This window comes from Condylostylus longicornis, unplaced genomic scaffold (genome assembly GCF_029603195.1).
Source record: "Condylostylus longicornis isolate FDR11 unplaced genomic scaffold, ASM2960319v2 ptg000220l, whole genome shotgun sequence".
Taxonomy (NCBI): domain Eukaryota; kingdom Metazoa; phylum Arthropoda; class Insecta; order Diptera; family Dolichopodidae; genus Condylostylus; species Condylostylus longicornis.
This window is the reverse complement of record NW_026578187.1, coordinates 1,144,607-1,216,695: the sequence shown is the minus strand read 5'-3', so window position 1 is coordinate 1,216,695 and position 72,089 is coordinate 1,144,607.

Sequence of the window (72,089 nt, the reverse complement as noted above, 5' to 3'; positions counted from 1 at the left end):
GTCATCTGTCATCTGTCATCTGTCATCTGTCATCTGTCATCTGTCATTTGTCATCTGTCATCTGTCATCTGTCTTCTGTCATTTGTCGTCTGTCATCTGTTATCTGTCATCTGTCATCTGTCATCTGTCATCTGTCATCTGTCATCTGTCATCTGTCATTTGTCATCTGTCATCTGTTATCTGTCATCTGTCATCTGTCATCTGTCATTTGTCATCTGTCATTTGTCTTCCGTTTTTTGTCATCTGTCATCTGTCATCTGTTATCTGTCACCTGTCATCTGTCATCTGTCATCTGTAATCTTTCATGTGTCTTCTGTCTTTTGTCATCTGTCATCTGTCATCTATCATCTGTCATCTGTCATATGTCATCTGGCATGTGTCATCTATCATCTGTCATCTGTCATATGTTACCTGGCATCTGTCATCTGTCATCTGTCATCTGTCATTTGTCATCTGTCATCTGTTATCTGTCATCTGTCATCTGTCATCTGTCATTTGTCATCTGTCATTTGTCTTCCGTTTTTTGTCATCTGTCATCTGTCATCTGTTATCTGTCACCTGTCATCTGCCATCTGCAATCGGTCATCCGTCATATGTCATATGTCATCTGTCATCTTTCATATGTCATCTATCATCTGTCATCTGTAATCTGTCATGTGTCATGTGTCATATGCCATCTGTCATCTGTCATCTGTCATCTGTCATCTGTCATCTGTCATCTGTCATCTGTCATCTGTCATCTGTCATCTGTCATCTGTCATCTGTCATCTGTCATTTGTCATCTGTCATCTGTCATCTGTCTTCTGTCATTTGTCGTCTGTCATCTGTCATCTATCATCTGTCATCTGTCACATGTCATTTGGCATGTGTCATCTATCATCTGTCATATGTTACCTGGCATCTGTCATCTGTCATCTGTCATCTGTCATTTGTCATCTGTCATCTGTTATCTGTCATCTGTCATCTGTCATCTGTCATTTGTCATCTGTCATTTGTCTTCCGTTTTTTGTCATCTGTCATCTGTCATCTGTTATCTGTCACCTGTCATCTGCCATCTGCAATCGGTCATCCGTCATATGTCATATGTCATCTGTCATCTTTCATATGTCATCTATCATCTGTCATCTGTAATCTGTCATGTGTCATGTGTCATATGCCATCTGTCATCTGTCATCTGTCATCTGTCATCCGTCATCTGTCATCTGTCATCTGTCATCTGTCATCTGTCATCTGTCATCTGTAATCTTTCATGTGTCTTCTGTCTTTTGTCATCTGTCATCTGTCATCTATCATCTGTCATCTGTCATATGTCATCTGGCATGTGTCATCTATCATCTGTCATCTGTCATATGTTACCTGGCATCTGTCATCTGTCATCTGTCATCTGTCATTTGTCATCTGTCATCTGTTATCTGTCATCTGTCATCTGTCATCTGTCATTTGTCATCTGTCATTTGTCGTCTGTCATCTGTTATCTGTCATCTGTCATCTGTGATCTGTCATCTGTCATCTGTCATCTGTCATCTGTCATCTGTCATTTGTCATCTGTCATCTGTTATCTGTCATCTGTCATCTGTCATCTGTCATCTGTCATTTGTCATCTGTCATTTGTCGTCTGTCATCTGTTATCTGTCATCTGTCATCTGTGATCTGTCATCTGTCATCTGTCATCTGTCATCTGTCATTTGTCATCTGTCATCTGTTATCTGTTATCTGTCATCTGTCATCTGTCATTTGTCATCTGTCATTTGTCTTCCGTTTTTTGTCATCTGTCATCTGTCATCTGTTATCTGTCATTTGTCATCTGTCATCTGTTATCTGTCATCTGTCATCTGTCATCTGTTATCTGTCATCTGTCATCTGTCATCTGTCATCTGTCATTTGTCATCTGTCATTTGTCTTCCGTTTTTTGTCATCTGTCATCTGTCATCTGTTATCTGTCATTTGTCATCTGTCATCTGTTATCTGTCATCTGTCATATGTTACCTGGCATCTGTCATCTGTCATCTGTCATCTGTCATTTGTCATCTGTCATCTGTTATCTGTCATCTGTCATTTGTCATCTGTCATTTGTCATCTGTCATTTGTCTTCCGTTTTTTGTCATCTGTCATCTGTCATCTGTTATCTGTCACCTGTCATCTGCCATCTGCAATCGGTCATCCGTCATATGTCATATGTCATCTGTCATCTTTCATATGTCATCTATCATCTGTCATCTGTAATCTGTCATGTGTCATGTGTCATATGCCATCTGTCATATGCCATCTGTCATCTGTCATCTGTCATCTGTCATCTGTCATCTGTCATCTGTCATCTGTCATCTGTCATCTGTCATCTGTCATCTGTCATCTGTCATCTGTCATTTGTCATCTGTCATCTGTCATCTGTCTTCTGTCATTTCTCGTCTGTCATCTGTTATCTGTCATCTGTCATCTGTGATCTGTCATCTGTCATCTGTCATCTGTCATCTGTCATCTGCCATCTGTCACCTGTCATTTGTCTTCCGTTTTTTGTCATCTGCCATCTGTCATCTGTTATCTGTCACCTGTCATCTGCCATCTGCAATCGGTCATCCGTCATATGTCATATGTCATCTGTCATCTTTCATATGTCATCTATCATCTGTCATCTGTCATCTGTCATTTGTCATCTGTCATCTGTTATCTGTCATCTGTCATCTGTCATCTGTCACCTGTCATCTGCCATCTGCAATCGGTCATCCGTCATATGTCATATGTCATCTGTCATCTGTCATATGTCATCTATCATCTGTCATCTGTAATCTGTCATGTGTCATGTGTCATATGCCATCTGTCATCTGTCATCTGTCATATGTCATCTGTCATCTTTCATATGTCATCTATCATCTGTCATCTGTAATCTGTCATGTGTCATGTGTCATATGCCATCTGTCATCTGTCATCTGTCATCTGTCATCTGTCATCTGTCATCTGTCATCTGTCATCTGTCATCTGTCATTTGTCATCTGTCATCTGTCATCTGTCTTCTGTCATTTGTCATCTGTCATCTGTTATCTGTCATCTGTCATCTGTCATCTGTCATTTGTCATCTGTCATTTGTCTTCCGTTTTTTGTCATCTGTCATCTGTCATCTGTTATCTGTCACCTGTCATCTGCCATCTGCAATCGGTCATCCGTCATATGTCATATGTCATCTGTCATCTTTCATATGTCATCTATCATCTGTCATCTGTAATCTGTCATGTGTCATGTGTCATATGCCATCTGTCATCTGTCATCTGTCATCTGTCATCTGTCATCTGTCATCTGTCATCTGTCATCTGTCATCTGTCATCTGTCATCTGTCATCTGTCATCTGTCATCTGTCATTTGTCATCTGTCATCTGTCATCTGTCTTCTGTCATTTGTCATCTGTCATCTGTCATCTGTCATCTGTCATCTGTCATCTGTCATTTGTCATCTGTCATCTGTCATCTGTCTTCTGTCATTTGTCATCTGTCATCTGTTATCTGTCATCTGTCATCTGTGATCTGTGATCTGTCATCTGTCATCTGTCACCTGTCATTTGTCGTCTGCAATCGGTCATCTGTCATATGTCATATGTCATCTGTCATCTTTCATATGTCATCTATCATCTGGCATCTGTCATCTGTCATCTGTCATCTGTCATCCGTCATCTGTCATCTGTCATCTGTCATCTGTCATCTGTCATCTGTAATCTGTCATGCGTCTTCTGTCTTTTGTCATCTGTCATCTGTTATCTGTCATCTGTCTTCTGTCTTTTGTCATTTGTCATCTGTCATCTATCATCTGTCATATGTCATCTAGCATCTGTCATCTGTCATCTGTCATCTGTCATCTGTCATTTGTCATCTGTCATCTGTTATCTGTCATCTGTCATCTGTCATCTGTCATTTTTCATCTGTCATATGTCTTCCGTTTTTTTGTCATCTGTCATCTGTCATCTGTTATCTGTCACCTGTCATCTGTCATCTGCAATCGGTCATCCGTCATATGTCATATGTCATCTGTCATCTTTCATATGTCATCCGTCATCTGTCTTCTGTCTTTTATCGTCTGTCATCTGTCATCTGTTATTTGTCATCTGTCATCTTTCATCTGTCATCTGTCTTCTGTCATCTGTCATCTGTCATCTGTGGTCTGTCATCTGTCATCTGTCATCTGTCATCTGTCTTCTGTCATCTGTCATCTGTCATCCGTCATCTGTCATCTGTCATCTGTAATCTGTCATTTCTCATCTGTAATCTGTCATGTGTCATCTGTCATCTGTCATCTGTCGTCTGCCATTGGCCATCTGTCATCTGACATATGTCATCTGTCATCTGTCATCTGTCATTTGTCATCTGTCATTTGCCATCTGTCATCTGTCATCTATCATCTGTCATCTGTCATATGTCATCTGTCATCTGGCATCTGTCATCTGTCATCTGTCATCTATCATCCGTCATCTGTCTTCTGTCTTTTATCATCTGTCATCTGTCATCTGTTATTTGTCATCTGTCATCTGTCATCTTTCATCTGTCATCTGTCTTCTGTCATTTGTCATCTGTCATCTGTTATCTGTCATCTGTCATCTGTCATCTGTCATCTCTCATCTGTCATCTGTCATTTGTCATCTGTCATTTGCCATCTGTCATCTGTCATCCATCATCTGTCATCTGTCATCTGTCATATATCATCTGTCATCTGGCATCTGTCATCTGTCATATGTCATCTGTCATCTTGTATCTGTCATCTGTCATCTGTCATCTGTCATCCGTCATCTGTTTTCTGTCATTTATCATCTGTCATCTGTCATCTGTCATCTGTCATCTGTCTTCTGTCATTTGTCATCTGTCATTTGTCTTCCGTTTTTTGTCATCTGTCATCTGTCATCTGTTATCTGTCACCTGTCATCTGTCATCTGCAATCGGTCATCCGTCATATGTCATATGTCATCTTTCATATGTCATCTATCATCTGTCATCTGTAATCTGTCATGTGTCATCTGTCATATGCCATCTGTCATCTGTCATCTGTCATCTGTCATCTGTCATCTGTCATCTGTCATCTGTCATCTGTCATTTGTCATCTGTCATCTGTCTTCTGTCATTTGTCGTCTGTCATCTGTCATCTGTCATCTGTCATCTGTGATCTGTCATCTGTAATCTGTCATGTGTCATCTGTCATATGCCACCTGTCATCTGTCATCTGTCATCTGTCATCTGTCATCTGTCATCTGTCATCTGTCATCTGTCATCTGTCATCTGTCATCTGTCATCTGTCATCTGTCATCTGTCATCTGTCATTTGTCATCTGTCATCTGTCACCTGTCTTCTGTCATCTGTCATCTGTTATCTGTCATCTGTCATCTGTCATCTGTGATCTGTCATCTGTCATCTGTCATCTGTCATCTGTCACCTGTCATTTGTCGTCTGCAATCGGTCATTTGTCATATGTCATATGTCATCTGTCATCTTTCATATGTCATCTATCATCTGGCATCTGTCATCTGTCATCTGTCATCTGTCATCTGTCATCTGTCATCCGTCATCTGTCATCTGTCATCTGTCATCTGTCATCTGTCATCTGTCATCTGTCATCTGTAATCTGTCATGTGTCTTCTGTCTTTTGTCTTTTGTCATCTGTCATCTGTCATCTATCATCTGTCATCTGTCATATGTCATCTGGCATGTGTCATCTATCATCTGTCATCTGTCATATGTTACCTGGCATCTGTCATCTGTCATCTGTCATTTGTCATCTGTCATCTGTTATCTGTCATCTGTCATCTGTCATCTGTCATTTGCCATCTGTCATTTGTCTTCCGTTTTTTGTCATCTGTCATCTGTTATCTGTCACCTGTCATCTGCCATCTGCAATCGGTCATCCGTCATATGTCATCTGTCATCTGTCATATGTCATCTATCATCTGTCATCTGTAATCTGTCATGTGTCATGTGTCATATGCCATCTGTCATCTGTCATCTGTCATCTGTCATCTGTCATCTGTCATCTGTCATCTGTCATCTGTCATCTGTAATCTGTCATGTGTCATGTGTCATATGCCATCTGTCATCTGTCATCTGTCATCTGTCATCTGTCATCTGTCATCTGTCATCTGTCATCTGTCATCTGTCTTCTGTCATTTGTCGTCTGTCATCTGTTATCTGTCATCTGTCATCTGTGATCTGTCATCTGTCATCTGTCATCTGTCATCTGTCATCTGTCATCTGTCATCTGTCACCTGTCATTTGTCTTCCGTTTTTTGTCATCTGTCATCTGTCATCTGTTATCTGTCACCTGTCATCTGCCATCTGCAATCGGTCATCCGTCATATGGCATATGTCATCTGTCATCTTTCATATGTCATCTATCATCTGTCATCTGTCATCTGTCATTTGTCATCTGTCATCTGTTATCTGTCATCTGTCATCTGTCATCTGTCATTTGTCATCTGTCATTTGTCTTCCGTTTTTTGTCATCTGTCATCTGTCATCTGTTATCTGTCACCTGTCATCTGCCATCTGCAATCGGTCATCCGTCATATGTCATATGTCATCTGTCATCTGTCATATGTCATCTATCATCTGTCATCTGTAATCTGTCATGTGTCATGTGTCATATGCCATCTGTCATCTGTCGTCTGTCATATGTCATCTGTCATCTTTCATATGTCATCTATCATCTGTCATCTGTAATCTGTCATGTGTCATGTGTCATATGCCATCTGTCATCTGTCATCTGTCATCTGTCATCTGTTATCTGTCATCTGTCATCTGTCATCTGTCATCTGTCATCTGTCATCTGTCATCTGTCATCTGTCATTCGTCATCTGTCATCTGTCATCTGTCTTCTGTCATTTGTCGTCTGTCATCTGTCATCTGTCATCTGTCATCTGTCATTTGTCATCTGTCATCTGTTATCTGTCATCTGTCATCTGTCATCTGTCATTTGTCATCTGTCATTTGTCTTCCGTTTTTTGTCATCTGTCATCTGTCATCTGTTATCTGTCACCTGTCATCTGCCATCTGCAATCGGTCATCCGTCATATGTCATATGTCATCTGTCATCTTTCATATGTCATCTATCATCTGTCATCTGTAATCTGTCATGTGTCATGTGTCATATGCCATCTGTCATCTGTCATCTGTCATCTGTCATCTGTCATCTGTCATCTGTCATCTGTCATCTGTCATCTGTCATCTGTCATCTGTCATCTGTCATCTGTCATTTGTCATCTGTCATCTGTCATCTGTCTTCTGTCATTTGTCATCTGTCATCTGTCATCTGTCATCTGTCATCTGTCATCTGTCATCTGTCATTTGTCATCTGTCATCTGTCATCTGTCTTCTGTCATTTGTCATCTGTCATCTGTTATCTGTCATCTGTCATCTGTCATCTGTGATCTGTGATCTGTCATCTGTCATCTGTCACCTGTCATTTGTCGTCTGCAATCGGTCATCTGTCATATGTCATATGTCATCTGTCATCTTTCATATGTCATCTATCATCTGGCATCTGTCATCTGTCATCTGTCATCTGTCATCCGTCATCTGTCATCTGTCATCTGTCATCTGTCATCTGTCATCTGTAATCTGTCATGTGTCTTCTGTCTTTTGTCATCTGTCATCTGTTATCTGTCATCTGTCTTCTGTCTTTCGTCATTTGTCATCTGTCATCTATCATCTGTCATATGTCATCTAGCATCTGTCATCTGTCATCTGTCATCTGTCATCTGTCATTTGTCATCTGTCATCTGTTATCTGTCATCTGTCATCTGTCATCTGTCATTTGTCATCTGTCATTTGTCTTCCGTTTTTTGTCATCTGTCATCTGTCATCTGTTATCTGTCACCTGCCATCTGTCATCTGCAATCGGTCATCCGTCATATGTCATATGTCATCTGTCATCTTTCATATGTCATCCGTCATCTGTCTTCTGTCTTTTATCGTCTGTCATCTGTCATCTGTTATTTGTCATCTGTCATCTTTCATCTGTCATCTGTCTTCTGTCATCTGTCATCTGTCATCTGTGGTCTGTCATCTGTCATCTGTCATCTGTCATCTGTCTTCTGTCATCTGTCATCTGTCATCCGTCATCTGTAATCTGTCATCTGTAATCTGTCATTTCTCATCTGTAATCTGTCATGTGTCATCTCAGTGGCCTCAAACACAAACCGCCTAACTCGAGTTAAGACAAAAATGAGATATGTTTACCAGCGAATTCTCCGTTTTGAGTTTCATATGCTCACAAAATTTGGTGATTCTACGACTGTTGTAGCCGGAGTTATTGTCGAATTCACACATGACCTAACTCGAAATGGTGGCTATGTGCACTTGCACTAATCGCCTAAATCGAGTTAAGAGCAGAAAACATCTTTTTTATGTTTTTCACAAACCACTTATTTCGAGATAGGCTATTGTTGCAAATCAAAATTAGTGACATTTTTTTTTTCATGTATGAATTTTTATAACCGCTTATCTCGAGTTAAGCTTTTGTTGCAAAATTAATTTTGAGTGTTTTTAAATATTAACTCGAGATAAGCGATTTGTGTAAAATAATAATTGTTGGTTGTTTAAACTCATCTCGAGTTAGGCGATTATTGCAAATGCAATTATATTCCAAAAGGCTTCTTATGTTGAGTTAGGTTTTTATAACGCGTGCAAATAAGAATCAAAAACCAAAGTTAAGCGTTTAGTGTAAGAAATAATACATGATTAGTATAGAATATTTTTTAGTTTTTTATAAAATATTTTATAAAATATTTTATAACGCTTAACATATTATTTTATGTGATATATAGTGTAGGTACTTTATGTCCATTGTTTAAAACTTGTTTACTATAGTTAAAATTAAATCTTACATTCAGGGACAAGTAAGATAGTTGTATTTTTTAACCCAAAATATAAAACATGTACACAAGTTACCTGCATTTTTAATGCTCTAATTACCCAAATATTCCATGTTTAAGATTTGAATTTTTTTATTTAACAAATAATCTTGTAGGTCATTTCGTGGTTTACCTGCGACAAATGTTTTTTTCAATTGACGGAGTTCCCATGTTAAAATGACACGTGGCTAGCTACCTGATGGTAGATTGTTTTGCCTTTGTGGTCTAACATAATTGTATTATTAAACAAAGTGTTGTAAAACACATGTTATTAGGAAGATCAAATTTTTGTGTTTAACAAGAGTTTTTATTCTAATTATTGTGCTACAAAGCAATATTTTTATTATAAACTAGTAAAACACATTTTGTTAGAAAATTCAAATTATTATAATATGCAAGGGTTTTCAATAAATAAAATTGGTACGTTTGGGAATAACAATATTTTGTTATACCTTTTATTACTCATTTCCGTAAGATTAAATTTCTTCGATTTTCAAATATTTATGATATTTTTGTTATTTCGAAGGAAGTATTTTTTACAAAGACAGTTATTTATTATTGTTTTTAAATGTGCTGATGTTGGAAATTGTTAAATAATGCAAAAATTATCCAATATAAACTTTATTCACGCTTAATAAATGTACGTTAAAAGTTTTGGAACTTGCTAGGAGAGCTGAGATGATTGTGGCGGATGTTAGAGGTATTGCAATATATTTGAAACTAACATAACGGATTCAAAGTGTTTTAAAGCATAGAAATTAGCGAAACTGGTCCTATAGTAAATAAACAAGTATTTACATAACAGATCTTACTTTGAAAACTGAAGTTAATACAGTTTTGAAAACCGCAATTGACTTTGGTCGTGGTGACTGTATTAATGATCCTGATTTTAAAATTGACAACATTCAAAAGCAAGTTTTCGGGTCCTATTGGGCATGTGAACATATCTGTAGAGATGAAAAAATATGAAAGGCTTTTTACTTTTATTGTTTTAAGAAAAATCCTTTTACAATTTGCCGAACGGTTAGAAAAATTCGCTTAATTTTTCGCGACCGGGCTTCCTAAATGCACTCAAGTACATGAACGCTCGAAACTGACTCGTGGTCCATTTGTATGGAGTCTTAATTGAAAAATAAATGCTGACAGCTAAAATAAAAATGTCGAGCAAACTTACAATATTCTTTGTTTATTTGATAATCAAATACTTATATACTCTATGATAGGAGAGCAAATTCCGAACCAATTTACTTTGCCACAACGTTTTACGGAGATCTATATACTTTTTACGGCAGAACTTACAGAAAAACTGGCGAACAAACCATTTTCAATATGTAATTAATAATACGTCTCCAAGATTTAATTGTCACAAGTATCGAATTATTATTTTCTATACGAGTTCGAATTCACTATCAAATTCGACTTTTAATTACAGTAGTTGTAATGACTCACACTCGATTTCATTTTGTTTTTGATTTAAAAATTTTAATTAATTCGCATTTAGTATCATTATGAACAAGTAAGAAGGTCATATGGACTATAGTACATAAATAAAATAACAAACACAAAACTCATAAACTCATTTTAGATATTACTTTATGTGCTCATTTTTACAATAATGTAACAACTTTGTCAGATCCGTTGCACAATGAAGCCTTTTTGTAATTGAATTACCTTTTGAAATTTTCTTAAGTGGAAAGAGTCGCACCACAGATTTCAAAAAATTGACTTCCAAAAATATTTTACAAGAACAGTTTATACAAAGATTTTTTATATTTTAAGACGAGGTGTTAACTAGTTAGATTTTCAAGATATACTCCGAATTGAAGAAGAAGAGAAAATCTTTTTCCAAAAAAGAAAAATTTAGAGTACTTGATGCAATTTTTTGGTTTACAAATTTTACAAAACGATTAAGACTGGAGATTTAACAGATACTCATCCATATTTAGTTGGAGAATCCGAGAGAGAATAAAAGATACTGTCACCTTTCTTAAATTTAATGAAAAAATTATTTTTAAACTTTTAGAAATAATTTTTACTTGAAGTTTATTCATTTCTTACCTCAATTTATGTTTTTTATGACAATGATTTGAAAAAAAAGTGAAAAATCAAATAACGTAAAAATAATACATATATTTCTTCCCTTTTTAGTATAACTTAAGTCACCTAAAACCATATTTTCAGTTTTGCAACAACAGCTTAAGTCGACTTAAGTTTGACGAAAATACAAAAGTAATTTTTCACAAATCGCCTAAGTCGAGTTATGCTTTGCAAAGTGCTTTTTATAAATTTTGTATAACCGCCTATCTTACTTTTTTCATAATTATGAGAATACTATTAGTTGTTTTACTTCAGATTATGAGTTAATCGCTTCCTTTTCTAATTATCTTTCAATTAAAAAAAAAATTGGTTCAAAAAACTTCATAACTTTTTTCAAAATTTAATTTAAAGTTTAAAATGCATTTATCTCGAAATCACTAAAACAGACTTAAGTCGTTTGTGCTTGAAGCCACTGATCTGTCATCTGTCATCTGTCGTCTGCCATTGGCCATCTGTCATCTGACATATGTCATCTGTCATCTGTCATCTGTCATATGTCTTCTGTCATATGTCATCTGTCATCTTTCATATGTTATCTAACATCTGTCATCTGTAATCTGTCATGTGTCATTTGCCATCAGGCATCTGTCATCTGTCATATGTCATCTGTCTTCTGTCATTTGTCATCTGTCATCTGTCATCTGTCATCTGTCATCTGCCATCTGCCATCTGTCATCTGTCATCTGTCATCTGTCATCTGTCATCTGTTATCTGTCATCTGTCATCTGTCATTTGTCATCTGTCATTTGCCATCTGTCATCTGTCATCTGTCATCTATCATCTGTCATCTGTCATCTGTCATCTGTCATCTGTCATCTGTCATCCGTCATCTGTCATCTGTCATCTGTCATCTGTGGTCTGTCATCTGTCATCTGTCATCTGTGATTTGTCATCTGTCATCTGTTATCTCTCATCTGTCATCTGTGATCTGTGATCTGTCATCTGTCATCTGTCATCTGTCATCTGTCATCTGTCACCTGTCATCTGCAATCGGTCATCTGTCATATGTCATATGTTATCTGTCATCTTTCATATGTCATCTATCATCTGTCATCTGTGATCTGTCATGTGTCATCTGTCATCTGTCATATGTCATCTGTCATCTTTCATATGTTATCTATCATCTGTCATCTGTAATCTGTCATGTGTCATCTGTCATCTGTCATCTTTCATCTGTCATCTGTCATCTGTCATTTGCCATCTGTCATCTGTCATCCGTCATCTGTCATCTGTCATCTGTCATCTGTCATCTGTCATCTGTGGTCTGTCATCTGTCATCTGTCATCTGTCATCTGTCATCTGTCGTCTGTCATCTGTCATCTGTCATCCGTCATCTGTCATCTGTCATCTGTCATCTGTAATCTGTCATCTGTCATCTGTCATCTGTCATCTGTCATCTGTCATCTGTCATCTGTAATCTGTCATGTGTCATCTGTCATCTGTTATCTGTCATCTCCAATTGGCCATCTGTCATATATCATCTGTCATCTGTCATCTGTCATCTGTCATATGTCATCTGTCATCTGTCATCTGTCATCTGTCTTCTGTCTTTTGTCATCTGTCATCTGTCATCTGTTATCTGTCATCTGTCATCTGTCATCTGTCATCTGTCATCTGTCATCTGTCATCTGTCATCTGTCATCTGTCATCTGTCATCTGTCATCTGTCATCTGTCATCTGTCATCTGTCATCTGTCATCTGTCATCTGTCATCTGCCATCTGTCATCTCCAATTGGCCATCTGTCATATATCATCTGTCATCTGTCATCTGTCATATGTCATCTGTCATCTGGCATCTGTCATCCGTCATCTGTCATCTGTCATCTGTCATCTGTCTTTTGTCATCTGTCATCTGTCATCTGTTATCTGTCATCTGTCATCTGTCATCTGTCATCTGTCATCTGTTATCTGTCATCTGTCATCTGTCATCTGTCATCTGTCATCTGTCATCTATCATCTGTCATCTGTCATCTGTCAAATGTCATCTGTCATCTGTCACCTGTCATCTATCATCTGTCATCTGTCATTTGTCATCTGTCATCTGTCATCTGTCATCTGTCATCTGTCATCTGTCATTTGTCATCTGTCATCTGTCTTCAGTGATTTGTCATCTGTCATCTGTTATCTGTCATCTGGCATCTGTCATCTGTGATCTGTAATCTGTCATCTGTCACCTGTCATCTGTCAGCTGTCATCTGTCATCTGCAATCGGTCATCTGTCATATGTCATCTGTCATCTTTCATATGTCATCTATCATCTGTCATCTGTGATCTGTCATATGTCATCTGTCATCTGTCATATGTCATCTGTCATCTTTCATATGTTATCTATCATCTGTCATCTGTAATCTGTCATGTGTCATCTGTCATCTGTCATCTTTCATCTGTCATTTGTCATCTGTCATTTGCCATCTGTCATCTGTCATCTATCATCTGTCATCTGTCATATGTCATCTGTCATCTGGCATCTGTCATCTGTCATCTGTCATCTGTCATCTATCATCCGTCATCTGTCTTCTGTCTTTTATCATCTGTCATCTGTCATCTGTTATATGTCATCTGTCATCTGTCATCTTTCATCTGTCATCTGTCTTCTGTCATTTGTCATCTGTCATCTGTTATCTGTCATCTGTCATCTGTCATCTGTCATCTCTCATCTGTCATCTGTCATTTGTCATCTGTCATTTGCCATCTGTCATCTGTCATCTATCATCTGTCATCTGTCATCTGTCATATGTCATCTGTCATCTGGCATCTGTCATCTGTCATATGTCATCTGTCATCTGGCATCTGTCATCTGTCATCTGTCATCTGTCATCCGTCATCTGTTTTCTGTCATTTATCATCTGTCATCTGTCATCTGTCATCTGTCTTCTGTCATTTGTCATCTGTCATTTGTCTTCCGTTTTTTGTCATCTGTCATCTGTCATCTGTTATCTGTCACCTGTCATCTGTCATCTGCAATCGGTCATCCGTCATATGTCATATGTCATATGTCATCTTTCATATGTCATCTATCATCTGTCATCTGTAATCTGTCATGTGTCATCTGTCATATGCCATCTGTCATCTGTCATCTGTCATCTGTCATCTGTCATCTGTCATCTGTCATCTGTCATCTGTCATCTGTCATCTGTCATCTGTGGTCTGTCATCTGTCATCTGTCATCTGTCATCTGTCATCTGTCGTCTGTCATCTGTCATCTGTCATCCGTCATCTGTCATCTGTCATCTGTCATCTGTAATCTGTCATCTGTCATCTGTCATCTGTCATCTGTCATCTGTCATCTGTCATCTGTAATCTGTCATGTGTCATCTGTCATCTGTTATCTGTCATCTCCAATTGGCCATCTGTCATATATCATCTGTCATCTGTCATCTGTCATCTGTCATATGTCATCTGTCATCTGTCATCTGTCATCTGTCTTCTGTCTTTTGTCATCTGTCATCTGTCATCTGTTATCTGTCATCTGTCATCTGTCATCTGTCATCTGTCATCTGTCATCTGTCATCTGTCATCTGTCATCTGTCATCTGTCATCTGTCATCTGTCATCTGTCATCTGTCATCTGTCATCTGTCATCTGTCATCTGCCATCTGTCATCTCCAATTGGCCATCTGTCATATATCATCTGTCATCTGTCATCTGTCATATGTCATCTGTCATCTGGCATCTGTCATCCGTCATCTGTCATCTGTCATCTGTCATCTGTCTTTTGTCATCTGTCATCTGTCATCTGTTATCTGTCATCTGTCATCTGTCATCTGTCATCTGTCATCTGTTATCTGTCATCTGTCATCTGTCATCTGTCATCTGTCATCTGTCATCTATCATCTGTCATCTGTCATCTGTCAAATGTCATCTGTCATCTGTCACCTGTCATCTATCATCTGTCATCTGTCATTTGTCATCTGTCATCTGTCATCTGTCATCTGTCATCTGTCATCTGTCATTTGTCATCTGTCATCTGTCTTCAGTGATTTGTCATCTGTCATCTGTTATCTGTCATCTGGCATCTGTCATCTGTGATCTGTAATCTGTCATCTGTCACCTGTCATCTGTCAGCTGTCATCTGTCATCTGCAATCGGTCATCTGTCATATGTCATCTGTCATCTTTCATATGTCATCTATCATCTGTCATCTGTGATCTGTCATATGTCATCTGTCATCTGTCATATGTCATCTGTCATCTTTCATATGTTATCTATCATCTGTCATCTGTAATCTGTCATGTGTCATCTGTCATCTGTCATCTTTCATCTGTCATTTGTCATCTGTCATTTGCCATCTGTCATCTGTCATCTATCATCTGTCATCTGTCATATGTCATCTGTCATCTGGCATCTGTCATCTGTCATCTGTCATCTGTCATCTATCATCCGTCATCTGTCTTCTGTCTTTTATCATCTGTCATCTGTCATCTGTTATATGTCATCTGTCATCTGTCATCTTTCATCTGTCATCTGTCTTCTGTCATTTGTCATCTGTCATCTGTTATCTGTCATCTGTCATCTGTCATCTGTCATCTCTCATCTGTCATCTGTCATTTGTCATCTGTCATTTGCCATCTGTCATCTGTCATCTATCATCTGTCATCTGTCATCTGTCATATGTCATCTGTCATCTGGCATCTGTCATCTGTCATATGTCATCTGTCATCTGGCATCTGTCATCTGTCATCTGTCATCTGTCATCCGTCATCTGTTTTCTGTCATTTATCATCTGTCATCTGTCATCTGTCATCTGTCTTCTGTCATTTGTCATCTGTCATTTGTCTTCCGTTTTTTGTCATCTGTCATCTGTCATCTGTTATCTGTCACCTGTCATCTGTCATCTGCAATCGGTCATCCGTCATATGTCATATGTCATATGTCATCTTTCATATGTCATCTATCATCTGTCATCTGTAATCTGTCATGTGTCATCTGTCATATGCCATCTGTCATCTGTCATCTGTCATCTGTCATCTGTCATCTGTCATCTGTCATCTGTCATCTGTCATCTGTCATCTGTCATTTGTCATCTGTCATCTGTCTTCTGTCATTTGTCGTCTGTCATCTGTTATCTGTCATCTGTCATCTGTCATCTGTGATCTGTCATCTGTCATCTGTCATCTGTCATCTGTCATCTGTCACCTGTCATTTGTCGTCTGCAATCGGTCATCTGTCATATGTCATATGTCATCTGTCATCTTTCATATGTCATCTATCATCTATCATCTGTAATCTGTTATGTGTCATCTGTCATCTTTCATCTGTCATTTGTAATCTGTCATTTGCCATCTGTCATCTGTCATCTGTCATCTGTCATCTGTCATCTGTCATCTGTCATCCGTCATCTGTCTTCTGTCTTTTGTCATCTGTCATCTGTCATCTGTTATCTGTCATCTGTCATCTGTCATCTGTCATCTGTAATCTGTCATGTGTCATCTGTCATATGCCACCTGTCATCTGTCATCTGTCATCTGTCATCTGTCATCTGTCATCTGTCATCTGTCATCTGTCATCTGTCATCTGTCATCTGTCATCTGTCATCTGTCATCTGTCATCTGTCATCTGTCATCTGTCATCTGTCATCTGTCATCTGTCATCTGTCATTTGTCATCTGTCATCTGTCACCTGTCTTCTGTCATCTGTCATCTGTCATCTGTTATCTGTCATCTGTCATCTGTCATCTGTGATCTGTCATCTGTCATCTGTCATCTGTCATCTGTCATCTGTCACCTGTCATTTGTCGTCTGCAATCGGTCATCTGTCATATGTCATATGTCATCTGTCATCTTTCATATGTCATCTATCATCTGGCATCTGTCATCTGTCATCTGTCATCTGTCATCTGTCATCCGTCATCTGTCATCTGTCATCTGTCATCTGTCATCTGTCATCTGTCATCTGTAATCTGTCATGTGTCTTCTGTCTTTTGTCATCTGTCATCTGTCATCTATCATCTGTCATCTGTCATATGTCATCTGGCATGTGTCATCTATCATCTGTCATCTGTCATATGTTATCTGGCATCTGTCATCTGTCATCTGTCATCTGTCATTTGTCATCCGTCATCTGTTATCTGTCATCTGTCATCTGTCATCTGTCATTTGTCATCTGTCATTTGTCTTCCGTTTTTTGTCATCTGTCATCTGTCATCTGTTATCTGTCACCTATCATCTGTCATCTGCAATCGGTCATCCGCCATATGTCATATGTCATCTGTCATCTTTCATATGTCATCTATCATCTGTCATCTGTAATCTGTCATGTGTCATGTGTCATATGCCATCTGTCATCTGTCATCTGTCATCTGTCATCTGTCATCTGTCATCTGTCATCTGTCATCTGTCATCTGTCATCTGTCATCTGTCATTTGTCATCTGTCATCTGTCATCTGTCTTCTGTCATTTGTCGTCTGTCATCTGTTATCTGTCATCTGTCATCTGTGATCTGTCATCTGTCATCTGTCATCTGTCATCTGTCACCTGTCATTTGTCGTCTGCAATCGGTCATCTGTCATATGTCATATGTCATCTGTCATCTTTCATATGTCATCTATCATCTGTCATCTGTAATCTGTCATGTGTCACCTGTCATCTGTCATCTTTCATCTGTCATTTGTAATCTGTCATTTGCCATCTGTCATCTGTCTTCTGTCATCTGTCATCTGTCATCCGTCATCTGTCTTCTGTCTTTTGTCATCTGTCATCTGTCATCTGTTATCTGTCATCTGTCATCTGTCATCTGTCATCTGTCATCTGTAATCTGTCATGTGTCATCTGTCATATGCCACCTGTCATCTGTCATCTGTCATCTGTCATCTGTCATCTGTCATCTGTAATCTGTCATCTGTCATCTGTCATCTGTCATCTGTCATCTGTCATCTGTCATTTGTCATCTGTCATCTGTCTTCTGTCATTTGTCATCTGTCATCTGTTATCTGTCATCTGTGATCTGTGATCTGTCATCTGTCATCTGTCGCCTGTCATCTGTCGTCTGCAATCGGTCATCTGTCATATGTCATATGTCATCTGTCATCTTTCATATGTCATCTATCATCTGGCATCTGTCATCTGTCATCTGTCATCTGTCATCTGTCATCCGTCATCTGTCATCTGTCATCTGTCATCTGTCATCTGTCATCTGTCATCTGTCATCTGTAATCTGTCATGTGTCTTCTGTCTTTTGTCATCTGTCATCTGTTATTTGTCATCTGTCTTCTGTCTTTTGTCATTTGTCATCTGTCATCTATCATCTGTCATCTGTCATATGTCATCTGGCATCTGTCATCTGTCATCTGTCATCTGTCATCTGTCATTTGTCATCTGTCATCTGTTATCTGTCATCTGTCATCTGTCATTTGTCATCTGTCATTTGTCTTCCGTTTTTTGTCATCTGTCATCTGTCATCTGTCATCTGTTATCTGTTATCTGTCATCTGTCTTCTGTCTTTTGTCATCTGTCATCTGTTATCTGTCATCTGTCATCTGTCATCTGTCATTTGTCATCTGTCATTTGTCTTCCGTTTTTTGTCATCTGTCATCTGTCATCTGTTATCTGTCACCTGTCATCTGTCATCTGCAATCGGTCATCCGTCATATGTCATATGTCATATGTCATATTTCATATGTCATCTATCATCTGTCATCTGTAATCTGTCATGTGTCATCTGTCATATGCCATCTGTCATCTGTCATCTGTCATCTGTCATCTGTCATCTGTCATCTGTCATCTGTCATCTGTCATCTGTCATCTGTCATTTGTCATCTGTCATCTGTCATCTGTCTTCTGTCATTTGTCGTCTGTCATCTGTTATCTGTCATCTGTCATGTGTCATCTGTGATCTGTCATCTGTCATCTGTCATCTGTCATCTGTCACCTGTCATTTGTCGTCTGCAATCGGTCATCTGTCATATGTCATATGTCATCTGTCATCTTTCATATGTCATCTATCATCTGTCATCTGTAATCTGTCATGTGTCATCTGTCATCTTTCAACTGTCATTTGTAATCTGTCATTTGCCATCTGTCATCTGTCATCTGTCATCTGTCATCTGTCATCTGTCATCTGTCATCTGTCATCTGTCATCCGTCATCTGTCTTCTGTCTTTTGTCATCTGTCATCTGTCATCTGTCATCTGTCATCTGTCATCTGTCATCTGTCATCTGTCATCTGTAATCTGTCATGTGTCATCTGTCATCTGTCATCTGTCACCTGTCATCTATCATCTGTCATCTGTCATCTGTCAAATGTCATCTGTCATCTGTCACCTGTCATCTATCATCTGTCATCTGTCATTTGTCTTCTGTCATCTGTCATCTGTCATCTGTCATCTGTCATCTGTCATTTGTCATCTGTCATCTGTCTTCAGTGATTTGTCATCTGTCATCTGTTATCTGTCATGTGGCATCTGTCATCTGTGATCTGTAATCTGTCATCTGTCATCTGTCATCTGTCATCTGTCATCTGTCAGCTGTCATCTGTCATCTGCAATCGGTCATCTGTCATATGTCATCTGTCATCTTTCATATGTCATCTATCATCTGTCATCTGTGATCTGTCATATGTCATCTGTCATATGTCATCTGTCATCTTTCATATGTTATCTATCATCTGTCATCTGTAATCTGTCATGTGTCATCTGTCATCTGTCATCTGGCATCTGTCATCTGTCATCTGTCATCTGTCATCTGTCATCTATCATCCGTCATCTGTCTTCTGTCTTTTATCATCTGTCATCTGTCATCTGTTATTTGTCATCTGTCATCTGTCATCTTTCATCTGTCATCTGTCTTCTGTCATTTGTCATCTGTCATCTGTTATTTGTCATCTGTCATCTGTCATCTGTCATCTCTCATCTGTCATCTGTCATTTGTCATCTGTCATTTGCCATCTGTCATCTGTCATCTATCATCTGTCATCTGTCATCTGTCATATGTCATCTGTCATCTGGCATCTGTCATCTGTCATATGTCATCTGTCATCTGGCATCTGTCATCTGTCATCTGTCATCTGTCATCCGTCATCTGTTTTCTGTCATTTATCATCTGTCATCTGTCATCTGTCATCTGTCTTCTGTCATTTGTCATCTGTCATTTGTCTTCCGTTTTTTGTCATCTGTCATCTGTCATCTGTTATCGGTCACCTGTCATCTGTCATCTGCAATCGGTCATCCGTCATATGTCATATGTCATATGTCATATGTCATCTTTCATATGTCATCTATCATCTGTCATCTGTAATCTGTCATCTGTCATCTGTCATCTGTCATCTGTCATCTGTCATCTGTCATCTGTCATCTGTCATCCGTCATCTGTCTTCTGTCTTTTGTCATCTGTCATCTGTCATCTGTTATCTGTCATCTGTCATCTGTCATCTGTCATCTGTAATCTGTCATGTGTCATCTGTCATATGCCACTTGTCATCTGTCATCTGTCATCTGTCATCTGTCATCTGTCATCTGTCATCTGTCATCTGTCATCTGTCATCTGTCATCTGTCATCTGTCATCTGTCATCTGTCATCTGTCATCTGTCATCTGTCATCTGTCATCTGTCATCTGTCATCTGTCATTTGTCATCTGTCATCTGTCACCTGTCTTCTGTCATTTGTCATCTGTCATCTGTTATCTGTCATCTGTCATCTGTCATCTGTCATCTGTGATCTGTCATCTGTCATCTGTCATCTGTCATCTGTCACCTGTCATTTGTCGTCTGCAATCGGTCATCTGTCATCTGTCATCTGTCATCTGTCATCTGTCATCTGTCATCTGTCATCTGTCATCTGTCGTCTGTCATCTGTCATCTGTCATCTGTCATTTGTCATCTGTCATCTGTCTTCAGTGATTTGTCATCTGTCATCTGTTATCTGTCATCTGGCATCTGTCATCTGTGATCTGTAATCTGTCATCTGTCATCTGTCATCTGTCATCTGTCAGCTGTCATCTGTCATCTGTCATGTGTCATCTGTCATCTTTCAACTGTCATTTGTAATCTGTCATTTGCCATCTGTCATCTGTCATCTGTCATCTGGCATCTGTCATCCGTCATCTGTCATCTGTCATCTGTCACCTGTCATCTATCATCTGTCATCTGTCATCTGTCAAATGTCATCTGTCATCTGTCACCTGTCATCTATCATCTGTCATCTGTCATTTGTCATCTGTCATTTGTCATCTGTCATCTGTCATCTGTCATCTGTCATCTGTCATCTGTCATCTGTCATCTGTCTTCAGTGATTTTTCATCTGTCATCTGTTATCTGTCATCTGGCATCTGTCATCTGTGATCTGTAATCTGTCATCTGTCATCTGTCATCTGTCATCTGTCATCTGTCATCTGTCATCTGCAATCGGTCATCTGTCTTATGTCATCTGTCATCTTTCATATGTCATCTCTCATCTGTCATCTGTGATCTGTCATATGTCATCTGTCATCTGTCATATGTCATCTGTCATCTTTCATATGTTATCTATCATCTGTCATCTGTAATCTGTCATGTGTCATTTGTCATCTGTCATCTTTCATCTGTCATTTGTCATCTGTCATTTGCCATCTGTCATCTGTCATCTGTCATCTATCATCTGTCATCTGTCATATGCCATCTGTCATCTGGCATCTGTCATCTGTCATCTGTCATCTGTCATCTATCATCCGTCATCTGTCTTCTGTCTTTTATCATCTGTCATCTGTCATCTGTTATTTGTCATCTGTCATCTGTCATCTTTCATCTGTCATCTGTCTTCTGTCATTTGTCATCTGTCATCTGTTATCTGTCATCTGTCATCTGTCATCTGTCATCTCTCATCCGTCATCTGTCATTTGTCATCTGTCATTTGCCATCTGTCATCTGTCATCTATCATCTGTCATCTATGATCTGTCATATGTCATCGGTGATCTGGCATCTGTCATCTGTCATATGTCATCTGTCATCTGGCATCTGTCATCTGTCATCTGTCATCTGTCATCCGTCATCTGTTTTCTGTCATTTATCATCTGTCATCTGTCATCTGTCATCTGTCTTCTGTCATTTGTCATCTGTCATTTGTCTTCCGTTTTTTGTCATCTGTCATCTGTCATCTGTTATCGGTCAGCTGTCATCTGTCATCTGCAATCGGTCATCCGTCATATGTCATATGTCATATGTCATCTTTCATATGTCATCTATCATCTGTCATCTGTAATCTGTCATGTGTCATCTGTCATATGCCATCTGTCATCTGTCATCTGTCATCTGTCATCTGTCATCTGTCATCTGTCATCTGTCATCTGTCATTTGTCATCTGTCATCTGTCTTCTGTCATTTGTCGTCTGTCATCTGTTATCTGTCATCTGTCATCTGTCATCTGTCATCTGTGATCTGTCATCTGTCATCTGTCATCTGTCATCTGTCACCTGTCATTTGTCGTCTGCAATCGGTCATCTGTCATATGTCATATGTCATCTGTCATCTTTCATATGTCATCTATCATCTATCATCTGTAATCTGTCATGTGTCATCTGTCATCTTTCATCTGTCATTTGTAATCTGTCATTTGCCATCTGTCATCTGTCATCTGTCATCTGTCATCTGTCATCTGTCATCTGTCATCTGTCATCTGTCATCTGTCATCCGTCATCTGTCTTCTGTCTTTTGTCATCTGTCATCTGTTATCTGTCATCTGTCATCTGTCATCTGTCATCTGTAATCTGTCATGTGTCATCTGTCATATGCCACCTGTCATCTGTCATCTGTCATCTGTCATCTGTCATCTGTCATCTGTCATCTGTCATCTGTCATCTGTCATCTGTCATCTGTCATCTGTCATCTGTCATCTGTCATTTGTCATCTGTCATCTGTCACCTGTCTTCTGTCATTTGTCATTTGTCATCTGTTATCTGTCATCTGTCATCTGTCATCTGTGATCTGTCATCTGTCATCTGTCATCTGTCATCTGTCACCTGTCATTTGTCGTCTGCATTCGGTCATCTGTCATATGTAATATGTCATCTGTCATCTTTCATATGTCATCTATCATCTGGCATCTGTCATCTGTCATCTGTCATCTGTCATCTGTCATCTGTCATCCGTCATCTGTCATCTGTCATCTGTCATCTGTCATCTGTCATCTGTCATCTGTCATCTGTCATCTGTCATCTGTCATCTGTAATCTGTCATGTGTCTTCTGTCTTTTGTCATCTGTCATCTGTCATCTATCATCTGTCATCTGTCATATGTCATCTGGCATGTGTCATCTATCATCTGTCATCTGTCATATGTTATCTGGCATCTGTCATCTGTCATCTGTCATGTGTCATTTGTCATCTGTCATCTGTTATCTGTCATCTGTCATCTGTCATCTGTCATCTGTCATTTGTCATCTGTCATTTGTCTTCCGTTTTTTGTCATCTGTCATCTGTCATCTGTTATCTGTCACCTGTCATCTGTCATCTGCAATCGGTCATCCGTCATATGTCATATGTCATCTGTCATCTTTCATATGTCATCTATCATCTGTCATCTGTAATCTGTCATGTGTCATGTGTCATACGCCATCTGTCATCTGTCATCTGTCATCTGTCATCTGTCATCTGTCATCTGTCATCTGTCATCTGTCATCTGTCATTTGTCATCTGTCATCTGTCATCTGTCTTCTGTCATTTGTCGTCTGTCATCTGTTATCTGTCATCTGTCATCTGTGATCTGTCATCTGTCATCTGTCATCTGTCATCTGTCATCTGTCACCTGTCATTTGTCGTCTGCAATCGGTCATCTGTCATATGTCATATGTCATCTGTCATCTTTCATATGTCATCTATCATCTGTCATCTGTAATCTGTCATGTGTCATCTGTCATCTGTCATCTTTCATCTGTCATTTGTAATCTGTCATTTGCCATCTGTCATCTGTCTTCTGTCATCTGTCATCTGTCATCCGTCATCTGTCTTCTGTCTTTTGTCATTTGTCATCTGTCATCTGTTATCTGTCATCTGTCATCTGTCATCTGTCATCTGTCATCTGTAATCTGTCATGTGTCATCTGTCATCTGTGATCTGTCATCTGTCATATGCCATCTGTCATCTGTCATCTGTCATCTGCCATCTGTCATCTGTCATCTGTCATCTGTCATCTGTCATCTGTCATTTGTCATCTGTCATCTGTCATCTGTCTTCTGTCATTTGTCATCTGTCATCTGTTATCTGTCATCTGTCATCTGTCATCTGTCATCTGTCATCTGTCATCTGTGATCTGTGATCTGTCATCTGTCATATGTCATCTGTCATCTGGCATCTGTCATCTGTCATATGTCATCTGTCATCTGGCATCTGTCATCTGTCATCTGTCATCTGTCATCCGTCATCTGTTTTCTGTCATTTATCATCTGTCATCTGTCATCTGTCGTTTGTCATCTGTCATCTGTCTTCTGTCATTTGTCGTCTGTCATCTGTTATCTGTCATCTGTCATCTGTCATCTGTGATCTGTCATCTGTCATCTGTCATCTGTCATCTGTCATCTGTCACCTGTCATTTGTCGTCTGCAATCGGTCATCTGTCATATGTCATATGTCATCTGTCATCTTTCATATGTCATCTATCATCTATCATCAGTAATCTGTCATGTGTCATCTGTCATCTTTCATCTGTCATTTGTAATCTGTCATTTGCCATCTGTCATCTGTCATCTCTCATCTGTCATCTGTCATCTGTCATCTGTCATCTGTCATCTGTCATCTGTCATCTGTCATCTGTCATCTGTCATCTGTCATCTGTCATCTGTCATCTGTCATCTGTCATCTGTCATCTGTCATCTGTCATCTGTCATCTGTCATTTGTCATCTGTCATCTGTCACCTGTCTTCTGTCATTTGTCATCTGTCATCTGTTATCTGTCATCTGTCATCTGTCATCTGTGATCTGTCATCTGTCATCTGTCATCTGTCATCTGTCATCTGTCATCTGTCATCTGTCATCTGTCGTCTGTCATCTGTCATCTGTCATCTGTCATTTGTCATCTGTCATCTGTCTTCAGTGATTTGTCATCTGTGATCTGTCATCTGTCATCTGTCATCTGTCATCTGTCACCTGTCATTTGTCGTCTGCATTCGGTCATCTGTCATATGTAATATGTCATCTGTCATCTTTCATATGTCATCTATCATCTGGCATCTGTCATCTGTCATCTGTCATCTGTCATCTGTCATCTGTCATCCGTCATCTGTCATCTGTCATCTGTCATCTGTCATCTGTCATCTGTCATCTGTCATCTGTCATCTGTCATCTGTAATCTGTCATGTGTCTTCTGTCTTTTGTCATCTGTCATCTGTCATCTATCATCTGTCATCTGTCATATGTCATCTGGCATGTGTCATCTATCATCTGTCATCTGTCATATGTTATCTGGCATCTGTCATCTGTCATCTGTCATGTGTCATTTGTCATCTGTCATCTGTTATCTGTCATCTGTCATCTGTCATCTGTCATCTGTCATTTGTCATCTGTCATTTGTCTTCCGTTTTTTGTCATCTGTCATCTGTCATCTGTTATCTGTCACCTGTCATCTGTCATCTGCAATCGGTCATCCGTCATATGTCATATGTCATCTGTCATCTTTCATATGTCATCTATCATCTGTCATCTGTAATCTGTCATGTGTCATGTGTCATACGCCATCTGTCATCTGTCATCTGTCATCTGTCATCTGTCATCTGTCATCTGTCATCTGTCATCTGTCATCTGTCATCTGTCATCTGTCATTTGTCATCTGTCATCTGTCATCTGTCTTCTGTCATTTGTCGTCTGTCATCTGTTATCTGTCATCTGTCATCTGTGATCTGTCATCTGTCATCTGTCATCTGTCATCTGTCACCTGTCATTTGTCGTCTGCAATCGGTCATCTGTCATATGTCATATGTCATCTGTCATCTTTCATATGTCATCTATCATCTGTCATCTGTAATCTGTCATGTGTCATCTGTCATCTGTCATCTTTCATCTGTCATTTGTAATTTGTCATTTGCCATCTGTCATCTGTCTTCTGTCATCTGTCATCTGTCATCCGTCATCTGTCTTCTGTCTTCTGTCTTTTGTCATTTGTCATCTGTCATCTGTTATCTGTCATCTGTCATCTGTCATCTGTCATCTGTCATCTGTAATCTGTCATGTGTCATCTGTCATCTGTGATCTGTCATCTGTCATATGCCATCTGTCATCTGTCATCTGCCATCTGTCATCTGTCATCTGTCATCTGTCATCTGTCATCTGTCATTTGTCATCTGTCATCTGTCATCTGTCATCTGTCTTCTGTCATTTGTCATCTGTCATCTGTTATCTGTCATCTGTCATCTGTCATCTGTCATCTGTCATCTGTCATCTGTGATCTGTGATCTGTCATCTGTCATATGTCATCTGTCATCTGGCATCTGTCATCTGTCATATGTCATCTGTCATCTGGCATCTGTCATCTGTCATCTGTCATCTGTCATCCGTCATCTGTTTTCTGTCATTTATCATCTGTCATCTGTCATCTGTCGTTTGTCATCTGTCATCTGTTTTCTGTCATTTGTCGTCTGTCATCTGTTATCTGTCATCTGTCATCTGTCATCTGTGATCTGTCATCTGTCATCTGTCATCTGTCATCTGTCATCTGTCACCTGTCATTTGTCGTCTGCAATCGGTCATCTGTCATATGTCATATGTCATCTGTCATCTTTCATATGTCATCTATCATCTATCATCAGTAATCTGTCATGTGTCATCTGTCATCTTTCATCTGTCATTTGTAATCTGTCATTTGCCATCTGTCATCTGTCATCTCTCATCTGTCATCTGTCATCTGTCATCTGTAATCTGTCATCTGTCATCTGTCATCTGTCATCTGTCATCTGTCATCTGTCATCTGTCATCTGTCATCTGTCATCTGTCATCTGTCATCTGTCATCTGTCATCTGTCATTTGTCATCTGTCATCTGTCACCTGTCTTCTGTCATTTGTCATCTGTCATCTGTTATCTGTCATCTGTCATCTGTCATCTGTGATCTGTCATCTGTCATCTGTCATCTGTCAACTGTCATCTGTCATCTGTCACCTGTCATTTGTCGTCTGCAATCGGTCATCTGTCATCTGTCATCTGTCATCTGTCATCTGTCATCTGTCGTCTGTCATCTGTCATCTGTCATCTGTCATTTGTCATCTGTCATCTGTCTTCAGTGATTTGTCATCTGTCATCTGTTATCTGTCATCTGGCATCTGTCATCTGTCATCTGTCATATGTCATCTGTCATCTGGCATCTGTCATCTGTCATCTGTCATCTGTCATCCGTCATCTGTTTTCTGTCATTTATCATCTGTCATCTGTCATCTGTCGTTTGTCATCTGTCATCTGTCTTCTGTCATTTGTCGTCTGTCATCTGTTATCTGTCATCTGTCATCTGTCATCTGTGATCTGTCATCTGTCATCTGTCATCTGTCATCTGTCATCTGTCACCTGTCATTTGTCGTCTGCAATCGGTCATCTGTCATATGTCATATGTCATCTGTCATCTTTCATATGTCATCTATCATCTATCATCAGTAATCTGTCATGTGTCATCTGTCATCTTTCATCTGTCATTTGTAATCTGTCATTTGCCATCTGTCATCTGTCATCTCTCATCTGTCATCTGTCATCTGTCATCTGTCATCTGTCATCTGTCATCTGTCATCTGTCATCTGTCATCTGTCATCTGTCATCTGTCATCTGTCATCTGTCATCTGTCATCTGTCATCTGTCATCTGTCATCTGTCATTTGTCATCTGTCATCTGTCACCTGTCTTCTGTCATTTGTCATCTGTCATCTGTTATCTGTCATCTGTCATCTGTCATCTGTGATCTGTCATCTGTCATCTGTCATCTGTCATCTGTCATCTGTCACCTGTCATTTGTCGTCTGCAATCGGTCATCTGTCATCTGTCATCTGTCATCTGTCATCTGTCATCTGTCATCTGTCATCTGTCGTCTGTCATCTGTCATCTGTCATCTGTCATTTGTCATCTGTCATCTGTCTTCAGTGATTTGTCATCTGTGATCTGTCATCTGTCATCTGTCATCTGTCATCTGTCACCTGTCATTTGTCGTCTGCATTCGGTCATCTGTCATATGTAATATGTCATCTGTCATCTTTCATATGTCATCTATCATCTGGCATCTGTCATCTGTCATCTGTCATCTGTCATCTGTCATCTGTCATCCGTCATCTGTCATCTGTCATCTGTCATCTGTCATCTGTCATCTGTCATCTGTCATCTGTCATCTGTCATCTGTAATCTGTCATGTGTCTTCTGTCTTTTGTCATCTGTCATCTGTCATCTATCATCTGTCATCTGTCATATGTCATCTGGCATGTGTCATCTATCATCTGTCATCTGTCATATGTTATCTGGCATCTGTCATCTGTCATCTGTCATGTGTCATTTGTCATCTGTCATCTGTTATCTGTCATCTGTCATTTGTCATCTGTCATCTGTCATTTGTCATCTGTCATTTGTCTTCCGTTTTTTGTCATCTGTCATCTGTTATCTGTCACCTGTCATCTGTCATCTGCAATCGGTCATCCGTCATATGTCATATGTCATCTGTCATCTTTCATATGTCATCTATCATCTGTCATCTGTAATCTGTCATGTGTCATGTGTCATACGCCATCTGTCATCTGTCATCTGTCATCTGTCATCTGTCATCTGTCATCTGTCATCTGTCATCTGTCATCTGTCATCTGTCATTTGTCATCTGTCATCTGTCATCTGTCTTCTGTCATTTGTCGTCTGTCATCTGTTATCTGTCATCTGTCATCTGTGATCTGTCATCTGTCATCTGTCATCTGTCATCTGTCATCTGTCACCTGTCATTTGTCGTCTGCAATCGGTCATCTGTCATATGTCATATGTCATCTGTCATCTTTCATATGTCATCTATCATCTGTCATCTGTAATCTGTCATGTGTCATCTGTCATCTGTCATCTTTCATCTGTCATTTGTAATTTGTCATTTGCCATCTGTCATCTGTCTTCTGTCATCTGTCATCTGTCATCCGTCATCTGTCTTCTGTCTTTTGTCATTTGTCATCTGTCATCTGTTATCTGTCATCTGTCATCTGTCATCTGTCATCTGTCATCTGTAATCTGTCATGTGTCATCTGTCATCTGTGATCTGTCATCTGTCATATGCCATCTGTCATCTGTCATCTGTCATCTGCCATCTGTCATCTGTCATCTGTCATCTGTCATCTGTCATCTGTCATTTGTCATCTGTCATCTGTCATCTGTCTTCTGTCATTTGTCATCTGTCATCTGTTATCTGTCATCTGTCATCTGTCATCTGTCATCTGTCATCTGTCATCTGTGATCTGTGATCTGTCATCTGTCATATGTCATCTGTCATCTGGCATCTGTCATCTGTCATATGTCATCTGTCATCTGGCATCTGTCATCTGTCATCTGTCATCTGTCATCCGTCATCTGTTTTCTGTCATTTATCATCTGTCATCTGTCATCTGTCGTTTGTCATCTGTCATCTGTCTTCTGTCATTTGTCGTCTGTCATCTGTTATCTGTCATCTGTCATCTGTCATCTGTGATCTGTCATCTGTCATCTGTCATCTGTCATCTGTCATCTGTCACCTGTCATTTGTCGTCTGCAATCGGTCATCTGTCATATGTCATATGTCATCTGTCATCTTTCATATGTCATCTATCATCTATCATCAGTAATCTGTCATGTGTCATCTGTCATCTTTCATCTGTCATTTGTAATCTGTCATTTGCCATCTGTCATCTGTCATCTCTCATCTGTCATCTGTCATCTGTCATCTGTCATCTGTCATCTGTCATCTGTCATCTGTCATCTGTCATCTGTCATCTGTCATCTGTCATCTGTCATCTGTCATCTGTCATCTGTCATCTGTCATCTGTCATCTGTCATCTGTCATTTGTCATCTGTCATCTGTCACCTGTCTTCTGTCATTTGTCATCTGTCATCTGTTATCTGTCATCTGTCATCTGTCATCTGTGATCTGTCATCTGTCATCTGTCATCTGTCATCTGTCATCTGTCATCTGTCACCTGTCATTTGTCGTCTGCAATCGGTCATCTGTCATCTGTCATCTGTCATCTGTCATCTGTCATCTGTCATCTGTCATCTGTCATCTGTCGTCTGTCATCTGTCATCTGTCATCTGTCATTTGTCATCTGTCATCTGTCTTCAGTGATTTGTCATCTGTCATCTGTTATCTGTCATCTGGCATCTGTCATCTGTGATCTGTAATCTGTCATCTGTCATCTGTCATCTGTCAGCTGTCATCTGTCATCTGCCATGTGTCATCTGTCATCTTTCAACTGTCATTTGTAATCTGTCATTTGCCATCTGTCATCTGTCATCTGTCATCTGGCATCTGTCATCCGTCATCTGTCATCTGTCATCTGTCTTCTGTCTTTTGTCATCTGTCATCTGTCATCTGTTATCTGTCATCTGTCATCTGTCATCTGTCATCTGTCATCTGTCATCTGTCATCTGTCATCTGTCACCTGTCATCTATCATCTGTCATCTGTCATCTGTCAAATGTCATCTGTCATCTGTCACCTGTCATCTATCATCTGTCATCTGTCATTTGTCATCTGTCATCTGTCATCTGTCATCTGTCATCTGTCATCTGTCATCTGTCATCTGTCATTTGTCATCTGTCATCTGTCTTCAGTGATTTTTCATCTGTCATCTGTTATCTGTCATCTGGCATCTGTCATCTGTGATCTGTAATCTGTCATCTGTCATCTGTCATCTGTCATCTGTCAGCTGTCATCTGTCATCTGCAATCGGTCATCTGTCTTATGTCATCTGTCATCTTTCATATGTCATCTCTCATCTGTCATCTGTGATCTGTCATATGTCATCTGTCATCTGTCATATGTCATCTGTCATCTTTCATATGTTATCTATCATCTGTCATCTGTAATCTGTCATGTGTCATCTGTCATCTGTCATCTTTCATCTGTCATTTGTCATCTGTCATTTGCCATCTGTCATCTGTCATCTGTCATCTATCATCTGTCATCTGTCATATGCCATCTGTCATCTGGCATCTGTCATCTGTCATCTGTCATCTGTCATCTATCATCCGTCATCTGTCTTCTGTCTTTTATCATCTGTCATCTGTCATCTGTTATTTGTCATCTGTCATCTGTCATCTTTCATCTGTCATCTGTCTTCTGTCATTTGTCATCTGTCATCTGTTATCTGTCATCTGTCATCTGTCATCTGTCATCTCTCATCTGTCATCTGTCATTTGTCATCTGTCATTTGCCATCTGTCATCTGTCATCTATCATCTGTCATCTGTGATCTGTCATATGTCATCGGTGATCTGGCATCTGTCATCTGTCATATGTCATCTGTCATCTGGCATCTGTCATCTGTCATCTGTCATCTGTCATCCGTCATCTGTTTTCTGTCATTTATCATCTGTCATCTGTCATCTGTCATCTGTCTTCTGTCATTTGTCATCTGTCATTTGTCTTCCGTTTTTTGTCATCTGTCATCTGTCATCTGTTATCGGTCAGCTGTCATCTGTCATCTGCAATCGGTCATCCGTCATATGTCATATGTCATATGTCATCTTTCATATGTCATCTATCATCTGTCATCTGTAATCTGTCATGTGTCATCTGTCATATGCCATCTGTCATCTGTCATCTGTCATCTGTCATCTGTCATCTGTCATCTGTCATCTGTCATCTGTCATCTGTCATTTGTCATCTGTCATCTGTCTTCTGTCATTTGTCGTCTGTCATCTGTTATCTGTCATCTGTCATCTGTCATCTGTGATCTGTCATCTGTCATCTGTCATCTGTCATCTGTCACCTGTCATTTGTCGTCTGCAATCGGTCATCTGTCATATGTCATATGTCATCTGTCATCTTTCATATGTCATCTATCATCTATCATCTGTAATCTGTCATGTGTCATCTGTCATCTTTCATCTGTCATTTGTAATCTGTCATTTGCCATCTGTCATCTGTCATCTGTCATCTGTCATCTGTCATCTGTCATCTGTCATCTGTCATCTGTCATCTGTCATCTGTCATCCGTCATCTGTCTTCTGTCTTTTGTCATCTGTCATCTGTCATCTGTTATCTGTCATCTGTCATCTGTCATCTGTCATCTGTCATCTGTAATCTGTCATGTGTCATCTGTCATATGCCACCTGTCATCTGTCATCTGTCATCTGTCATCTGTCATCTGTCATCTGTCATCTGTCATCTGTCATCTGTCATCTGTCATCTGTCATCTGTCATCTGTCATCTGTCATCTGTCATCTGTCATCTGTCATCTGTCATTTGTCATCTGTCATCTGTCACCTGTCTTCTGTCATTTGTCATCTGTCATCTGTTATCTGTCATCTGTCGTCTGTCATCTGTGATCTGTCATCTGTCATCTGTCATCTGTCATCTGTCACCTGTCATTTGTCGTCTGCATTCGGTCATCTGTCATATGTAATATGTCATCTGTCATCTTTCATATGTCATCTATCATCTGGCATCTGTCATCTGTCATCTGTCATCTGTCATCTGTCATCCGTCATCTGTCATCTGTCATCTGTCATCTGTCATCTGTCATCTGTCATCTGTCATCTGTCATCTGTCATCTGTAATCTGTAATGTGTCTTCTGTCTTTTGTCATCTGTCATCTGTCATCTATCATCTGTCATCTGTCATATGTCATCTGGCATGTGTCATCTATCATCTGTCATCTGTCATATGTTATCTGGCATCTGTCATCTGTCATCTGTCATGTGTCATTTGTCATCTGTCATCTGTTATCTGTCATCTGTCATCTGTCATCTGTCATCTGTCATTTGTCATCTGTCATTTGTCTTCCGTTTTTTGTCATCTGTCATCTGTCATCTGTTATCTGTCACCTGTCATCTGTCATCTGCAATCGGTCATCCGTCATATGTCATATGTCATCTGTCATCTTTCATATGTCATCTATCATCTGTCATCTGTAATCTGTCATGTGTCATGTGTCATATGCCATCTGTCATCTGTCATCTGTCATCTGTCATCTGTCATCTGTCATCTGTCATCTGTCATCTGTCATCTGTCATCTGTCATTTGTCATCTGTCATCTGTCATCTGTCTTCTGTCATTTGTCGTCTGTCATCTGTTATCTGTCATCTGTCATCTGTGATCTGTCATCTGTCATCTGTCATCTGTCATCTGTCATCTGTCACCTGTCATTTGTCGTCTGCAATCAGTCATCTGTCATATGTCATATGTCATCTGTCATCTTTCATATGTCATCTATCATCTGTCATCTGTAATCTGTCATGTGTCATCTGTCATCTGTCATCTTTCATCTGTCATTTGTAATCTGTCATTTGCCATCTGTCATCTGTCTTCTGTCATCTGTCATCTGTCATCCGTCATCTGTCTTCTGTCTTTTGTCATTTGTCATCTGTCATCTGTTATCTGTCATCTGTCATCTGTCATCTGTCATCTGTCATCTGTCATCTGTAATCTGTCATGTGTCATCTGTCATCTGTGATCTGTCATCTGTCATATGCCATCTGTCATCTGTCATCTGTCATCTGCCATCTGTCATCTGTCATCTGTCATCTGTCATCTGTCATCTGTCATTTGTCATCTGTCATCTGTCATCTGTCTTCTGTCATTTGTCATCTGTCATCTGTTATCTGTCATCTGTCATCTGTCATCTGTCATCTGTCATCTGTCATCTGTCATCTGTGATCTGTGATCTGTCATCTTTCATATGTCATCTGTCATCTGGCATCTGTCATCTGTCATATGTCATCTGTCATTTGTCGTCTGCAATCGGTCATCTGTCATATGTCATATGTCATCTGTCATCTTTCATATGTCATCTATCATCTATCATCTGTAATCTGTCATGTGTCATCTATCATCTTTCATCTGTCATTTGTAATCTGTCATTTGCCATCTGTCATCTGTCATCTCTCATCTGTCATCTGTCATCTGTCATCTGTCATCTGTCATCTGTCATCTGTCGTCTGTCATCTGTCATCTGTCATCCGTCATCTGTCATCTGTCATCTGTCATCTGTAATCTGTCATCTGTCATCTGTCATCTGTCATCTGTCATCTGTCATCTGTCATCTGTCATCTGTCATCTGTCATCTGTCATCTGTCATCTGTCATCTGTCATCTGTCATTTGTCATCTGTCATCTGTCACCTGTCTTCTGTCATTTGTCATCTGTCATCTGTTATCTGTCATCTGTCATCTGTCATCTGTGATCTGTCATCTGTCATCTGTCATCTGTCATCTGTCATCTGTCACCTGTCATTTGTCGTTTGCAATCGGTCATCTGTCATATGTCATATGTCATCTGTCATCTTTCATATGTCATCTATCATCTGGCATCTGTCATCTGTCATCTGTCATCTGTCATTTGTCATCTGTCATCTGTCATCTGTCTTCTGTCATTTGTCGTCTGTCATCTGTTATCTGTCATCTGTCATCTGTGATCTGTCATCTGTCATCTGTCATCTGTCATCTGTCATCTGTCATCTGTCACCTGTCATTTGTCGTCTGCAATCGGTCATCTGTCATATGTCATATGTCATCTGTCATCTTTCATATGTCATCTATCATCTGTAATCTGTCATGTGTCATCTGTCATCTCTCATCTTTCATCTGTCATTTGTAATCTGTCATTTGCCATCTGTCATCTGTCTTCTGTCATCTGTCATCTGTCATCCGTCATCTGTCTTCTGTCTTTTGTCATCTGTCATCTGTCATCTGTTATCTGTCATCTGTCATCTGTCATCTGTCATCTGTCATCTGTAATCTGTCATGTGTCATCTGTCATATGCCACCTGTCATCTGTCATCTGTCATCTGTCATCTGTCATCTGTCATCTGTCATCTGTCATCTGTCATCTGTCATCTGTCATCTGTCATCTGTCATTTGTCATCTGTCATCTGTCATCTGTCTTCTGTCATTTGTCATCTGTCATCTGTTATCTGTCATCTGTCATCTGTCATCTGTGATCTGTGATCTGTCATCTGTCATCTGTCACCTGTCATTTGTCGTCTGCAATCGGTCATCTGTCATATGTCATATGTCATCTGTCATCTTTCATATGTCATCTATCATCTGGCATCTGTCATCTGTCATCTGTCATCCGTCATCTGTCATCTGTCATCTGTCATCTGTCATCTGTCATCTGTCATCTGTAATCTGTCATGTGTCTTCTGTCTTTTGTCATCTGTCATCTGTTATCTGTCATCTGTCTTCTGTCTTTTGTCATTTGTCATCTGTCATCTATCATCTGTCATCTGTCATATGTCATCTGGCATCTGTCATCTGTCATCTGTCATCTGTCATCTGTCATTTGTCATCTGTCATCTGTTATCTGTCATCTGTCATCTGTCATTTGTCATCTGTCATTTGTCTTCCGTTTTTTGTCATCTGTCGTCTGTCATCTGTTATCTGTCACCTGTCATCTGCAATCTGCAATCGGTCATCCGTCATATGTCATATGTCATCTGTCATCTTTCATATGTCATCTATCATCTGTTACTGTAATCTGTCATGTGTCATCTGTCATATGCCATCTGTCATCTGTCATCTGTCATCTGTCATCTGTCATCTGGCATCTGTCATCTGTCATCTGTAATCTGTCATGTGTCTTCTGTCTTTTGTCATCCGTCATCTGTTATCTGTCATCTGTCTTCTGTCTTTTGTCATCTGTCATCTGTTATCTGTCATCTGTCATCTGTCATCTGTCATTTGTCATCTGTCATTTGTCTTCCGTTTTTTGTCATCTGTCATCTGTCATCTGTTATCTGTCACCTGTCATCTGTCATCTGCAATCGGTCATCCGTCATATGTCATATGTCATATGTCATCTTTCATATGTCATCTATCATCTGTCATCTGTAATCTGTCATGTGTCATCTGTCATATGCCATCTGTCATCTGTCATCTGTCATCTGTCATCTGTCATCTGTCATCTGTCATCTGTCATCTGTCATCTGTCATCTGTCATCTGTCATCTGTCATTTGTCATCTGTCATCTGTCATATGTCTTCTGTCATTTGTCGTCTGTCGTCTGTTATCTGTCATCTGTCATGTGTCATCTGTGATCTGTCATCTGTCATCTGTCATCTGTCATCTGTCACCTGTCATTTGTCGTCTGCAATCGGTCATCTGTCATATGTCATATGTCATCTGTCATCTTTCATATGTCATCTATCATCTGTCATCTGTAATCTGTCATGTGTCATCTGTCATCTATCAACTGTCATTTGTAATCTGTCATTTGCCATCTGTCATCTGTCATCTGTCATCTGTCATCTGTCATCTGTCATCTGTCATCTGTCATCCGTCATCTGTATTCTGTCTTTTGTCACCTGTCATCTGTCATCTGTCATCTGTCATCTGTGATCTGTCATCTGTCATCTGTCATCTGTCATCTGTCATCTGTCATCTGTCATCTGTCATCTGTCATTTGTCATCTGTCATCTGTCACCTGTCTTCTGTCATTTGTCATCTGTCATCTGTTATCTGTCATCTGTCATCTGTCATCTGTGATCTGTCATCTGTCATGTGTCTTCTGTCTTTTGTCATCTGTCATCTGTTATCTGTCATCTGTCTTCTGTCTTTTGTCATCTGTCATCTGTCATCTGTCATCTGTCATCTGTCATCTGTCATCTGTCATTTGTCATCTGTCATCTGTCACCTGTCTTCTGTCATATGTCATCTGGCATCTGTAATCTGTCATCTGTCATTTGTCATCTGTCATCTGTTATCTGTCATCTGTCATCTGTCATCTGTCATCTGTCATTTGTCATCTGTCATTTGTCTTCCATTTTTTGTCATCTGTCATCTGTCATCTGTTATCTGTCACCTGTCATTTGTCGTCTGCAATCGGTCATCTGTCATATGTCATATGTCATCTGTCATCTTTCAATTGTCATCTATCATCTGGCATCTGTCATGTATCATCTGTCATCTGTCATCTGTCATCTGTCATCCGTCATCTGTCATCTGTCATCTGTCATCTGTCATCTGTCATCTGTCATCTGTCATCTGTCATCTGTCATCTGTCATGTGTCTTCTGTCTTTTGTCATCTGTCATCTGTTATCTGTCATCTGTCTTCTGTCTTTTGTCATCTGTCATCTGTCATCTATCATCTGTCATATGTCATCTGGCATCTGTAATCTGTCATCTGTCATCTGTCATTTGTCATCTGTCATCTGTTATCTGTCATCTGTCATCTGTCATCTGTCATATGTCATCTGTCATTTGTCATCTGTCATTTGTCTTCCGTTTTTTGTCATCTGTCATCTGTTATCTGTCATCTGTCTTCTGTCTTTTGTCATCTGTCATCTGTCATCTATCATCTGTCATATGTCATCTGGCATCTGTAATCTGTCATCTGTCATCTGTCATTTGTCATCTGTCATCTGTTATCTGTCATCTGTCATCTGTCATCTGTCATATGTCATCTGTCATTTGTCATCTGTCATTTGTCTTCCGTTTTTTGTCATCTGTCATCTGTCATCTGTTATCTGTCACCTGTCATTTGTCGTCTGCAATCGGTCATCTGTCATATGTCATATGTCATCTGTCATCTTTCAATTGTCATCTATCATCTGGCATCTGTCATGTATTATCTGTCATCTGTCATCTGTCATCTGTCATCCGTCATCTGTCATCTGTCATCTGTCATCTGTCATCTGTCATCTGTCATCTGTCATCTGTCATCTGTCATCTGTCATGTGTCTTCTGTCTTTTGTCATCTGTCATCTGTTATCTGTCATCTGTCTTCTGTCTTTTGTCATCTGTCATCTGTCATCTATCATCTGTCATATGTCATCTGGCATCTGTAATCTGTCATCTGTCATCTGTCATTTGTCATCTGTCATCTGTTATCTGTCATCTGTCATCTGTCATCTGTCATATGTCATCTGTCATTTGTCATCTGTCATTTGTCTTCCGTTTTTTGTCATCTGTCATCTGTCATCTGTTATCTGTCACCTGTCATCTGTCATCTGCAATCGGTCATCCGTCATATGTCATATGTCATCTGTCATCTTTCATATGTCATCTATCATCTGTCATCTGTAATCTGTCATGTGTCATCTGTCATCTGTCATCTTTCATCTGTCATTTGTAATCTGTCATTTGCCATCTGTCATCTGTCATCTGTCATCTGTCATCCGTCATCTGTCTTCTGTCTTTTGTCATCTGCCATATGCCATCTGTCATCTGTCATCTGTCATCTGTCATCTGTCATCTGTCATCTGTCATCTGTCATTTGTCATCTGTCATCTGTCATCTGTCTTCTGTCATTTGTCGTCTGTCATCTGTTATCTGTCATCTGTCATCTGCGATCTGTCATCTGTCATCTGTCATCTGTCATCTGTCATCTGTCATCTGTCACCTGTCATTAGTCGTCTGCAATCGGTCATCTGTCATATGTCATATGTCATCTGTCATCTTCCATATGTCATCTATCATCTGTCATCTGTAATCTGTCATGTGTCATCTGTCATCTGTCATCTTTCATCTGTCATTTGAATTTTGTCATTTGCCATCTGTCATCTGTCATCTGTCATCCGTCATCTGTGATCTGTCATCTGTCATCTGTCATCTGTCATCTGTCACCTGTCATTTGTCGTCTGTTATCTGTCATCTGTCATCTGAGATCTGTCATCTGTCATCTGTCATCTGTCATCTGTCATCTGTCACCTGTCATTAGTCGTCTGCAATCGGTCATCTGTCATATGTCATATGTCATCTGTCATCTTCCATATGTCATCTATCATCTGTCATCTGTAATCTGTCATGTGTCATCTGTCATCTGTCATCTTTCATCTGTCATTTGAATTTTGTCATTTGCCATCTGTCATCTGTCATCTATCATCTGTCATCTGTAATCTGTCATGTGTCATCTGTCATCTGTCATCTTTCATCTGTCATTTGAATTTTGTCATTTGCCATCTGTCATCTGTCATCTGTCTTCTGTCATTTGTCGTCTGTCATCTGTTATCTGTCATCTGTCATCTGAGATCTGTCATCTGTCATCTGTCATCTGTCATCTGTCATCTGTCATCTGTCATCTGTCACCTGTCATTAGTCGTCTGCAATCGGTCATCTGTCATATGTCATATGTCATCTGTCATCTTCCATATGTCATCTATCATCTGTCATCTGTAATCTGTCATGTGTCATCTGTCATCTGTCATCTTTCATCTGTCATTTGAATTTTGTCATTTGCCATCTGTCATCTGTCATCTATCATCTGTCATCTGTAATCTGTCATGTGTCATCTGTCATCTGTCATCTTTCATCTGTCATTTGAATTTTGTCATTTGCCATCTGTCATCTGTCATCTGTCATCCGTCATCTGTGATCTGTCATCTGTCATCTGGCATCTGTCATCTGTCATCTGTAATCTGTCATGTGTCATCTGTCATATGCCACCTGTCATCTGTCATCTGTCATCTGTCATCTGTCATCTGTCATCTGTCATCTGTCATTTGTCATCTGTCATCTGTCATCTGTATTCTGTCATTTGTCATCTGTCATCTGTTATCTGTCATCTGTCATCTGTCATCTGTGATCTGTCATCTGTCATCTGTCATCTGTCATCTGTCACCTGTCATTTGTCGTCTGCAATCGATCATCTGTCATATGTCATCTGTCATCTTTCATATGTCATCTATCATCTATCATCTGGCATCTGTCATCTGTCATCTGTCATCTGTCATCCGTCATCTGTCATCTGTCATCTGTCATCTGTCATCTGTCATCTGTCATCTGTCATCTGTAATCTGTCATGTGTCTTCTGTCTTTTGTCATCTGTCATCTGTTATCTGTCATCTGTCTTCTGTCTTTTGTCATTTGTCATCTGTCATCTATTGTCTGTCATCTGTCATATGTCATCTGGCATCTGTCATCTGTCATCTGTCATCTGTCATCTGTCTTCTGTCTTTTGTCATTTGTCATCTGTCATCTATTGTCTGTCATCTGTCATATGTCATCTGGCATCTGTCATATGTCATCTGGCATCTGTCATCTGTCATCTGTCATCTGTCATCTGTCATTTGTCATCTGTCATCTGTTATCTGTCATCTGTCATCTGTCATCTCTCATCTGTCATTTGTCTTCCGTTTTTTGTCATCAGTCATCTGTCATCTGTTATCTGTCACCTGTCATCTGTCATCTGCAATCGGTCATCCGTCATATGTCATATGTCATCTGTCATCTTTCATATGTCATCTATCATCTGTCATCTGTAATCTGTCATGTGTCATCTGTCATATGCCATCTGTCATCTGTCGTCTGTCATCTGTCATCTGGCATCTGTCATCTGTCATCTGTAATCTGTCATGTGTCTTCTGTCTTTTGTCATCCGTCATCTGTTATCTGTCATCTGTCTTCTGTCTTTTGTCATCTGTCATCTGTCATCTATCATCTGTCATCTGTCATATGTCTTCTGTCTTTTGTCATCTGTCATCTGTTATCTGTCATCTGTCTTCTGTCTTTTGTCATCTGTCATCTGTCATCTGTCATCTATCATCTGTCATCTGTCATATGTCAGCTGGCATCTGTCATCTGTCATCTGTCATTTGTCTTCCGTTTTTTGTCATCTGTCATCTGTCATCTGTTATCTGTCATCTGTCATCTGTGATCTGTCATCTGTCATCTGTCATTTGTCATCTGTCATCTGTCATCTGTCATCTGTCAACTGTCATCTGTCATCTGCCGCCTGTCATCTGTCATCTGTCATCTGTCATCTGTCATCTGTCATCTGTCATCTGTCATCTGTCATCTGTCATCTGTCATTTGTCATCTGTCATCTGTCTTTTGTCATTTGTCATCTGTTATCTGTCATCTGTGATCTGTCATCTGTCATCTGTGATCTGTCATCTGTCATCTGTCTTCTGTCATTTGTCATCTGTCATCTGTCATCTGCCGCCTGTCATCTGTCATCTGTCATCTGTCATCTGTCATCTGTCATCTGTCATCTGTCATCTGTCATCTGTCATCTGTCATCTGTCATTTGTCATCTGTCATCTGTCTTTTGTCATTTGTCATCTGTTATCTGTCATCTGTGATCTGTCATCTGTCATCTGTCATCTGTGATCTGTCATCTGTCATCTGTCTTCTGTCTTCTGTCATTTGTCATCTGTCATCTGTCATTTGTCATCTGTCATCTGTCATCTGTCATCTGTCATCTGTCATCTGTCATCTGTCAACTGTCATCAGTCATCTGCCGCCTGTCATCTGTCATCTGTCATCTGTCATCTGTCATCTGTCATCTGTCATTTGTCATCTGTCATCTGTCATCTGTCATCTGCAATCTGTCATCTGTCATCTGTCATCTGTCATCTGTCATCTGTCATCTGTCATATATCATCTGTCATCTGTCATCAGTCATCAGTCATCAGTCATCTGTCATCTGTCATCTGCCGCCTGTCATCTGTCATCTGTCATCTGTCATCTGTCATCTGTCATCTGTCATCTGTCATCTGTCATCTGTCATCTGTCATCTGTCATCTGTCATTTGTCATCTGTCATCTGTCTTTTGTCATTTGTCATCTGTTATCTGTCATCTGTGATCTGTCATCTGTCATCTGTCATCTGTGATCTGTCATCTGTCATCTGTCTTCTGTCATTTGTCATCTGTCATCTGTCATCTGTCATTTGTCATCTGTCATCTGTCATCTGTCATCTGTCATCTGTCATCTGTCATCTGTCATCTGTCATCTGTCATCTGTCATCTGTCATCTGTCATTTGTCATCTGTCATCTGTCATCTGTCATCTGTCAACTGTCATCTGTCATCTGCCGCCTGTCATCTGTCATCTGTAATCGATCATATTTCATATGTTATCTATCATCTGTCATCTGTAATCTGTCATGTGTCATCTGTCATCTGTCATCTTTCATATGTCATCTATCATCTGTCATCTGTAATATGTCATGTGTCATCTGTCATCTTTCATCTGTCATTTGTCATCTGTCATTTGCCATCTGTCATCTGTCATCTATCATCTGTCATCTGTCATCTGTCATATGTCATCTGTCATCTGGCATTTGTCATCTGGCATCTGTCATCTGCCATCTGTCATCCGTCATCTGTCTTCTGCCTTTTGTCATCTGTCATCTATCATCTGTCATCTGTCATCTGTCATATGTCATCTGTCATCTGGCATCTGGCATCTGTCATCTGTCATCTGTCATCTGTCATCTGTCATCTGTCATCTGTCATCTGTCATCTGTCATCTGTCATCTGTCATCTGTCATCTGTCATCTGTCATCTGTCATCTGTCATCTGTCATCTGTCATCTGTCATCTGTCATCTGTCATCCGTCATCTGTCTTCTGCCTTTTGTCATCTGTCATCTGTGATCTGTTATCTGTCATCTGTCATCTTTTACCTGTCATCTGTCACCTGTCATCTGTCATCTGTCATCTGTCATCTGTCATCTGTCATCTGTCTTCGGTCATTTGTCATCTGTCATTTGTTATCTGTCATCTGTCATCTGTCATCTGTCATCTGTGATCTGTCATCTGTCATCTGTCATATGTCATCTGTCATCTGTCATCTGTCATCTGTCATCTGTTACCTGTCATCTGTCACCTGTCATCTGTCATCTGTCATCTGTCATCTGTGATCTTTCATCTGTCATCTGTCATCTGTCATCTGTCACCTGTGATCTGTTATCTGTCATCTGTTACCTGTCATCTGTCACCTGTCATCTGTCATCTGTCATCTGTCATCTGTCTTCGGTCATTTGTCATCTGTCATCTGTTATCTGTCATCTGTCATCTGTCATCTGTCATCTGTCATCTGTTATCTGTCATCTGTCATCTGTCATCTGTCATCTGTCATCTGTCATCTGTCATCTGTGATCTGTCATCTGTCATCTGTCATCTGTCATCTGTCATCTGTCATCTGTCATCTGTCATCTGTCATCTGTCATCTGTCATCTGTCATCTGTCATCTGTTACCTGTCATCTGTCATCTGTCATCTGTCATCTGTCATCTGTCATCTGTGATCTGTTATCTGTCATCTGTGATCTGTCATCTGTCATCTGTCATCTGTCATCTGTCATATGTCATTTGTCATCTGTCATCTGTCTTTTGTCATTTGTCATCTGTTATCTGTCATCTGTGATCTGTCATCTGTCATCTGTCATCTGTCACCTGTGATCTGTCATTTGTCATCTGTCATCTGTTATCTGTCATCTGTCATCTGTCATCTGTCATCTGTCATCTGTCATCTGTCATCTGTCATCTGTTACCTGTCATCTGTCACCTGTCATCTGTCATCTGTCATCTGTCTTCTGTCATCTGTCATCTGTTACCTGTCATCTGTCACCTGTCATCTGTCATCTGTCATCTGTCATCTGTGATCTGTCATCTGTCATCTGTCATCTGTCACCTGTGATCTGTTATCTGTCATCTGTTACCTGTCATCTGTCACCTGTCATCTGTCATCTGTCATCTGTCATCTGTCATCTGTCTTCGGTCATTTGTCATCTGTCATCTGTTATCTGTCATCTGTCATCTGTCATCTGTCATCTGTCATCTGTCATCTGTCATCTGTCATCTGTTATTTGTCATCTGTCATCTGTCATCTGTCATCTGTCATCTGTCATCTGTGATCTGTCATCTGTCATCTGTCATCTGTCATCTGTCATATGTCATTTGTCATCTGTCATCTGTCTTTTGTCATTTGTCATCTGTTATCTGTCATCTGTGATCGGTCATCTGTCATCTGTCATCTGTCACCTGTGATCTGTCATTTGTCATCTGTCATTTGTCATCTGTCATCTGTCATCTGTCATCTGTCAACTGTCATCTGTCATCTGCCGCCTGTCATCTGTCATCTGTAATCGGTCATATTTCATATGTTATCTATCATCTGTCATCTGTAATCTGTCATGTGTCATCTGTCATCTGTCATATGTCATCTGTCATCTTTCATATGTCATCTATCATCTGTCATCTGTAATATGTCATGTGTCATCTGTCATCTTTCATCTATCATTTGTCATCTGTCATTTGCCATCTGTCATCTGTCATCTATCATCTGTCATCTGTCATCTGTCATCTGTCATCTGTCATATGTCATCTGTCATCTGGCATTTGTCATCTGTCATCTGTCATCTGTCATCTGTCATCCGTCATCTGTCTTCTGCCTTTTGTCATCTGTCATCTATCATCTGTCATCTGTCATCTGTCATATGTCATCTGTCATCTGGCATCTGTCATCTGTCATCTGTCATCTGTCATCTGTCATCTGTCATCCGTCATCTGTCTTCTGCCTTTTGTCATCTGTCATCTGTGATCTGTTATCTGTCATCTGTTACCTGTCATCTGTCACCTGTCATCTGTCATCTGTCATCTGTCATCTGTCTTCGGTCATTTGTCATCTGTTATCTGTCATCTGTCATCTGTCATCTGTCATCTGTCATCTGTGATCTGTCATCTGTCATCTGTCATCTGTCATCTGTCATCTGTCTTCTGTCATTTGTCATCTGTCATCTGTCTTCTGTTTTTTGTCATCTGTCATCTGTCATGTGTTATCTGTCATCTGTCATCTGCCATCTGTCATCTGTCATCTGTCATCTGTCATCTGTCATCTGTCATCTGTCATCTGTCATCTGCCTTTTGTCATCTGTCATCTATCATCTGTCATCTGTCATCTGTCTTCGGTCATTTGTCATCTGTCATCTGTTATCTGTCATCTGTCATCTGTCATCTGTCATCTGTCATCTGTCATCTGTCATCTGTGATCTGTCATCTGTTATCTGTCATCTGTCATCTGTCATCTGTCATTTGTCTTCTGTCATTTGTCATCTGTCATCTGTCTTCTGTTTTTTGTCATCTGTCATCTGTCATATGTCATCTGTCATCTAGCATTTGTCATCTGTCATCTGTCATCTGTCATCTGTCATCCGTCATCTGTCTTCTGCCTTTTGTCATCTGTCATCTGTCATCTGTCATATGTCATCTGTCATCTGGCATCTGTCATCTGTCATCTGTCATCTGTCATCTGTCATCTGTCATCCGTCATCTGTCTTCTGCCTTTTGTCATCTGTCATCTGTGATCTGTTATCTGTCATCTCTTACCTGTCATCTGTCACCTGTCATCTGTCATCTGTCATCTGTCATCTGTCATCTGTCATCTGTCATCTGTCATCTGTCTTCGGTCATTTGTCATCTGTCATCTGTTATCTGTCATCTGTCATCTGTCGTCTGTCATCTGTCATCTGTCATCTGTCATCTGTCATCTGTCATCTGTCATCTGTCATCTGTCATCTGTCATCTGTCACCTGTCATCTGTTATCTGTCATCTGCAATCGGTCATCTGTCATATGTCATATTCATCTGTCATCTTTCATATGTCCTCTATCACCTGTCATCTGTAATCTGTCATGTGTCATCTGTCATCTTTCATCTGTCATTTGTCATCTGTCATTTGCCATCTGTCATCTGTCATCTATCATCTGTCATCTGTCATCTGTCATCTGTCATCTGTCATCTGTCATCTGTCATCTGTCATCTGTTATCTGTCATCTGTCATCTGTCACCTGTCTTCTGTCATTTGTCATCTGTAATCTGTTATCTGTCATCTGTCATCTGTAATCTGTCGTCTGTCATTTGCGATCTGTCATCTGTCATCCGTCATCTGTCATCTGTCATCTGTCATCTGTCATCTGTCATCTGTCATCTGTCATCTGTCACCTGTCATCTGTCATTTGCAATCGGTCATCTGTCATATCTCATATGTCATCTGTCATCTGTCATCTATCATCTGTCATCTGTCATCTGTCATCTGTCATCTGTCATCTGTCATCTGTCATTTGTCATTTGTCATTTGTCATCTGTCATCTGTCATCTGTCTTCTGTCATTTGTCTTCTGTCATCTGTTATCTGTCATCTGTCATCTGTCATCTGTCAGCTGTCATCTGCCATTGGCCATCTATCATCTGTCATTTGTCATCTGTCATTTGCCATTTGTCATTTGTCATCTGTCAGCTATCATCTGTCATCTGTCATCTGTCATCTGTCATCTGTCATCTGTCATCTGTCATCTGTCATCTGTCATCTGTCATATGTCATATGTCATCTTTCATATGTCATCTATCATCTGTCATCTGTAATCTGTCATGTGTCATCTGTCATCTGTCATATGTCATCTGTCATCTTTCATATGTCATCTATCATCTGTCAGCTGTAATCTGTCATGTATCATCTGTCATCTGTCATCTTTCAGCTGTCATTTGTCATCTGTAATCTGTCATTTGTCATCTGTCATCTGTCATTTGTCATCTGTCATTTGGCAACTGTCATCTGTCATCTATCATCTATCATCTGTCATCTGTCATCTGTCATCTGTCATCTGTCATCTGTCATCTGTCTTTTGTCATTTGTCATCTGTCATCTGTTATCTGTCATCTGTCATCTGTCATCTGTCATCTGTCATCTGTCTTCTGTCATCTGTCGTCTGTCATCTGTCATCTGTCATCTGTCATCTGTCATCTGTCATCTGTCATCTGTCATCTGTCACCTGTAATCTGTTATCTCTCATCTGTAATCTATCATGTGTCATCTGTAATCTGTCATCTGTCATCTGTCATCTGCCATTGGCCATTTGTCATCTGTCATCTGTCATCTGTCATCTGTCATCTGTCATCTGTCATCTGTCATCTGTCATCTGTCATCTGTCATCTGTCATCTGTCATCTGTTATCTGTCATCTGTCATCTGTCATCTGTCATCTGTCATCTGTCATCTGTCATCTGTCATCTGTCATCTGTCATCTGTCATCTGTAATTTGTCATCTGTCATCTGTCATCTGTCATCTGTCATCTGACCCCTGTCATCTGTCATCTGTAATCGGTCATATTTCATATGTCATCTATCATCTGTCATCTGTAATCTGTCATGTGTCATCTGTCATATGTCATCTGTCAGCTTTCATATGTCATCTATCATTTGTCATCTGTAATATGTCATGTGTCATCTGTCATCTTTCATCTGTCATTTGTTATCTGTCATTTGCCATCTGTTTTCTGTCATCTATCATCTGTCATCTGTCATCTGTCATATGTCATCTGTCATCTGGCAACTGTCATCTGTCACCTGTCATCTGTCATTTGTCATCCGTCATCTGTCTTCTGCCTTTTGTCATCTGTCATCTGTGATCTGTTATCTGTCATCTGTCACCTGTCATCTGTCACCTGTCATCTGTCATCTGTCATCTGTCATCTGTCATCTGTCATCTGTCATCTGTCATCTGTCATCTGTCATCTGTCATTTGTCATCTGTCATCTGTTATCTGTCATCTGTCATCTGTCATCTGTCATCTGTCATGTGTCTTCTGTCATTTGTCATCTGTCTTCTGTTTTTTGTCATCTGTCATCTGTTATCTGTCATCTGTCATCTGTCATCTGTCATCTGTCATCTGTCATCTGTCATCTGTCATCTGCAATCGGTCATCTGTCATATGTCATATTCATCTGTCATCTTTTATATGTCCTCTATCATCTGTCATCTGTAATCTGTCATGTGTCATCTCTCATCTGTCATCTTTCATCTGTCATCTGTCATCTGTCATTTGCCATCTGTCATCTGTCATCTATCATCTGTCATCTGTCATCTGTGATATGTCATCTGTCATCTGGCATCTGTCATCTGCAATCTGTCATCTGTCATCTGTCATCTGTCATCCGTCATCTGTCATCTGTCATATGTCATCTGTCATCTGGCATCTGTCATTTGTCATCTGTCATCTGTCATCTGTCTTCTGTCTTTTGTCATCTGTTATCTGTCATCTGTCATCTGTCATCTGTCATCTGTCATCTGTCATCTGTCATCTGTCATCTGTCATCTGTCATCCGTCATCTGTCATCTGTCATCTGTCATCTGTCATCTGTCATCTGTCATCTATCATCTGTCATCTGTCATCTGTCATCTGTCATCTGTCATCTGTCATCTGTCATCTGTCATCTGTCATCTGTCATCTGTCATCTGTCATCTGTCATCTGTCATCTGTCATCTGTCATCTGTCATCTGTCATCTGTCATCTGTCTTCTGTCATTTGTCATGTGTCATCTGTTATCTGTCATCTGTCATCTGTCATCTGTAATCTGTAATCTGTAATCTGTCATCTGTGATCTGTCATCTGTCATCTGTCAAGTGTCATCTGTCATCTGTCATCTGTCATCTGTCATCTGTCATCTATCATCTGTCACCTGTCATCTGTCATCTGCAATAGGTCATCTGTCATATGTCTTATCTTATCTGTCATCTGTCATCTGTCATCTATCATCTGCCATCTGTCATCTGTCTTCTGTCATTTGTCATCTGTCATCTGTTATCTGTCATCTGTCAGCTGTCATCTGCCATTGGCCATCTGTCATCTGTCATTTGTCATCTGTCATTTGCCATTTGTCATTTGTCATTTGTCAGCTATCATCTGTCATCTGTCATCTGTCATCTGTCATCTGTCATATGTCATATGTCATCTTTCATATGTCATCTATCGTGTGTCATCTGTAATCAGTCATGTGTCATCTGTCATCTGTGATATGTCATTTGTCATCTTTCATATGTCATCTAGCATCTGTCATCTGTAATCTGTCATGTGTCATCTGTCATCTGTGATATGTCATCTGTCATCTTTCATATGTCATCTATCATCTGTCGTCTGTAATCTGTCATGTGTCATCTGTCATCTATCATCTTTCAGCTGTCATTTGTCATCTGTCATTTGTCATCTGTCATCTGTCATTTGTCATCTGTCATTTGCCACCTGTCATCTGTCATCTGTCATCTATCATCTGTCATCTGTCATCTGTCATCTGTCATCTGTCATCTGTCATCGGTCATCTGTCATCTGTCTTCTGTCATTTGTCATCTGTCATCTGTCTTCTGTTTTTTGTCATCTGTCATCTGTCATCTGTTATCTGTCATCTGTCATCTGCAATCCGTCATCTGTCATATGTCATATTCATCTGTCATCTTTCATACGTCCTCTATCATCTGTCATCTGTAATCTGTCATGTGTCATCTGTCATCTGTCATCTCTCATCTGTAATCTGTCATGTGTCATCTGTCATCTGTCATCTATCATCTGTCATCTGTCATTTGTCATCTGTCATCTGTCTTTTGTCATTTGTCATCTGTTATCTGTCATCTGTCATCTGTCATCTGTCATCTGTCATCTGTGATCTGTCATCTGTAATTTGTCATCTGTCATCTGTCATCTGTCATCTGACACCTGTCATCTGTCATCTGTGATCGGTCATATTTCATATGTCATCTATCATCTGTCATCTGTAATCTGTCATGTGTCGTCTGTCATATGTCATCTGTCAGCTTTCATATGTCATCTACCATCTGTCATCTGTAATATGTCATGTGTCATCTGTCATCTTTCATTTGTCATTTGTTATCTGTCATTTGCCATCAGTCATCTGTCATCTATCATCTGTCATCTGTCATCTGTCATATGTCATCTGTCATCTGGCATCTGTCATCTGTTATCTGTCATCTGTCATCTGTCATCTGTCATCTGTCATCTGTCATCTGTCATCTGTCATCTGTGATCTGTCATCTGTGATCTGTCATCTGTCATCTGTCGTGTGTCTTCTGTCATTTGTCATCTGTCATCTGTCTTCTGTTTTTTGTCATCTGTCATCTGTCATCTGTTACCTGTCATCTGTCATCTGTCATCTGTCATCTGTCATCTGTCATCTGTCATCTGTCATCTGCAATCGGTCATCTGTCATATGTCATATTCATCTGTCATCTTTCATATGTCCTCTATCATCTGTCATCTGTAATCTGTCATGTGTCATCTGTCATCTGTCATCTTTCATCTGTCATTTGTCATCTGTCATTTGCCATCTGTCATCTGTCATCTGTCATCTATCATCTGTCATCTGTCATCTGTCATATGTCATCTGTCATCTGTCATCTGTCATCTGTCTTCCGTCATCTGTCTTCTGTCTTTTGTCATGTGTCATCTGTTATCTGTCATCTGTCATCTGTCATCTGTCATCTGTCATCTGTCATCTGTCATCTGTCATCTGTCATCTGTCATCTGTCATCTGTCATCTGTCATCTGTCATCTGTCATCTGTCATCTGTCATCTGTCATCTGTCATCTGTCATCTGTCATCTGTCATCTGTCATCTGTCATCTGTCATCTGTCATCTGTCATCTGTCATCTGTCATCTGTCATCTGTCATCTGTCATCTGTCATCTGTCATCTGTCATCTGTCATTTGTCATTTGTCACGTGTCATCTGTCATTTGTCATCTGTCAACTATCATATGTCATATCTTATATGTCATCTGTAATTTATCACGTGTCTTCTGTCATCTGTCATCTGCATCTGCATCTGTCTTATGTAATCGGTCATCTATCATCTGCCATTGGCCATCTGTCATCTGTCATCTGTCATCTGTCATCTGTCATCTGTCATTTGTCATCTGTCATCTGTCATCTGTCATCTGTCATCGGTCATCTGTCATCTGTCATCTGTCATCTGTCATCTGTCATCTGTCATCTGTCATCTGTCATCTGTCATCTGTCATTTGTCATTTGTCACGTGTCATCTGTCATATGTCATCTGTCAACTATCATATGTCATATCTTATATGTCATCTGTAATTTATCACGTGTCTTCTGTCATCTGTCATCTGCATCTGCATCTGTCTTATGTAATCGGTCATCTATCATCTGCCATTGGCCATCTGTCATCTGTCATCTGTCATCTGTCATCTGTCATCTGTCATCTGTCATCTGTCATCTGTCATCTGTCATCTATCATCTGTCACCTGTCATCTGTCATCTGCAATAGGTCATCTGTCATATGTCTTATCTTATCTGTCATCTGTCATCTGTCATCCATCATCTGCCATCTGTCATCTGTCTTCTGTCATTTGTCATCTGTCAGCTGTCATCTGCCATTGGCCATCTGTCTTCTGTCATTTGTCATCTGTCATTTGCCATTTGTCATTTGTCATTTTTCAGCTATCATCTGTCATCTGTCATCTGTCATCTGTCATCTGTCATATGTCATATGTCATCTTTCATATGTCATCTATCATGTGTCATCTGCAATCTGTCATGTGTCATCTGTCATCTGTGATATGTCATCTGTCGTCTTTCATATGTCATCTAGCATCTGTCATCTGTAATCTGTCATGTGTCATCTGTCATCTGTGATATGTCATCTGTCATCTTTCATATGTCATCTATCATCTGTCATCTGTAATCTGTCATGTGTCATCTGTCATCTATCATCTTTCAGCTGTCATTTGTCATCTGTCATTTGTCATCTGTCATCTGTCATTTGTCATCTGTCATTTGCCACCTGTCATCTGTCATCTGTCATCTATCATCTGTCATCTGTCATCTGTCATCTGTCATCTGTCATCTGTCATCGGTCATCTGTCATCTGTCTTCTGTCATTTTTCATCTGTCATCTGCCTTCTGTTTTTTGTCATCTGTCATCTGTCATCTGTTATCTGTCATCTGTCATCTGCAATCGGTCATCTGTCATATGTCATATTCATCTGTCATCTTTCATATGTCCTCTATCATCTGTCATCTGTAATCTGTCATGTGTCATCTGTCATCTGTCATCTCTCATCTGTAATCTGTCATGTGTCATCTGTCATCTGTCATCTATCATCTGTCATCTGTCATGTGTCATCTGTCATCTGTCTTTTGTCATTTGTCATCTGTTATCTGTCATCTGTCATCTGTCATCTGTCATCTTTCATCTGTCATCTGTGATCTGTCATCTGTAATTTGTCATCTGTCATCTGTCATCTGTCATCTGTCATCTGACACCTGTCACCTGTCATCTGTGATCGGTCATATTTCATATGTCATCTATCATCTGTCATCTGTAATCTGTCATGTGTCGTCTGTCATATGTCATCTGTCAGCTTTCATATGTCATCTACCATCTGTCATCTGTAATATGTCATGAGTCATCTGTCATCTTTCATTTGTCATTTGTTATCTGTCATTTGCCATTTGTCATCTGTCATCTATCATCTGTCATCTGTCATCTGTCATATGTCATCTGTCATCTGGCATCTATCATCTGTTATCTGTCATCTGTCATCTGTCATCTGTCATCTGTGATCTGTCATCTGTGATCTGTCATCTGTCATGTGTCTTCTGTCATTTGTCATCTGTCTTCTGTTTTTTGTCATCTGTCATCTGTCATCTGTTACCTGTCATCTGTCATCTGTCATCTGTCATCTGTCATCTGTCATCTGTCATCTGTCATCTGCAATCGGTCATCTGTCATATGTCATATTCATCTGTCATCTTTCATATGTCCTCTATCATCTGTCATCTGTAATCTGTCATGTGTCATCTGTCATCTGTCATCTGTCATTTGTCATCTGTCATTTGCCATCTGTCATCTGTCATCTATCATCTGTCATCTGTCATCTGTCATATGTCATCTGTCATCTGTCATCTGTCATCTGTCTTCCGTCATCTGTCTTCTGTCTTTTGTCATGTGTCATCTGTTATCTGTCATCTGTCATCTGTCATCTGTCATCTGTCATCTGTCATCTGTCATCTGTCATCTGTCATCTGTCATCTGTCATCTGTCATCTGTCATCTGTCATCTGTCATCTGTCATCTGTCATCTGTCATCTGTCATCTGTCATCTGTCATCTGTCATCTGTCATCTGTCATCTGTCGTCTGTCATCTGTCATCTGTCATCTGTCATCTGTCATCTGTCATCTGTCATTTGTCATTTGTCACGTGTCATCTGTCATATGTCATCTGTCAACTATCATATGTCATATCTTATATGTCATCTGTAATTTATCACGTGTCTTCTGTCATCTGTCATCTGCATCTGCATCTGTCTTATGTAATCGGTCATCTATCATCTGCCATTAGCCATCTGTCATCTGTCATCTGTCATCTGTCATCTGTCATCTGTCATCTGTCATTTGTCATCTGTCATCTGTCATTTGTCATCGGTCATCTGTCATCTGTCATCTGTCATCTGTCATCTGTCATCTGTCATCTGTCATCTGTCATCTGTCATCTGTCATCTGTCATCTGTCATCTGCCAACTGTCATCTGTCATCTGTCATTTGTCATTTGTCACGTGTCATCTGTCATATGTCATCTGTCAACTATCATATGTCATATCTTATATGTCATCTGTAATTTATCACGTGTCTTTTGTCATCTGTCATCTGCATCTGCATCTGTCTTATGTAATCGGTCATCTATCATCTGCCATTGGCCATCTGTCATCTGTCATCTGTCATCTGTCATCTGTCATCTGTCATCTGTCATCTGTCATCTGTCATTTGTCATCTGTCATCTGTCATCTGTCATCGGTCATCTGTCATCTGTCATCTGTCATCTGTCATCTGTCATCTGTGATCTGTCATCTGTCATCTATCATCTGTCATCTGTCATCTGTCATCTGTTATCTGTCATTTGTCATCTGTCACCTGTCATCTGTTATATGTCATCTGTCAACTGTCATATGTCATATCTTATACGTCATCTGTAATTTATCACGTGTCTTCTGTCATCTGTCATCTGCATCTGCATCTGTCTTATGTAATCGGTCATCTATCATCTGCCATTGGCCATCTGTCATCTGTCATCTGTCATCTGTCATCTGTCATCTGTCATCTGTCATCTATCATCTGTCATCTGTCATCTGTCATCTGTCATCTGTCATCTGTCATCTGTCATCTGTCATCTGTCATCTGTCATCTGTCATCTGTCATCTGTCATCTGTCATCTGTCATCTGTCATCTGTCATCTGTCTTCTGTCATTTGTCATCTGTCATCTGTTATCTGTCATCTGTCATCTGTAATCTGTAATCTGTAATCTGTAATCTGTAATCTGTCATCTGTGTTCTGTCATCTGTCATCTGTCATGTGTCATCTGTCATCTGTCATCTATCATCTGTCATCTGTTATCTGTCATCTGCAATAGGTCATCTGTCATATGTCTTATCTTATCTGTCATCTGTCATCTATCATCTGTCATCTGTCATCTGTCATCTGTCATTTGTCATCTGTCATCTGCCATCTGTCATCTGTCTTCTGTCATTTGTCATCTGTCATCTGTTATTTGTCATCTGTCATCTGTCAGCTGTCATCTGCCATTGGCCATCTGTCATCTGTCATTTGTCATCTGTCATTTGCCATTTGTCATTTGTCATTTGTCAGCTACCATCTGTCATCTGTCATCTGTCATCTGTCATATGTCATATGTCATCTTTCATATGTCATCTATCATGTGTCATCTGTAATCTGTCATGTGTCATCTGTCATCTGTGATATGTCATCTGTCATCTTTCATATGTCATCTAGCATCTGTCATCTGTAATCTGTCATGTGTCATCTGTCATCTGTGATATGTCATCTGTCATCTTTCATATGTCATCTATCATCTGTCATCTGTAATCTGTCATGTGTCATCTGTCATCTATCATCTTTCAGCTGTCATTTGTCATCTGTCATTTGTCATCTGTCATCTGTCATCTGTCATTTGTCATCTGTCATTTGCCACCTGTCATCTGTCATCTGTCATCTATCATCTGTCATCTGTCATCTGTCATCTGTCATCTGTCATCTGTCATCTGTCATCGGTCATCTGTCATCTGTCTTCTGTCATTTGTCATCTGTCATCTGTCTTCTGTTTTTTGTCATCTGTCATCTGTCATCTGTTATCTGTCATCTGTCATCTGCAATCGGTCATCTGTCATCTGTCATCTGTCTTCTGTCATTTGTCATCTGTCATCTGTTTTTTGTCATCTGTCATCTGTCATCTGTCATCTGTCATTTGTCATTTGTCACGTGTCATCTGTCATTTGTCATCTGTCAACTATCATATGTCATATCTTATATGTCATCTGTAATTTATCACGTGTCTTCTGTCATCTGTCATCTGCATCTGCATCTGTCTTATGTAATCGGTCATCTATCATCTGCCATTGGCCATCTGTCATCTGTCATCTGTCATCTGTCATCTGTCATCTGTCATCTGTCATCTGTCATCTATCATCTGTCACCTGTCATCTGTCATCTGCAATAGGTCATCTGTCATATGTCTTATCTTATCTGTCATCTGTCATCTGTCATCTATCATCTGTCATCTGTAATCTGTCATGTGTCATCTGTCATCTATCATCTTTCAGCTGTCATTTGTCATCTGTCATTTGTCATCTGTCATCTGTCATCTGTCATTTGTCATCTGTCATTTGCCACCTGTCATCTGTCATCTGTCATCTATCATCTGTCATCTGTCATCTGTCATCTGTCATCTGTCATCTGTCATCGGTCATCTGTCATCTGTCATCTGTCATCTGTCATCTGTCATCTGTAATCTGTCATGTGTCATCTGTCATCTGTGATATGTCATCTGTCATCTTTCATATGTCATCTATCATCTGTCATCTGTAATCTGTCATGTGTCATCTGTCATCTATCATTTGTCATCTGTCATCTGTCATCTGGCATTTGTCATCTGTCATTTGCCACCTGTCATCTGTCATCTGTCATCTATCATCTGTCATCTGTCATCTGTCATCTGTCATCTGTCATCTGTCATCTGTCTTCGGTCATCTGTCATCTGTCATTTGTCATCTGTCATTTGCCACCTGTCATCTGTCATCTGTCATCTATCATCTGTCATCTGTCATCTGTCATCTGTCATCTGTCATCTGTCATCGGTCATCTGTCATCTGTCTTCTGTCATTTGTCATCTGTCATCTGTCTTCTGTTTTTTGTCATCTGTCATCTGTCATCTGTCATCTGTCATCTGTCATCTGCAATCGGTCATCTGTCATATGTCATATTCATCTGTCATCTTTCATATGTCCTCTATCATCTGTCATCTGTAATCTGTCATGTGTCATCTGTCATCTGTCATCTTTCATCTGTCATTTGTCATCTGTCATTTGCCATCTGTCATCTGTCATCTGTCATCTATCATCTGTCATCTGTCATCTGTCATATGTCATCTGTCATCTGTCATCTGTCATCTGTCTTCCGTCATCTGTCTTCTGTCTTTTGTCATGTGTCATCTGTTATCTGTCACCTGTCATCTGTCATCTGTCATCTGTCATCTGTCATCTGTCATCTGTCATCTGTCATCTGTCATCTGTCATCTGTCATCTGTCATCTGTCATCTGTCATCTGTCATCTGTCATCTGTCATCTGTCATCTGTCATCTGTCATTTGTCATTTGTCACGTGTCATCTGTCATTTGTCATCTGTCAACTATCATATGTCATATCTTATATGTCATCTGTAATTTATCACGTGTCTTCTGTCATCTGTCATCTGCATCTGCATCTGTCTTATGTAATCGGTCATCTATCATCTGCCATTGGCCATCTGTCATCTGTCATCTGTCATCTGTCATTTGTCATCTGTCATCTGTCATCTGTCATCGGTCATCTGTCATCTGTCATCTGTCATCTGTCATCTGTCATCTGTCATCTGTCATCTGTCATCTGTCATCTGTCATCTGTCATCTGTCATTTGTCATTTGTCACGTGTCATCTGTCATATGTCATCTGTCAACTATCATATGTCATATCTTATATGTCATCTGTAATTTATCACGTGTCTTCTGTCATCTGTCATCTGCATCTGCATCTGTCTTATGTAATCGGTCATCTATCATCTGCCATTGGCCATCTGTCATCTGTCATCTGTCATCTGTCATCTGTCATCTGTCATCTGTCATCTGTCATCTGTCATCTGTCATCTATCATCTGTCACCTGTCATCTGTCATCTGCAATAGGTCATCTGTCATATGTCTTATCTTATCTGTCATCTGTCATCTGTCATCTATCATCTGCCATCTGTCATCTGTCTTCTGTCATTTGTCATCTGTCAGCTGTCATCTGCCATTGGCCATCTGTCTTCTGTCATTTGTCATCTGTCATTTGCCATTTGTCATTTGTCATTTTTCAGCTATCATCTGTCATCTGTCATCTGTCATCTGTCATCTGTCATATGTCATATGTCATCTTTCATATGTCATCTATCATGTGTCATCTGTAATCTGTCATGTGTCATTTGTCATCTGTGATATGTCATCTGTCATCTTTCATATGTCATCTAGCATCTGTCATCTGTAATCTGTCATGTGTCATCTGTCATCTGTGATATGTCATCTGTCATCTTTCATATGTCATCTATCATCTGTCATCTGTAATCTGTCATGTGTCATCTGTCATCTATCATCTTTTAGCTGTCATTTGTCATCTGTCATTTGTCATCTGTCATCTGTCATTTGTCATCTGTCATTTGCCACCTGTCATCTGTCATCTGTCATCTATCATCTGTCATCTGTCATCTGTCATCTGTCATCTGTCATCGGTCATCTGTCATCTGTCTTCTGTCATTTGTCATCTGTCATCTGCCTTCTGTTTTTTGTCATCTGTCATCTGTCATCTGTTATCTGTCATCTGTCATCTGCAATCGGTCATCTGTCATATGTCATATTCATCTGTCATCTTTCATATGTCCTCTATCATCTGTCATCTGTAATCTGTCATGTGTCATCTGTCATCTGTCATCTCTCATCTGTAATCTGTCATGTGTCATCTGTCATCTGTCATCTATCATCTGTCATCTGTCATTTGTCATCTGTCATCTGTCTTTTGTCATTTGTCATCTGTTAACTGTCATCTGTCATCTGTCATCTGTCATCTTTCATCTGTCATCTGTGATCTGTCATCTGTAATTTGTCATCTGTCATCTGTCATCTGTCATCTGTCATCTGACACCTGTCATCTGTCATCTGTGATCGGTCATATTTCATATGTCATCTATCATCTGTCATCTGTAATCTGTCATGTGTCGTCTGTCATATGTCATCTGTCAGCTTTCATATGTCATCTACCATCTGTCATCTGTAATATGTCATGTGTCATCTGTCATCTTTCATTTGTCATTTGTTATCTGTCATTTGCCATCTGTCATCTGTCATCTATCATCTGTCATCTGTCATCTGTCATATGTCATCTGTCATCTGGCATCTGTCATCTGTTATCTGTCATCTGTCATCTGTCATCTGTCATCTGTCATCTGTTACCTGTCATCTGTCATCTGTCATCTGTCATCTGTCATCTGTCATCTGTCATCTGTCATCAGCAATCGGTCATCTGTCATATGTCATATTCATCTGTCATCTTTCATATGTCCTCTATCATCTGTCATCTGTAATCTGTCATGTGTCATCTGTCATCTGTCATCTGTCATTTGTCATCTGTCATTTGCCATCTGTCATCTGTCATCTATCATCTGTCATCTGTCATCTGTCATATGTCATCTGTCATCTGTCATCTGTCATCTGTCTTCCGTCATCTGTCTTCTGTCTTTTGTCATGTGTCATCTGTTATCTGTCATCTGTCATCTGTCATCTGTCATCTGTCATCTGTCATCTGTCATCTGTCATCTGTCATCTGTCATCTGTCATCTGTCATCTGTCATCTGTCATCTGTCATCTGTCATCTGTCATCTGTCATCTGTCATCTGTCATCTGTCATCTGTCATCTGTCATCTGTCATCTGTCATCTGTCATCTGTCATCTGTCATCTGTCATCTGTCATCTGTCATCTGTCATCTGTCATCTGTCATCTGTCATCTGTCATCTGTCATCTGTCATCTGTCATCTGTCATCTGTCATCTGTCATCTGTCATTTGTCATTTGTCACGTGTCATCTGTCATATGTCATCTGTCAACTATCATATGTCATATCTTATATGTCATCTGTAATTTATCACGTGTCTTCTGTCATCTGTCATCTGCATCTGCATCTGTCTTATGTAATCGGTCATCTATCATCTGCCATTGGCCATCTGTCATCTGTCATCTGTCATCTGTCATCTGTCATCTGTCATTTGTCATCTGTCATCTGTCATCTGTCATCGGTCATCTGTCATCTGTCATCTGTCATCTGTCATCTGTCATCTGTCATCTGTCATCTGTCATCTGTCATCTGTCATCTGTCATCTGTCATCTGTCATCTGTCATCTGTCAACTGTCATCTGTCATCTGTCATTTGTCATTTGTCACGTGTCATCTGTCATATGTCATCTGTCAACTATCATATGTCATATCTTATATGTCATCTGTAATTTATCACGTGTCTTTTGTCATCTGTCATCTGCATCTGCATCTGTCTTATGTAATCGGTTATCTATCATCTGCCATTGGCCATCTGTCATCTGTCATCTGTCATCTGTCATCTGTCATCTGTCATCTGTCATCTGTCATTTGTCATCTGTCATCTGTCATCTGTCATCGGTCATCTGTCATCTGTCATCTGTCATCTGTCATCTGTCATCTGTGATCTGTCATCTGTCATCTATCATCTGTCATCTGTCATCTGTCATCTGTTATCTGTCATTTGTCATCTGTCACCTGTCATCTGTTATATGTCATCTGTCAACTGTCATATGTCATATCTTATACGTCATCTGTAATTTATCACGTGTCTTCTGTCATCTGTCATCTGCATCTGCATCTGTCTTATGTAATCGGTCATCTATCATCTGCCATTGGCCATCTGTCATCTGTCATCTGTCATCTGTCATCTGTCATCTGTCATCTGTCATCTATCATCTGTCATCTGTCATCTATCATCTGTCATCTGTCATCTGTCATCTGTCATCTGTCATCTGTCATCTGTCATCTGTCATCTGTCATCTGTCATCTGTCATCTGTCTTCTGTCATTTGTCATCTGTCATCTGTTATCTGTCATCTGTCATCTGTCATCTGTAATCTGTAATCTGTAATCTGTAATCTGTCATCTGTGTTCTGTCATCTGTCATCTGTCATGTGTCATCTGTCATCTGTCATCTATCATCTGTCATCTGTTATCTGTCATCTGCAATAGGTCATCTGTCATATGTCTTATCTTATCTGTCATCTGTCATCTATCATCTGTCATCTGTCATCTGTCATCTGTCATTTGTCATCTGTCATCTGCCATCTGTCATCTGTCTTCTGTCATTTGTCATCTGTCATCTGTTATTTGTCATCTGTCATCTGTCAGCTGTCATCTGCCATTGGCCATCTGTCATCTGTCATTTGTCATCTGTCATTTGCCATTTGTCATTTGTCATTTGTCAGCTACCATCTGTCATCTGTCATCTGTCATCTGTCATATGTCATATGTCATCTTTCATATGTCATCTATCATGTGTCATCTGTAATCTGTCATGTGTCATCTGTCATCTGTGATATGTCATCTGTCATCTTTCATATGTCATCTAGCATCTGTCATCTGTAATCTGTCATGTGTCATCTGTCATCTGTGATATGTCATCTGTCATCTTTCATATGTCATCTATCATCTGTCATCTGTAATCTGTCATGTGTCATCTGTCATCTATCATCTTTCAGCTGTCATTTGTCATCTGTCATTTGTCATCTGTCATCTGTCATCTGTCATTTGTCATCTGTCATTTGCCACCTGTCATCTGTCATCTGTCATCTATCATCTGTCATCTGTCATCTGTCATCTGTCATCTGTCATCGGTCATCTGTCATCTGTCTTCTGTCATTTGTCATCTGTCATCTGTCTTCTGTTTTTTGTCATCTGTCATCTGTCATCTGTTATCTGTCATCTGTCATCTGCAATCGGTCATCTGTCATATGTCATATTCATCTGTCATCTTTCATATGTCCTCTATCATCTGTCATCTGTAATCTGTCATGTGTCATCTGTCATCTGTCATCTCTCATCTGTAATCTGTCATTTGTCATCTGTCATCTGTCATCTATCATCTGTCATCTGTCATTTGTCATCTGTCATCTGTCTTTTGTCATTTGTCATCTGTTATCTGTCATCTGACATCTGTCATCTGTCATCTGTCATCTCTCATCTGTGATCTGTCATCTGTAATTTGTCATCTGTCATCTGTCATCTGTCATCTGACGCCTGTCATCTGTCATCTGTAATCGGTCATATTTCATATGTCATCTATCATCTGTCATCTGTAATCTGTCATGTGTCATCTGTCATATGTCATCTGTCAGCTTTCATATGTCATCTACCATCTGTCATCTGTAATATGTCATGTGTCATCTGTCATCTTTCATCTGTCATCTGTCATCTGTCATCTGTCATCTGTCATCTGTCATTTGTCATTTGTCACGTGTCATCTGTCATATGTCATCTGTCAACTATCATATGTCATATCTTATATGTCATCTGTAATCTATCACGTGTCTTCTGTCATCTGTCATCTGCATCTGCATCTGTCTTATGTAATCGGTCATCTATCATCTGCCATTGGCCATCTGTCATCTGTCATCTGTCATCTGTCTTTTGTCATGTGTCATCTGTTATCTGTCATCTGTCATCTGTCATCTGTCACCTGTCATCTGTCATCTGTCATCTGTCATCTGTCATCTGTCATCTGTCATCTGTCATCTGTCATCTGTCATCTGTCATCTGTCATCTGTCATCTGTCATCTGTCATCTGTCATCTGTCATCTGTCATCTGTCATCTGTCATCTGTCATCTGTCATCTGTCATCTGTCATCTGTCATTTGTCATTTGTCACGTGTCATCTGTCATATGTCATCTGTCAACTATCATATGTCATATCTTATATGTCATCTGTAATTTATCACGTGTCTTCTGTCATCTGTCATCTGCATCTGCATCTGTCTTATGTAATCGGTCATCTATCATCTGCCATTGGCCATCTGTCATCTGTCATCTGTCATCTGTCATCTGTCATCTGTCATCTTTCATCTGTCGTCTGTCATTTGTCATCTGTCATCTGTCATCTGTCATGTGTCATCTGTCATGTGTCATGTGTCATATGTCATCTGTCATTTGTCACCGGTCATCTGTAATTTATCACGTGTCTTCTGTCATCTGTCATTTGGTATCTGTCATCTGCATCTGCCATATGAAATATGTCAACTGTCATTTGTCATCTTTCATCTGTCATCTGTCATCTGTCATCTATCATCTGTCATCTGTCATCTGTCATCTGTTATCTGTCATTTGTCATCTGTCACCTGTCATCTGTTATATGTCATCTGTCAACTGTCATATGTCATATCTTATACGTCATCTGTAATTTATCACGTGTTTTCTGTCATCTGTCATCTGCATCTGCATCTGTCTTATGTAATCGCTCATCTATCATCTGCCATTGGCCATCTGTCATCTGTCATCTGTCATCTGTCATCTGTCATCTGTCATCTGTCATCTGTCATCTGTCATCTGTCATCTGTCATCTGTCATCTATCATCTGTCATCTGTCATTTGTCATCTGTCATCTGTCATCTGTCATCTGTCATCTGTCATCTGTCATCTGTCATCTGTCATCTGTCATCTGTCATCTGTCATCTGTCATCTGTCATCTATCATCTGTCATCTGTCATCTGTCATCTGTTATCTGTCATTTGTCATCTGTCACCTGTCATCTGTTATATGTCATCTGTCAACTGTCATATGTCATATCTTATACGTCATCTGTAATTTATCATGTGTCTTCTTTCATCTGTCATCTGCATCTGCATCTGTCTTGTGTAATCGGTCATCTATCATCTGCCATTGGCCATCTGTCATCTGTCATCTGTCATCTGTCATCTGTCATCTGTCATCTGTCATATGTCATCTGTCATCTTTCATATGTCATCTATCATCTGTCATCTGTAATATGTCATGTGTCATCTGTCATCTTTCATCTGTCATTTGTCATCTGTCATTTGCCATCTGTCATCTATCATCTGTCATCTGTCATCTGTCATATGTCATCTGTCATCTGGCATTTGTCATCTGTCATCTGTCATCTGTCATCTGTCATCCGTCATCTGTCTTCTGCCTTTTGTCATCTGTCATCTATCATCTGTCATCTGTCATCTGTCATATGTCATCTGTCATCTGGCATCTGTCATCTGTCATCTGTCATCTGTCATCTGTCATCTGTCATCTGTCATCGGTCATCCGTCATCTGTCTTCTGCCTTTTGTCATCTGTCATCTGTGATCTGTTATCTGTCATCTGTCATCTGTTACCTGTCATCTGTCACCTGTCATCTGTCATCTGTCATCTGTCATCTGTCATCTATCTTCGGTCATTTGTCATCTGTCATCTGTTATCTGTCATCTGTCATCTGTCATCTGTCATCTGTGATCTGTCATCTGTCATCTGTCATCTGTCATCTGTCATGTGTCATCTGTCATCTGTCATCTGTCATCTGTCATCTGTCATCTGTCATCTGTTACCTGTCATCTGTCACCTGTCATCTGTCATCTGTCATCTGTCATCTGTGATCTGTCATCTGTCATCTGTCATCTGTCATCTGTCATCTGTCATCTGTCATCTGTCATCTGTCATCTGTCATCTGTCATTTGTCATCTGTCATCTGTCTTTTGTCAATTGTCATCTGTTATCTGTCATCTGTGATCTGTCATCTGTCATCTGTCATCTGTGATCTGTCATCTGTCATCTGTCATTTGTCATCTGTCATCTGTCATCTGTCATCTGTCAACTGTCATCTGTCATCTGCCGCATGTCATCTGTCATCTGTAATCGGTCATATTTCATATGTTATCTATCATCTGTCATCTGTAATCTGTCATGTGTCATCTGTCATCTGTCATATGTCATCTGTCATCTTTCATATGTCATCTATCATTTGTCATCTGTAATATGTCATGTGTCATCTGTCATCTTTCATCTGTCATTTGTCATCTGTCATCTGTCATCTGTCATATGTCATCTGTCATCTGGCATTTGTCATCTGTCATCTGTCATCTATCATCTGTCATCCGTCATCTGTCTTCTGCCTTTTGTCATCTGTCATCTATCATCTGTCATCTGTCATCTGTCATATGTCATCTGTCATCTGGCATCTGTCATCTGTCATCCTTCATCTGTCATCTGTCATCTGTCATCCGTCATCTGTCTTCTGCCTTTTGTCATCTGTCATCTGTGATCTGTTATCTGTCATCTGTCATCTGTTACCTGTCATCTGTCACCTGTCATCTGTCATCTGTCATCTGTCATCTGTCTTTTGTTTTTTTTCATCTGTCATCTGTCATCTGTTATCTGTCATCTGTCATCTGTCATCTGTCATCTGTCATCTGTCATCTGTCATCTGTCATCTGTCACCTGTCATCTGTCATCTGCAATCGGTCATCTGTCATATGTCATATTCATCTGTCATCTTTCATATGTCCTCTATCACCTGTCATCTGTAATCTGTCATGTGTCATCTGTCATCTTTCATCTGTCATTTGTCATCTGTCATTTGCCATCTGTCATCTGTCATCTATCATCTGTCATCTGTCATATGTCATCTGTCATCTGGCATCTGTCATTTTTCATCTGTCATCTGTCATCTGTCTTCTGTCTTTTGTCATCTGCTATCTGTCATCTGTCATCTGTCATCTGTCATCTGTCATCTGTCATCTGTCATCTGTCATCTGTCATCTGTCATCTGTCATCTGTCATCTGTCATCTGTCATCTGTCATCTGTCATCTGTCATCTGTCATCTGTCATCTGTCATCTGTCATCTGTCATCTGTCATCTGTCATCTGTCATCTGTCAGCTGTCACCTGTCTTCTGTCATTTGTCATCTGTAATCTGTTATCTGTCATCTGTCATCTGTCATCTGTCATCTGTCATCTGTCATCTGTCATCTGTAATCTGTCGTCTGTCATTTGTGGTCTGTCATCTGTCATCTGTCATCTGTCACCTGTCATCTGTCATCTGTCATTTGCAATCGGTCATCTGTCATATGTCATATGTCATCTGTCATCTGTCATCTATCATATGTCATCTGTCATCTGTCATCTGTCATCTGTCATCTGTCATCTGTCATTTGTCATTTGTCATCTGTCATCTGTCATCTGTCTTCTGTCATTTGTCATCTGTCATCTGTTATCTGTCATCTGTCATCTGTCATCTGCCATTGGCCATCTATCATCTGTCATTTGTCATCTGTCATTTGCCATTTGTCATTTGTCATCTGTCAGCTATCATCTGTCATCTGTCATCTGTCATCTGTCATCTGTCATCTGTCATCTGTCATATGTCATCCTTCATATGTCATCTATCATCTGTCATCTGTAATCTGTCATGTGTCATCTGTCATCTGTCATATGTCATCTGTCATCTTTCATATGTCATCTATCATCTGTCATCTGTAATCTGTCATGTGTCATCTGTCATCTGTCATCTTTCAGCTGTCATTTGTCATCTGTCATCTGTCATTTGGCATCTGTCATCTGTCATTTGTCATCTGTCATTTGCCAACTGTCATCTGTCATCTGTCATCTGTCATCTGTCATCTGTCATTTGTCATCTGTCATCTGTCTTCTGTCATTTGTCATCTGTCATCTGTCGTCTGTTATCTGTCATCTGTCATCTGTCATCTGTCATCTGTCATCTGTCGTCTGTCATCTGTCATCTGTCATCTGTCATCTGTCATCTGTCACCTGTAATCTGTCATCTCTCATCTGTAATCTATCATGTGTCATCTGTCATCTATCATCTGTCATCTGCCATTGGCCATTTGTCATCTGTCATCTGTCATTTGTCATCAGTCATCTGTCATTTATCATCTGTCATTTGCCATCTGTCATCTGTCATCTATCATCTGTCATCTGTCATCTGTCATCTGTCATCTGTCATCTGTCATCTATCATCTGTCACCTGTCATCTGTCATCTGCAATAGGTCATCTGTCATATGTCTTATTTCATCTGTCATCTTTCATATGTCATCTATCACCTGTCATCTGTCATCTGTCATGTGTCATGTGTCATCTGTCATCTGTCATCTGTCATCTATCATCTGTCACCTGTCATCTGTCATCTGCAATAGGTCATCTGTCATCTGTCATCTGTCATCTATCATCTGTCATCTGTCATCTATCATCTGTCATCTGTCATCTGTCATCTGTCATCTGTCATCTGTCATCTGTCATCTGTCTTCTGTCATTTGTCATCTGTCATCTGTCATCTGTTATCTGTCATCTGTCATCTGTCATCTGTCATCTGTCATCTGTCATCTGTCGTCTGTCATCTGTCATCTGTCATCTGTCATCTGTCATTTGTCACCTGTAATCTGTCATCTCTCATCTGTAATCTATCATGTGTCATCTGTAATCTATCATGTGTCATCTGTAATCTGTCATCTGTCATCTGCCATTGGCCATTTGTCATCTGTCATCTGTCATTTGTCATCAGTCATCTGTCATTTATCATCTGTCATTTGCCATCTGTCATCTGTCATCTATCATCTGTCATCTGTCATCTGTCATCTGTCATTTGTTTTTTGTCATCTGTCATCTGTCATCTGTTATCTGTCATCTGTCATCTGTCATCTGTCATCTGTCATCTGTCATCTGTCACCTGTCATCTGTCATCTGCAATCGGTCATCTGTCATATGTCATATTCATCTGTCATCTTTCATATGTCCTCTATCACCTGTCATCTGTAATCTGTCATGTGTCATCTGTCATCTGTCATCTGTCATCTGTCATATGTCATCCTTCATATGTCATCTATCATCTGTCATCTGTAATCTGTCATGTGTCATCTGTCATCTGTCATATGTCATCTGTCATCTTTCATATGTCATCTATCATCTGTCATCTGTAATCTGTCATGTGTCATCTGTCATCTGTCATCTTTCAGCTGTCATTTGTCATCTGTCATCTGTCATTTGTCATCTGTCATCTGTCATTTGTCATCTGTCATTTGCCAACTGTCATCTGTCATCTGTCATCTGTCATCTGTCATCTGTCATCTGTCATCTGTCATTTGTCATCTGTCATCTGTCTTCTGTCATTTGTCATCTGTCATCTGTCATCTGTTATCTGTCATCTGTCATCTGTCATCTGTCATCTGTCATCTGTCATCTGTCATCTGTCGTCTGTCATCTGTCATCTGTCATCTGTCATCTGTCATCTGTCACCTGTAATCTGTCATCTCTCATCTGTAATCTATCATGTGTCATCTGTCATCTATCATCTGTCATCTGCCATTGGCCATTTGTCATCTGTCATCTGTCATTTGTCATCAGTCATCTGTCATTTATCATCTGTCATTTGCCATCTGTCATCTGTCATCTATCATCTGTCATCTGTCATCTGTCATCTGTCATCTGTCATTTGCTTTTTGTCATCTGTCATCTGTCATCTGTTATCTGTCATATGTCATCTGTCATCTTTCATATGTCATCTATCATTTGTCATCTGTAATATGTCATGTGTCATCTGTCATCTTTCATCTGTCATTTGTCATCTGTCATCCGTCATCTGTCTTCTGCCTTTTGTCATCTGTCATCTGTGATCTGTTATCTGTCATCTGTCATCTGTTACCTGTCATCTGTCACCTGTCATCTGTCATCTGTCATCTGTCATCTGTCTTTTCTTTTTTGTCATCTGTCATCTGTCATCTGTTATCTGTCATCTGTCATCTGTCATCTGTCATCTGTCATCTGTCATCTGTCACCTGTCATCTGTCATCTGCAATCGGTCATCTGTCATATGTCATATTCATCTGTCATCTTTCATATGTCCTCTATCACCTGTCATCTGTAATCTGTCATGTGTCATCTGTCATCTTTCATCTGTCATTTGTCATCTGTCATTTGCCATCTGTCATCTGTCATCTATCATCTGTCATCTGTCATATGTCATCTGTCATCTGGCATCTGTCATTTTTCATCTGTCATCTGTCATCTGTCTTCTGTCTTTTGTCATCTGCTATCTGTCATCTGTCATCTGTCATCTGTCATCTGTCATCTGTCATCTGTCATCTGTCATCTGTCATCTGTCACCTGTCATCTGTCATCTGCAATCGGTCATCTGTCATATGTCATATTCATCTGTCATCTTTCATATGTCCTCTATCACCTGTCATCTGTAATCTGTCATGTGTCATCTGTCATCTATCATCTGTCATCCGTTATCTGTCTTCTGCCTTTTGTCATCTGTCATCTATCATCTGTCATCTGTCATCTGTCATATGTCATATGTCATCTGTCATCTGGCATCTGTCATCTGTCATCCTTCATCTGTCATCTGTCATCTGTCATCCGTCATCTGTCTTCTGCCTTTTGTCATCTGTCATCTGTGATCTGTTATCTGTCATCTGTCATCTGTTACCTGTCATCTGTCACCTGTCATCTGTCATCTGTCATCTGTCATCTGTCTTTTGTTTTTTGTCATCTGTCATCTGTCATCTGTTATCTGTCATCTGCTATCTGTCATCTGCCATCTGTCATCTGTCATCTGTCATCTGTCATCTGTCATCTGTCATCTGTCACCTGTCATCTGTCATCTGCAATCGGTCATCTGTCATATGTCATATTCATCTGTCATCTTTCATATGTCCTCTATCACCTGTCATCTGTAATCTGTCATGTGTCATTTGTCATCTATCATCTGTCATCCGTCATCTGTCTTCTGCCTTTTGTCATCTGTCATCTATCATCTGTCATCTGTCATCTGTCATATGTCATCTGTCATCTGGCATCTGTCATCTCTCATCCTTCATCTGTCATCTGTCATCCGTCATCTGTCTTCTGCCTTTTGTCATCTGTCATCTGTGATCTGTTATCTGTCATCTGTCATCTGTTACCTGTCATCTGTCACCTGTCATCTGTCATCTGTCATCTGTTATCTGTCTTTTGTTTTTTGTCATCTGTCATCTGTCATCTGTTATCTGTCATCTGTCATCCGTCATCTGTCTTCTGCCTTTTGTCATCTGTCATCTGTGATCTGTTATCTGTCATCTGTCATCTGTTACCTGTCATCTGTCACCTGTCATCTGTCATCTGTCATCTGTCATCTGTCTTTTGTTTTTTGTCATCTGTCATCTGTCATCTGTTATCTGTCATCTGTCATCTGTCATCTGTCATCTGTCATCTGTCACCTGTCATCTGTCATCTGCAATCGGTCATCTGTCATATGTCATATTCATCTGTCATCTTTCATATGTCCTCTATCACCTGTCATCTGTAATCTGTCATGTGTCATCTGTCATCTTTCATCTGTCATTTGTCATCTGTCATTTGCCATCTGTCATCTGTCATCTATCATCTGTCATCTGTCATATGTCATCTGACATCTGGCATCTGTCATTTTTCATCTGTCATCTGTCTTCTGTCTTTTGTCATCTGCTATCTGTCATCTGTCATCTGTCATCTGTCATCTGTCATCTGTCATCTGTCATCTGTCATCTGTCATCTGTCATCTGTCATCTGTCATCTGTCATCTGTCATCTGTCATCTGTCATCTGTCATCTGTCATCTGTCATCTGTCATCTGTCATCTGTCATCTGTCATCTGTCACCTGTCAGCTGTCACCTGTCTTCTGTCATTTGTCATCTGTAATCTGTTATCTGTCATCTGTCATCTGTCATCTGTCATCTGTCATCTGTCATCTGTCATCTGTCATCTGTAATCTGTCGTCTGTCATTTGTGGTCTGTCATCTGTCATCTGTCATCTGTCACCTGTCATCTGTCATCTGTCATTTGCAATCGGTCATCTGTCATATGTCATATGTCATCTGTCATCTGTCATCTATCATATGTCATCTGTCATCTGTCATCTGTCATTTGTCATTTGTCATCTGTCATCTGTCATCTGTCTTCTGTCATTTGTCATCTGTCATCTGTTATCTGTCATCTGTCATCTGTCATCTGTCAGCTGTCATCTGCCATTGGCCATCTATCATCTGTCATTTGTCATCTGTCATTTGCCATTTGTCATTTGTCATCTGTCAGCTATCATCTGTCATCTGTCATCTGTCATCTGTCATCTGTCATCTGTCATCTGTCATATGTCATCCTTCATATGTCATCTATCATCTGTCATATGTCATCCTTCATATGTCATCTATCATCTGTCATCTGTAATCTGTCATCCGTCATCTGTGATCTGTCATGTGTCATCTGTCATCTGTCATCTTTCAGCTGTCATTTGTCATCTGTCATCTGTCATTTGTCATCTGTCATCTGTCATTTGTCATCTGTCATTTGCCAACTGTCATCTGTCATCTGTCATCTGTCATCTGTCATCTGTCATCTGTCATTTGTCATCTGTCATCTGTCTTCTGTCATTTGTCATCTGTCATCTGTCATCTGTTATCTGTCATCTGTCATCTGTCATCTGTCATCTGTCATCTGTCGTCTGTCATCTGTCATCTGTCATCTGTCATCTGTCATCTGTCACCTGTAATCTGTCATCTCTCATCTGTAATCTATCATGTGTCATCTGTCATCTATCATCTGTCATCTGCCATTGGCCATTTGTCATCTGTCATCTGTCATTTGTCATCAGTCATCTGTCATTTATCATCTGTCATTTGCCATCTGTCATCTGTCATCTATCATCTGTCATCTGTCATCTGTCATCTGTCATCTGTCATCTGTCATCTGTCATCTATCATCTGTCACCTGTCATCTGTCATCTGCAATAGGTCATCTGTCATATGTCTTATTTCATCTGTCATCTTTCATATGTCATCTATCACCTGTCATCTGTCATCTGTCATGTGTCATGTGTCATCTGTCATCTGTCATCTGTCATCTATCATCTGTCACCTGTCATGTGTCATCTGTCATCTGTCATCTATCTTCGGTCATTTGTCATCTGTCATCTGTTATCTGTCATCTGTCATCTGTCATCTGTCATCTGTCATCTGTGATCTGTCATCTGTCATCTGTCATCTGTCATCTGTCATGTGTCATCTGTCATCTGTCATCTGTCATCTGTCATCTGTCATCTGTCATCTGTTACCTGTCATCTGTCACCTGTCATCTGTCATCTGTCATCTGTCATCTGTGATCTGTCATCTGTCATCTGTCATCTGTCATCTGTCATCTGTCATCTGTCATCTGTCATCTGTCATTTGTCATCTGTCATCTGTCTTTTGTCAATTGTCATCTGTTATCTGTCATCTGTGATCTGTCATCTGTCATCTGTCATCTGTGATCTGTCATCTGTCATCTGTCATTTGTCATCTGTCATCTGTCATCTGTCATCTGTCAACTGTCATCTGTCATCTGCCGCATGTCATCTGTCATCTGTAATCGGTCATATTTCATATGTTATCTATCATCTGTCATCTGTAATCTGTCATGTGTCATCTGTCATCTGTCATATGTCATCTGTCATCTTTCATATGTCATCTATCATTTGTCATCTGAAATATGTCATGTGTCATCTGTCATCTTTCATCTGTCATTTGTCATCTGTCATCTGTCATCTGTCATATGTCATCTGTCATCTGGCATTTGTCATCTGTCATCTGTCATCTATCATCTGTCATCCGTCATCTGTCTTCTGCCTTTTGTCATCTGTCATCTATCATCTGTCATCTGTCATCTGTCATATGTCATCTGTCATCTGGCATCTGTCATCTGTCATCCTTCATCTGTCATCTGTCATCTGTCATCCGTCATCTGTCTTCTGCCTTTTGTCATCTGTCATCTGTGATCTGTTATCTGTCATCTGTTACCTGTCATCTGTCACCTGTCATCTGTCATCTGTCATCTGTCATCTGTCTTTTGTTTTTTGTCATCTGTCATCTGTCATCTGTTATCTGTCATCTGTCATCTGTCATCTGTCATCTGTCATCTGTCATCTGTCATCTGTCACCTGTCATCTGTCATCTGCAATCGGTCATCTGTTATATGTCATATTCATCTGTCATCTTTCATATGTCCTCTATCACCTGTCATCTGTAATCTGTCATGTGTCATCTGTCATCTTTCATCTGTCATTTGTCATCTGTCATTTGCCATCTGTCATCTGTCATCTATCATCTGTCATCTGTCATATGTCATCTGTCATCTGGCATCTGTCATTTTTCATCTGTCATCTGTCATCTGTCTTCTGTCTTTTGTCATCTGCTATCTGTCATCTGTCATCTGTCATCTGTCATCTGTCATCTGTCATCTGTCATCTGTCATCTGTCATCTGTCATCTGTCATCTGTCATCTGTCATCTGTCATCTGTCATCTGTCATCTGTCATCTGTCATCTGTCATCTGTCATCTGTCATCTGTCATCTGTCATCTGTCATCTG